This window comes from Aptenodytes forsteri, unplaced genomic scaffold, assembly GCF_000699145.1.
Source record: "Aptenodytes forsteri isolate BGI_AS27 unplaced genomic scaffold, ASM69914v1 Scaffold53, whole genome shotgun sequence".
Classification (NCBI taxonomy): domain Eukaryota; kingdom Metazoa; phylum Chordata; class Aves; order Sphenisciformes; family Spheniscidae; genus Aptenodytes; species Aptenodytes forsteri.
In genome coordinates this window covers 9,442,791-9,514,879 of record NW_008795909.1, presented here as the reverse complement: position 1 = coordinate 9,514,879, position 72,089 = coordinate 9,442,791, and positions in this window count along the sequence as shown.

The following is a 72,089-nucleotide window of genomic DNA, read 5'->3' as shown; positions in this document are numbered from 1 at the left end:
TTTGCTTCGAAGCATTTTCCCCTCTTTTAAATCTGAGGGACCCAGTGGATTTATGACCAGCCTGGGCTTTTAAGCAGATGGCTGAGTTTGTTATCATTTTATTTGAATGATAATGATAACTCTGCAGGCTGAGAGGATTAATGCAAGAAATGGAAAGCACTAGCACTTTTTTTTCCCCCGTGGTGTTTTCCCACACTCAAAGCACCAGATCTTTGCATAGTGTAAAGCAAGAGGTCTGCACTGACAAGTGCCACAGGGCTGGTGTGTTATTTCCATAGGATGGTGTTAAAGAAAAAAACAAGCTCCACTCTTCTTTTTCTTCTTTATGGAGTGAAAAGAAGCCAAAAGTATATTGGGTTTTTATTTTTTAACTTTTTTTAAGTATATACTAGCAGCTCATGCCCTGCCTACCTTATATTTCATGAAAGACTGAGGACAGCTAGAGAACCTGTAGGTAGAGAAAACCACAAGCCCCAAGAGAGGAAGTGAGTTGCATTCCATTTATATTTTCTATTTGTATTAACATCTCTCTTTGTTAAGCATCTGATAAGCAGCTGAACAAAAATCTTTGCTTATTAAAGAATTCAGCAATCTGCCATTGTAAAGAGAAAGTGAGCTCTCACCTACTCTACTGCTGACTGTTTAAAACATTGAGAATCTGCCTTCCTTAACATGGGAAGACTGAGTTCAAAATAACGAAATGGAAAACAAGTGTTTCCATAAGCACAAGAACTAGCAGAGCCTGGTGGATTTGCACCTGTGGTTGAGCGTCAGTGTGGATTCTTTCATGTCTAATATGGTTTGAATCCTGCCACAGCTTCTGTGCACATAGTGAGGGAATGAGCTAGAGAAGCTAAACCACAACCAAATTTCAAAGCATGCCCCCTCTCCATGGGTGCTGTGTTTGCCAGTGCCACTGAACTGCATGGCAGGGGGGTTGGACTAGATGACCTTTAGAGGTCCCTTTCAACCCAAACTATTCTATGATTCTATGCTTCTATGATTCTAAGGTCAGTGTGCCCTAAGGGGGCCTTCGCAGAGGCAAAGACTATTAAAGAGCTTTGTGTGCAGAGGTGGGAGAGGGCATTTGAGCTGATTTTGAGTTTCACTGCTGAAATCTAGAAAGTGAATCATGGGTAGAGTTTGCTGGGAATTCTCTGACAAAATGTTTTCTTCATCAGAAAGCAATGATTAACTGAAAACAAACAAACTCTGTTTCATCTAAATGAATAAATTCCCACTGAAATACAGGCTGAATTCCCCTGGATCTGTGCCTCGTTTCTAGTATGACTGGCAGAAAGCCAGGCAGGCACTGAGGGTCTGCAGCTCCCAGGTAGCTCTGCCATGCTGAACTGGGGCTCCCAGAGCTTCCACACTCCCAGCTGCACATCGAGGAGCCCAAGCAGATTTGGGAGTCCTGCAGCTGACAGCATGGGTTAGGGCTCCAACCTTCTTCCCTTCTGCAGGAAAGGCAGTTTACTGATACCAAATGCTGTGGTGCCCAAAAAATAACTTGCAGTTTTTCCAAAGTGTTGCATCAGTCTGAAAAGCTTCTAGTATCATGGATGTTGGATTGCCCCTTGTTCACGCATTGTCCTCCAGCAGAGAGAAGTTGGCTGGTTGATTTGAGCCATCATGCCTTGCTTGGAAAAAAGTCTTTCCTTCACCAGAATGTACTAGGCACAGGCACTTTGCAAAGATGGACTTAATCCCATGGATGGCTCAGCTCCAGATGCAGAACATCTCCTTTGGAGAAGGAGTAGTACTGCTGTTGGCAGCACCTAGATAACCTATCATCACAGGCAGCACAAGTTCTTAGGAGGGCCATGAGGGTCCTGAGGCATTCCCATCACATTTTCTTTAGGATAAGGAAAATCTGAAGAAGCCAAGCCTTCACTATTTAAGGATGTTGAGGACAGCTGAACTCAGAGCCAGATCACTACAGGAGCAGGGCAGCAGTGCCGATAGGATGGTTACCTGGAGAAAAGCCTGGCAGTGAGCAAGAAGACTGTTATGCAGGATGACCTCTTATTCTTGATCTTCCCTGAAGCTCTTGGACATACCTGAGGAGCAAACACCAATTTAATGGATTCACTGTACATTAAGTAAAACGTAGCAGGAAAGCAATGAAACTACTATAATAGAGCTCAAGGGGATGCTTTTCCTTGTTTTGGTGGAGACAGGCTATTCAGTGGTTGCATAGAGCACATTTATACAAACTGCTCTCTGGGAGCCATCTTTGTTGGCTGAAGGGGATCTCAGTAGCATCACCATGAGCTTGAAAAAGGCTATTAAAGATGAGGTTTGTCCTAAGATCTTATGTAGGTTTTCATCCATTGGAAAGGCAAAGCTATCCCATTATACTTATACTTTTCCCAGTGTTAATTTTCATCTGCTGTTACAAGGTTAAAAAAAAATTTACAAAATTTGTTCTTCGTTGCTGTTAAAATGCTCAACATATTTAAAACACTTTGAATTCCCATGCTGAGAGGTATTGTGAAAGCAGTGTTCATATTTATTATTAGAATGAGGTTAACAAGCAATCTTGCCTGTAGAGACATCTGGCAACAAACCCAACTGAACGGAGCGGAGGCCACTTACTAATAAGGTTTCTAAGTAGGGAAAGGGACAGGGTGTTCTCAAAGATCCTGTAGCTGGAATTAAAACAGGGAGATTGAGCTTATCTGTATGATTCGCACGTCTCGCTTCAGGACCCTTTCTGCACATTACCACACATATAGCTGAAATCAAATAGTCATATAACACTGGTTTCAACTTATAGAACTAAAAATGAACTGCTTATAGACAGTCCAGAAGCATTCTGGGAAGGCATTGCCAGCAGCCAGAATATTTCTTTCCTTTCAGAGTGGATAATCAGAATCAGTTTCTCCTGCTTGCTCTAGGAGTTACTCTATTCTGCCTTGGTATAAGCTGTTTCAGGTGAGCTAAGCACATATGAGCCAACAGTCAGAAAAGGAAGTTTGTTGGAGACATAAAGAATTTTTTCTCCCTTCTTCTTTTAAAGGCAGAGAGGAGGAAGAAAATACAAGGGTGGCATCTGAGGAGGAGAGGCGAGTCAAAGATGTGCAGACACAGTAACAATGATTTGATGGAGAAAACGGTGGGTGTTCCCCACCTTTTTTTTTTAAGTGGATGCCTGACACAATCTATGTGTGCATGAGGTGTGATGGGGGTCATTAGAACTTAAAGTCCAGGGATGACCCAAACATGTAATAGGTACCTTTTAAAGATGCTGAATGTGGAAAAAATGCAGGCTGGCCAATGGGCAGGAAAACACAGGGTGCTTAACTGACCTGTGCTGGGGAACCAAATAATCTTCACTCTCAAATTTTAAGAGGCCTAGTACATGAAATTGCAAGTTTGTTAGAAAGTATTTTAATTAATCCATCAAGTTAAAGGCAGTACTATATGATTAGAGAATAGAAAATGTAGTACCTATACTTAAGATGGAGGGAGGAAGCAATCTGGAAAATCATAAACCTATCAGTCAGACCGCAGTAGCATATAGGGCTATCAGAACAGTTTTTGAAGGAAACAATCATTAAAGACAAGGAAGTAACGGAAAAATGGGATAAAATACAAGTGTTTACCGAGGATAAATCATGTCTGATTAACCTCATGGTTTTCTTTGATAAGATAACTGATCTAGACAAAGGAGATGTGATAGATCACATCTGTCGACTTCAGTGAAACGATAAAGGTTTAAGGTCATGATGGGGCATTTTTAGCAGAGCTGGAGAAGTTGGGGATTACCACAAGAGTGAAAAAATGGAAAAGGAGCAGGCTAGAGGGGACGTGACAGAGGGTAATGTTAAAAAAGGACAGAAGAAGGTTACCAGTACAATTCTTCAAAGAAAAGCTTGATGCCTATCTTAATAGCTTCATGAATAACATGTTTAAAAGTATCCCAGTGAAATCTGGTGATAACACAAAGCTGGGATAAATTGTCAATGCAGAGGAGAAACAGGAAATCAAATGGGAATGAAGTGGTCTATTAGGCTGGTCCTTGTAGAGAAGCTATCATTTAAAATGTTAAAATAACCTTTTCTTATTATGGCCTAAGAAGATGAGGCCAAGAGGGGATAGAGTTGTTCTGGCACACAGAACCAGGGTGTTAAAACCTATTTAAGTTGAAGATCAACTTTGGCACAGAAATAGAAGGGCATGAACTGGCCAAGAATATTGTCATATTCTACTGAAAATATATGTTTAGCCGGGGAATTAGAGTTTTCAAGCTTTCAGAAGAGTGCAGTTCTGGAGTGACTATTCAGTAGGAGTAAATCACCTATTTCTGAGACAACATTTGATCATTTTATGAAAGGATTTTCTCTGATGCATGAGGACTGTTCCTGTCCAGTTGTCCATATTGTCTGTCCTTGCCTCCCCTCCTAGGGAGACTGATTCTGAGGAACTTTAGGTCACAGCGGGTCTGGAAACATTCCTCCATTTACTGGGGTGTGTTGGTTCACTTCTGACATTGTAGATATGAGTCACATACAATGTGTCTGCGAGGAATGACAATCTGGTAAATAGAGCCCTGGGACACAGGGAATCTGGGTTTCATTCCCATCCTATTCCAACTTGTTTGCATGCTCCTAGATAACCCACTAAGGATCTAAGCAGCTGAATAAGAATTTTAGTGAACTGAAGGCTCAATTCTGAGCCCGCTGCCCTCAGTGAGTGGTCACCTAACATAAGGAAGCAGTAAAACCTTGCTTTCTCATTTGATCAGAAAGTACCTGAGATACCCAACGCTCTTTCTAAATAGGCTCCCATCAGAACACCTCAGCGCTCATTTTCCATCTCTGCCCACTCACACATTAGGTATTTGTCAATGTTCTTCCACCAACTCCCCCAGGGGAGTTTCAGCTAACATGCTGTTGGGAAAGTTTCTCATTTGCAAGCTGGAGGGGAGGAGAGAAGAGAAGAGACCCCAGCATTGGGCACCACAGTGGGGTGGGCACTCCCTGCTTTGAACCATTGGGACATCTTCCTCACAAGAAACTGAAAGAATAATGTTACAGCCTGATTTGGAAAAGCTCCAGCATCTTGCGTCTCTGCCCAGCCATGAAGGCACTCACCTAGGATAGGGTCTCTTCTCAGCAAAGGCTAAACTCATTTTCCAGGGAAGATTTACACATGTCTCATTTCACTCTTGTGCAGAACAAAAACAGTTGCTGAAACCTCACTGTTTTGATTTTTTGGATTTCCACCAACTTTACCTGAGGTCCCCCAGGAGGTCCTCCTCCCTACTAGGAATTAATAGCATTGTGAGGGCTGCTCTCCGAGCCAGTGAGTATAACAGGGGAAGCAACTTGCTTTGGTCTCCACCCGAGGGGTCAGGGAGGCTGAAGGAAGCAGCTGTTCTAGTTGTGGCTTTTCATTTTGCTCCCCGTGCTGGAAACAGAGAGTCTGATTTCCTCCGAGTCCAGCCAAACACTGGCTTTGAGTGACAAACCCCACAAAGAACAGCAAGTTCGTGGACTGTTTTTGCAGCTGTCAGCTTTAACCCAGAGCAAATGACAGTGAGGCAGCTGCAACCTCTTGGTCCTGGGGCTACCCAAACCCCAGCATCCTTTCCTCTTCTAAAGTGGAAGGTTTGCATCGGCTCAGCTGGTTGTGCTGACTGCACAACCTGTCTGATTTGCCTTGGCATTTTGAGAGTCCTGCCATGTTGCAGCACATATGGTCCCTGCAAGGCTCCACGGGCAGTGCGATTCCTTATCTCCCTGTCCTCAGAGTGGATATTCAGTGAGTGCCTATGGTTTTCTTCCATTTGTCCTTTGATCAGTGTCATCATGATGGCCATGGTTATCATTGTGGCTGGTCACAAAGTAGCTTGCTGCTGCCCTTTAAAGGCTTCCAGTCTTTTTCAGGTCAACGCAGTTATTTGGGATTATGTGCTGAGGTCTAGTTTTCTTTATGAAACATTGCACAGTATAAACACTTAGATTTGCAAATGGTGATGTGCACAATGGCTGGCAAAGGCTCCCAGCAACTTTGTGATACATTAACCTGCTTCTGTAGCTGGAGAACAGCAAGATCACAATGGGATTCATCTCAGGCGCTCAGCCAAGTGCAATATGTTGCAAATGTTTACATGGATATGTTGGTACTAAGCTGAGAAGAAATATCAGGCTTTACGATACCAATTATGCTCCTCTAACCATTAGGCTACTCTGCAAGCCCTAAGTGCATGGGGAATTTCAAGGAGGGCCCTGGAAATAAATCAAGTGAATATCCTCTAGATCTTGATTATTAATTGACGGCTCTTCCTAAATACTTAAGCCTAATGGCCAATTAAAGTCACTGATTATTCCTGCTTGAGTGCCTATAAGCTTGCCTAAGATGTGATTGAGGACCCCAAGAGAAGACAGGTAAAACTGACAAAAGCAAATACTTTTTTGTGTAAGTACTAAACACTGTAGCAAGGGTAGAACATCAATGAAGCCTATGCATACATTTCAGAGAGCAAATTCAGACAGAATAACATTATGCAACACAATTCTGTCTCCTAAAGCCAGGAATATTCATGTATTCTCTGAGTCAGGATTAAGGAAGGCCACCCGAAGCCTCATAGCAAACTCTGCAAAACATCCTTCTTTATAGAGCTTGTGTCCTGGATGCTCTTCTTTTCTTTTTTTTTTTCCTCCTTTCTTTTTTTCTTTCCTCACAGATTTATGTCTATCGAGATAAATCGTCAGCAAGTGCAGTCTTGGTTTCATCCATCTAGTCTTTGCCATTCGTGACTCCTCCTGGTAAAATCACAATTATGTAGCTGTATCCAGAGCAGAGGACTCAGGCCGCTGCTGCACACTTTAACCAGTTGTTTGCTAATGATGACCAACATTTTCAGAGGGGATTAGGATTCTGGGTGCCCATACACCAATAAAAGGCCTCACATAGCTACACAGTGCTCCCAGAAATTGAGTTCCTTTGCCAGGGGCTTCAGCTGGGGCACCAGAGATTAGAAAACGGTTCTGAGAGGCTTTGCCCAGGAAGAGTTGCAATAAATAATTAATCTGCTTTTCACAGCGGAGACCACAACATACATGCTTTTACCAGTTATCTACAAGAGAAAAGGAGAAATTGAAAGAAAATATCTTTCCCCAGTTCATGAATAACCACATGAATCTGTTTCAGAGATTATTTGGCTTTGTCTAAGAGTTTGATTTGCCAGGACTATGTGAGCAGGATGTCACATCAGTATGTTTCTTCAGCTGTATGTATAGAAATGTGTGCAACAGAATGGAGGGAGTGTTGCCTAAAGGTCCACGCACAGCACTTCTGGATCGCAGTCTTAGTTCCGCCACTGTTTTGCTGAAACACCTTATGAAACCCCACTTAATCTCTCTGCTTCTGTAACAAAAGAGTTCAATTACAACTAAAGAGTCCTACATTGTGTCAATGGTTGTGAAGCCTCCTAAATGATGGTTTGCAAAGAGCTCAGAGGGCCTGAATGCTGGAGGCGTTGAGAGCATTGGCCTTGTGGTATGTAGTAAGAAAGGCAGAGAAAGAGATTCCTGTGTTTAATGTTCATTTGTACAAACTGAGATGAAGACAGGCAAGCTGACTGGAGCTGCGCACTGACCCATGAAAGTGCTGTGGCCTGTGAGGAAATGCTGGGAGCCCTGGGCTGGTTCGTACCGCGGAGGAGACAGGCTGGCTGTGCTCAGATACATTAAGGGATGTTCTGAGGGAGAGCGCACATCAAATACTCTCATTAGTAAAATGACAGAAAATGCTGTTATGGCTTGAGGCTGCAGCAGGGAACATTTAGTATAAATATTAGGGAAAAAAAATCATAATTCCAAGAAGAGTTACAGCAATTGGAACAAACTATCAGGGGACACTGTGGAATCTCTTCTAAGCTTCCAGCCGTTGCTCTGGGAAGATTAAATAAATCCCAGTCTGTGGCAGTAGTTGGGGTGGTCTGCATGATCCCCGGCACTCCCTTCAGCCTCAAACAATTCTCTGAATGGGAGGAATGGCTTGTTCATAGAGCCCGCAGCTTGGATAATGCACTGACTGCTCTTTCAATTATACACGGCTCTCCAGGGCAGGGCCCATGTTTCTCCTGCCTTTGGAAAGCACCCAGAACATATTAGGCAGCACCACAATATAAATAATAACAACCCACTGTCCCCATCTCAGCAGTGGAACAGCCGCTTTCTTCAGATTCCCTCCTGCGCTGTGAGCTGCAAGGCCAGACAGTAGCCCATTCCAGCTGAGCAGTCATTTAAGAGCCAGCTGAAGGGCAAAATCCCATGGCTACAGCACATGACACAGAGAGTTGGTGTCGGTACAGCTCTGGCAACTCTCCATCCTCTTCCCTTTGCATCTTCTCAAGCAGGTAGTGGCTCCAAGGACAGGACTGCCACTATCCAGTGGACAGTTAATACCTGACCTGGGGAAGGAACACTGTCCTGCCTGGCAGGTGGTGTGCCGGAGAAGACAGGATGGTCACAGGTTATGACAGGCACAAACTTGCTCACCTGGTAGCGATACTGGAGCTGGACCACAGCGAGTTGTAGAATGGGTGCAGTGGCTGCTATGGGTGGCAGTGCTGGTTAGTGGAGAGGACAGGCCTAGGAGGTGCCACGTTACAGTTTTTGGCATAATACTAATTATTGCTGCCATAGAAATATAGGTATTTCTATCACTGTTATGCTGCCACCTGCTCTGCAAGAGCTGTCCTCAGCAGGCTGAATTGCACTGAATAAATTTGAGTTCCCCTTGCTAAAGCACCTCCCTTCCTGCCAGACTGTGGGGTTTTGGAAAGAGGCAGGATAGCATCTGAAGCCAGAGTTTCTCTCATTCACACCAAGCGGGAGTAGAGCAGACAGCTGAGAACCTGGGGGGGTGCCAAGAAAGAGCATCCCCGGGGTTCCCAGCTCTCTGCTGCAGTTGTTGCACAGATGGGAAAGTGGCTTTTGCAGTGCTGCGAAGTCCCCTTTGGCCCCATCGGCTTGGGTTGATGTTCCTTGTTCTCGTTCTTGTCTGTAAAGGGGCTGCTTTTCCTGCAGTAAGCAGTCTTCAAGCATGCCGCTACCCTCTTCATACTATGAAGGAAAGTAAGACTGGTAGCTGGTTTTGGCATGGGAGAAGAGAAAGACCGAGAACACACAGACACCCCCAGTGACTGCCAACTATATCTCTTCTGGGTGTAGGTCCTAGGAATACTAAAATGCAATGATGTCTCCTGTTTATTTTTCACTCATTTGCTGTAACATTTGAGCAGGAAAAATCATTTCAGTTGAGAGACATGCAGAAGTCCCTCTCCAGTTACTGAGTGGCTTTGTCAGGTGTTCATATGCCACATCTGTCTAGCTGGATTGCTCCAGCGTGTGTTCCCAAACTGGAAACAGAGCAGGAACTCTGCATTTTTTTGGCACTACACTCCTACTGCAGAGTGTCTGCAGATTTATAGAGCTATAGCAATAGTATTGGCCACAAAACAATACTGGCTACAAGACACACTTACGATGATACCTAAATAAGAACAGCTTCAAGCCAAAAAGAACATTCCCAGGGATGTCAGTAGAATCTAATTTCCTAGTTGGAGGGTGTTGAATGACTTATGGCTTCTGACTTTGGTGCCAGCAGATAATTCTTAAAAACGTAGGTTTACAAAGCACTGTGCAAACATGATTCCTCCTCCACCCCCTGCAGGGATGGATAACTGAAGGCAATGGCTTTATTTTCAATATGGATAAGACGATCTTCAAGAGGAGAAGGTGCAGAGACATTAACTGATTTTCTCAATGACAACAAAATGATGCCTTAACAGAACACAATGAAGAGCACAGTGGCACTTCAACCCCAGCACTATGCTTAGACCATAAGGTCTGCGTTTCTTCCTGATTTTTCCCTAGCTAGGGCAGGCTCTCCTGACTACTTTGATGAAACTACAAAGCAGGAGCCACTTTCAATGGCAGACGACATCTGTTTGACATGCCAATAAAAGACAGGTGATAATACTAACTAGAAAAATACGAAGAACCACGATTCAGATCAGAACTAGGGTTCACAGCTGATTCAGAGTTAAAGCCAGGGTTTCAAGGATTAGAAATACACAGTGCTTTTCCACCAGAAGATCTACAACCAAACTGGAAATAGCATATGGGCTCCTTCTGGTTTCAGCTGTAATTGTAAACCACGAAGCCCCACAGAATAGTTAGTTGGGGATGAAGAGGTATACTGAAATCCACCCCTGTAGTCCACAGAGTACTTCTGGGGAAAGGTCAGAGCACACCTAATCAGCCCAGGAGACAGACACCTTGGCAGCCTCGTTAACCTGATGAGGTGCAGCTCTAAAAGGCCCTACCCAGGAAAGTTTCTGTTTCTCCTATTGAGGCTGTGAATTTTTCATTTGTAGGCTTGGCTTGAAGGCAGATACGCTGCTAAACAATGAAAGGTGGCTGTGTTGTGAAGGGTGAGTGATACTGAGAATTTGCTATGGTTTTTTTATCATTATTTTTTATTAAAAAAGAGGCAACTGCAAGCTATGTCATAAGAGAAAGAAGTCTCAGAGCCTGGTAGCTGACTGTATGTCACTAGTAAGTAAAAAAGACTAATTGCCTAGAAGCTGGGGCATTGTTGATGGTCATGGTAAGGCCTCTAAAAATTGTTTGTTACTATTGCGCTCCACAGCAGCTTTCTTATCCACGAGCATCAAAGGCGTTGTGGTCTGACATTCAGGTTTCAATTCATTGCTGTTTGTATTTTGTTGCTTCCTAGGGGATGTTAATGTGAGACCATAGTATTGCTGCACATAATTGTTTTAGTGATAACTGACCACAGCTTTTACAGCCTTCAGATACTAAAAAAACTTCCTACTGAAATCCCTGCAAAAAAAGAGGGAACAAACTGTTTGTGTTTTGTGGCAAACTGGATGAGAAGGAATGGGTTTATGTTGCTGGAGGAAAGGTTTAGAGGGGATTTCAAGGCAGTGAAGTCCTGGGACAGACTGCTTGGGAATGTGCAGAACCTCTAGTATTGCAAAGCTCTAAGGGCAATTGGAGAAGTGCTGATAAGGAGACCTTATAGCAGCCTTCCAGTACCTGAAGGGGCCTACAAGAAAGCTGGAGAGGGACTTTTTACAAGGGCGTGTAGTGATAGGACAAGGGGTAATGGCTTTAAACTGAAAGAGGGTACATTTAGATTGGATATTAGGAAGAGATTCTTCACTATGAGGGTGGTGAGGCACTGGAACAGGTTGCCCAGAGAAGTTGTGGATGCCCCATCCCTGGAAGTGTTCAAGGCCAGGTTGGACGGGGCTTTGAGCAACCTGGTCTAGTGGAAGGTGTCCCTGCCCCTGGCAGGGGGGTTGGAACTAGATGATCTTTAAGGTCCCTTCCAACCCAAACCATTCTATGGTTCTGTGACAAAGGTAGAGCTAATCCTGTGGCATGGAAATGACCTGGGTCTTGGGGTTGGGGGTTTTTTGATTGCTTTTGGGCTTGGAATATAAAGTGAGCATTTCAAAAGTGCTTTTTGTTGATTTATATCCGTTTCCACTGAAATCTATCTATATCTCACTCGATGTCAGTGGTAGCAGAGTTAAAGCAATTTTGCAAGTCTCAGCCCTACCAGTCACTTCAAATGACCACTGTGATGCTGAAGCTTTTGGCCTGGGGTAACTTTGCTTCTTCTGGAATGAGGAAGTACTGCCCTGAACAGCAGACTAGTTTGTTTTCTTCTCTTCTTCCTTTCTTATTCTTTTTGTGGTTCTGAAGGATTCTTTGTGATAGATGTTAGTGTTCATCTGTTGCTTATTAATATTCCCATACTATTCAGTAACACGTTTCTGCTGCTACAGTACTGCCTGACAGCTTACACTTGCAGTATGTTGAGCCAAGATGTGTAGAAGTCCTGTCTGGCTCCATTCCTTCCTTATGGCCTGATTCAGAGGGAGGTTAGCTTGGCGGAGGGAGGAGGAGAGAGGAATAATTATGCCAAGACAATGTGTTTGGCAAGAGGCTTCCGTCTTCCTCCCATAACAACTACATAAAATGTTTGTAAGTGAGCAGGAGCTAGTATTTTTTTCCTATTCAGGCATCTTCCTTTCTCTGGATCCTTTTCTGCAGCTGGGATTAGGCTGAGTGTGTTTTTCTGCTTCTCATCAGGAGCACCAAAGTTAGGACTGGTGTTTCCAGAATTAGGTGGGTGTTTTTGAGGGGTGGGATGCTGGCTGTAGAAGACCTGACAGAGCACAGCCAGCTGACTCGGATATTCACCTTATGCCAGGCAGAATAGAAATAGCTGAAGCATCTGGACGTTTTTCAGAAGTGTCATCCTTTTGAGTGACAGCTTGGAGCTGAACTAGGTATGGGGAGCTGGGGGGGGAGGAAAGTCAGAGTACTGCTGGGTGTAGGAGGGGAAACAAAGCAGAAAGAGTAGGCTCAGCTGGTGCAAGAGGTGAGCTAGAGAGGGGAGCAAGAGGTGCAAATGAAATTCCCTCTTCACCCTCACTGGTGCTGGACCTGCCCGTCAGTGTGAAACTCACATCTGAGCATCTCCCCCTGTCCTCTGGGCACCCAGTGCTGGGCAGCTGGCTTGGGGCCATCTGATCTAATTCTGGAACAGTTCTCGGGTTTTCTCTTCTTGGTTTCCCAAGTCTGTCAGGAGAGACGCACAGGCATATATTAACTCAGGGACAACTGCTGCTTGCCAGTCTCAGACTGCTGACCCTCTCAGTTGAGGAAATACTAGTGGCCTGATGACATGACCCCACTTCTGATTGCCTGGCTAGTCAAGAAATGGAAACATCGCCGCAGCGGAGGCTATGCCTTACACTGATCTGTTTGTTTGTTTGGCTTTCCTAACTCCTGGGCAGTGCTCTCTGGGTTAGCTGGTGTTTTAGATGAGCCCCAAAGAGGGAGAAAGACCTTGAGGGTTGACTTCCTTTCAAGCTGACCTGTCTGTTCCAAGAAACAGAAACTTTCCATGCTGTATAAAGCAACTGGCCCTCAGCTTGTTTACAGGGTCTCTCATATGTAACTCTGCACGTTGCATTTTACAGGACATAAATAAAAAATGCATAACAGGCTTTCATCTCCAAGCTCAGTGAGGAGCTCTGTCCCAGCCACTGCTGTATCCACCCGCATGGGGAACACCTATTATGTCTAGCAGAGGTGGGGAGATGAGGAGTAAAGGGAATAAGGCAGAATTAGTAGTGGTTTAAAGAGAGATGTCATGAGGTGAATTTTTTGTGCAAATTTCAGTCTTAATGTGTGCTCTGAGAGCAGGTCTTACTTTATCTGCATGTTGGATGATATAATGATCCTCCTTAATACATACATATCATACGTATGTATAGTGAAGGGTGGGAATGGAAGGAGGGGGAGGAGGAAAAGATGTGGAAATGGGAAGAGGAAAGAGGGCTGGGTATAAACAAATAAATGAAGAAAAAATCTATGGGTGGTGAAGAGAGCTTGTTACTCAAGGTGCTGTACCTTCAACCCTACAGTGTCTACTTGAATTTTGCTGGGGGAAAAAATTGCTGCTGAAACCTGTGATCTAAAAGGCATTTTATCACTGCCAAATGACTGCAGATTTTATTTCTTTTCATTTATGAATATCAACATTAAAATGACAGTACCACCTAGCCTGAAAGAATTCGCTGGGGCAGGCTGATATTCAAGGGATGGAAAGACGTGTAAACAACCTGTTGATAGGGGAGATTTCTGCCAGAATCAAAGGTGATCGATCTGTTTCGGTAGGTGGTGGCAGCTGGATCTTTGACATCTTTCCTGAAGAGCAACCAGTTCCTTCCTCGTAGTATAAAGTGGGAGAGAAGACTGCCTGCCCTTGAAGGTGTAGCTGGCTGGAAACTGGAGAGGTGTGTTTATCTTTGGCTGTAAAATCCTTCTGGCCATTGAACAGGCGGCACTGTGGATTAGATGGTTCCTTGTCCTAGACACCTGGGTGACTGTGGGTACCTAGAGCCTTTCACATTTTGCCACCAACTCAGGATTTGCATGGGATGGGAGGAATTGTAGGTCAACACTCTTTGACAGCTGTTTAATGGCCTGTAGAAATAGAAGTGTTGGGCACAGTCCAGTTTCTGTGGGGTCATATGTCAGCACTGCAGATCCTCCCATCATAACTGACACTAATTGTCACCCTTATTGGCAGCCTCAGCAGAATGGCCAGGGATGAGGGAAACCTTGAAGGCTAAAGTTCAGGTGTGCTGGCAGGATGGTGTGGCAGAAGGTTAGTGTTGCTTCCTTTGCTGCAGTTATTTCTGTAGAAAGAAGTGGTCAGGCTCCTGTGTTGCTGCTCTTGTGCCTCTGGGGAGTGTCTTGTTTGCTGGACTATGAGATGTAGGCAGGTGGCTTGGTTGATGTCTTCTGTATCTACTTCCTGGGGAGCGAAATAAGTAAAATACCTGGAGCAAAATAAGTGAAACACTTAGGTCCCCGGACACAGGTGGGGTCACTTTCTTTTATTTTGGGGAGCAGGGGAGTGGTGAGCTTTGGTTGTAGATGTAAAACAGAGGTATGCTTTTTGTTAGAGATGAGTGGTGGTACAGGTGGATGAAGGACTCCCAGAAGGCTCCACAACTCCTCCATTTCTACCATGTCCTTAGCTTTGTGAAACACTACTTTCTCTGCAGAGAGCAGTGTGATGCAGGTTTAGTGCAATTACATGCTTAATTTGCACATGGGGTTACTGGGACTTACGAGCAAGCGGGATAATGCAGTATGCACCACTAACTAAATTGAAAATGTTCTGTTAACTGTGTGTAGCAGATGGTGTGTATGGTCTGTTTGGACCTTTGATCCAGGGGTTTCTACCATAGAGAACTGCAGAGTTGTGAGGTTAGAAAGTTGCTGATTTGGTCATTAACTGTAGTATTACAAGAGAAAAGATGATGGATGGCAAAAACCTGGGGGTGTTTGCTGCCTACAGAATGGCACCATTTTTACGGTGTGAATAGATGCTTTCAAATGGTTGATGTGTGAAAAATGTTTTCTTTCTGCTTTTATTTGCATGAAAACTCATGAGGAAAAGCCATACTGCTTTGTCTTTCATCAGGATGGGATTTATTTTTTCACAGACATCTCAAATGACACCATGGATGCAATAATTATCTGGGAATGCCTGTACTGTGAGGTTTGGATGGCAATAATTAATCTACAGATTGATTCACATATAGCTTGATTCTACAAGTCCGTAGACTTCAAACTTATAAAGGTGTAATGTATACATATTCATATACTTAAATGCTGAGCTTTTGTTGGGGGGGCAGCGCAGCAGCAGTCTTTCAGGGAATAGGAAAGTCTGTTCCTTGTGTCTGAAGTTTTCAGGTTGTTGTTTACAAATTGTTTCTGCTGAAAAGAGCCATTACTTAAAAAGTCTAAACACGCTGCTTCAGTGTTTTCAGAACAAAATATTACAGAAATGCCAAAACATCTTGACATTTTTGAAATTCAGTGATGAGTTGATCTAAATTTAGAACAAAGAACAAACACCTCCTCCTATCTGCTACCTATCTCCCCCCACCCACCCCCAAAAAAACCCAACAAGCTTTCAATATGGTGCCATTACTTAAAAAGTCTAAACACGCTGCTTCAGTGTTTTCAGAACAAAATATTACAGAAATGCCAAAACATCTTGACATTTTTGAAATTCAGTGATGAGTTGATCTAAATTTAGAACAAAGAACAAACACCTCCTCCTATCTGCTACCTATCTCCCCCCACCCACCCCCAAAAAAACCCAACAAGCTTTCAATATGGTTAAATAACCTGAAGAGAGAATTTTTGGAGGAGTCAGATATTTCTGGCTTTAAAAAGTCCTTAAACAATTTCTATTTTTTTTTAAATAAAAACTTTTGAGTCAATGCAAACTGCACTTCCTAGATTTTTCAGTTTTGTACTGGACTGAAAACTTAGCTATTTGCCCAGCTGTGGTCACTTTCAGGTGGAAGTGAAACACGTCAGTAGAAGTCTTTGCAAGATTTGAAACTTGAATGCCATGCAACTCTACTACTGTGAGTGGCACCATTAAACCTGAGGAAGTTTTGTACTTTTAGGCAGATGGGGGGAAGAATTTGTAGACTAGGGAGGAGGGCTTAAATGGGACTATTTTACAAAAGACCTGAAATCTGGCATTTTGTCTCAGTCTATTGCTTTCATTTAGAGACATGCTGAAGGTTAGTTAGGCTCCAAATTGTTTTCCTATCTATTGGCTGGAATAAAAGTGCCACACTGAAATAACTGTGGGCCCTAAAAGTAAATACCTGGTGCTCATATTCACGCCATTCTTAATGTGACTTATTTTGAACTTCCAAGCTCTAATATTTTTACCTCCCTTCAAAAATATAACCCACCTGCTTTTTTTAAAACCAGGTACTTATGAGCAACTCTACAGTAATAAACCTCTGTGTGCAGCAACTGTTAGTCAACAAAATACTGTGTGCCCTAGAATAGCTCCACAATAAAAAGCCAGTTCATCTGAGAAGTGTCAGTGCAGTGATGAAGTGCAAACACCTTAGGAAGGAGGCAAATATGTTGTTGGGTTTGGCCATAAAGAAACTATTAGAAGTAGTAATACCTTTTAAAATAATTTTAATATGTTTTGGTGCTGCTTGAAAGATGCCAAAAAAACTTGGGGTGGTGCAGGGAAAGCCCACTGAAATGCTGTCCTTCAGTGACTTCTTATTTTCCAGTCATCTCTGTCCTCCTTTAATGATTGCCCGGCTCCTCAAATGTTCTGTCGTGGTGCTACGTCACCTTTTCCTCTACCATGTCAGCTCCAGTGACACTCATGGACTCTGAATCCAGTACACTTAATGTGAGTCCTCTCAATATCACTTCTGTGCACAGTGCAGTGGGTTTTGATGGACATGCTGTCATATAACAAAATCTACCCAAGCCCAAATTGGAAATATGGAACACAATGTGGTCATTGCTCAAAATGATGGTCATAATTATTTGTATTGGAAACTTCCCACACTGCAATTCTCTTCCTCAGCATAATAAACATCTTGAACCTCAGCTCTAGGTTTTATTTTATGATGTCAACAGTTCTTAACCATAAAAGTGAGGAGACGCCAAAAATCTTACACAGCAGAAGATCCTAATGTTCCCATCTAACGTGGTGCTTAGGCTCTAAATGCTGAACTTGTGGTCTGCTTCAAGTGAAGAGCGTTGTGTTTCACAAAATAGGGACCAGATGAGAAGGATGCTGTCTGTCACTCTCAAAATGCTGTCAGATGCCTCCTGGCTCTTGATGTAAGTTGATGTCAAAACAGTAAATATTCCTGCAGGAGGGAGAAGAGACCACAGAGAAAAGAAGGAAGGGGGGGGGGGAAAGGTCCTCCAGGTTTGGAGCAGGCTTGTTTTCTTCAACATGAAATACAGGCAGTGCCTGCTAGCAAAAATTTTGACAGAAGCAGTAGGGATGTGTTCACAGCAGCCTACTGTGGTGTTGCCAATAATTGTGTTGGTGAACTAGACACAGGTTGTCGTAGTTTCACCTCCTTCCTTGCCAGCATGTTCCACTGTGGAGCTGAGATTGCAATCGCTGTTCTAGAGCGGATTCAGCAGCAGCTGAGACCTTCAGCCTCGGAGAGCCCAGAATCATGGTTATGATAGAGTAGAGCTAGTTCATCAGCTGGGCTGGCAGGTAGTGAAATGAAATCTCCCGTCGGCTCTTGCGCTGGGTTACAAGAACTGAACTGCAAGAGGTAGGTTGCAGGCTGTTGCTGAGAAAGCTGCAGCCATGTTCCTTGCAGGCAACACACTATGGCCTGCATGTACTTCATGCTCTGGGGTGCTGGTGATGCAGAAGACGGTGAACTCTGACAGAGTCATTTCAAGACTCGGAATCCATTTTTAAGAAAAGAAATTTTGAAAGGATCATTCTAAAACCAAAGAAAAGCACAGAGAAATGCTGGTGATGGGGGACATAGCTGATCCCAGGTCAAGATGTGCTAGTCTTCCAGGAAGAGTTTACAGATGGATACAGTGGAGCCCCTTCTGCTAATATATGACTCAGGAAAGGTGCTTGTGGAGGAAAGGGCAAAGCAGGGAGGCAGTGCCGTAGCTCTGAAGCGGTGCCAGCTAGCTGATATTTTCAGCTCTTGCTGACAAAGCTGTGATCTCTGCTAGAGCCACGTGTGGCTTGCTCTCCTCCCTCCTGCCTGCACTGTCGTACGACAGGAAACTTACTGCTGGAGCATCCAGGGATGGATAAACATGGCAGCAGAAGCCAGCTGCCCAGTGCTGCCGTGGAGGCGGCCGCTTCCTGCGGGCTGGCCCTGGCTCCACGTGGGAGGAGGTGGTATGTCACTCTGTGCCACTGCCAACAGATTTATGGTGAAGACTAACCTTGGCTCTCAGGGAAAGCTGCTGTTTTTCTTCCCGAGTTTTATTTTTTAACCTGACTACAGTGTGACTGGTCCAATCGCCATCCCTAGGGCTGCGATTCCCACTTCCTCTGCAGCGGCACAGCTCTCCGACCGGTGGTGTGGTTAATTAAGGCCTATCAAAACCAGTCTGTCTAGACTGGTTGTTGAGATGGCTGACTGGTCTAGCCTGCAGTCACAGGGCACGCAAGCCATGCATGGTAGAGATAACTCCCTGTGTTTTCAGGCTAAATTATAACCACATTACATACCACACAGTTCTTGCTGAAATCAAGTCCAGTTTGAGTCTTTAAGCTGGAACAGATTGAATAGACCACATCTTTGGGGAGTGTGGGCCAGCCAATGGCTGAAAAAACAAAACAATAAAAAAAACGCAACCCAAAACACAGCCAAAGAACTCTAATCCAACCTTGCTTTGTGTCCAGAGAGTGAAACATAATTTGAAGTGACTTGCTCAAAATCCCTTCGTGTGGTGTGGGTAGCTAAAGCCATTGGGTATTTTGTTTACTTGTCTATAGAACATGTTTCTGTTGAGTTCTGGCACTGCACACTGCTGCTTGTTTAAACATGCCTGGGAGGAGAGGCACTGTGAAAACACTCTTTAAATCAATAAAAATAGTTATAAGACTGAACAAACACTCCGGATTGGAACAGTTCATGATCTTCAGGATCAAGATGTTAATTCTTTTGGTGAACTGCAGATCTCGGCACCTACTTTGGTGATCAGGAAAATACGCATGGCTATGGAGGGAAAACTGAGCTCTGGAAGAATCCAGATCTAAGAATACGCTTAGTGTCCTGGACCTATTTTAATCAGATTCAGAGCTGCTGCTTGATGGGTTAGTTAACTAACGGAAGTATCACTACTTTTTTTTTTTTTTAAAAAGGAAACATAGGGCTTTTGAAATTCTTAACGTTAATTTTTCAAAGCTTCTGAGGAAAGGTTAATTTTAAAGATTTATTTTGGTAAAAGTAGTTTGGAGGCTTAGGAAAAAAACTTAAAACTGATTAATTTTTAGAACATCTTAGAGTAAATTAATCTTATGCCATTTTTACTGAAAATATTTTAATGAGTACTTTTGATCTATTTATTTATATACAGCCTCTACACATTGATAACAATTCTAATGTAAACTAGCGATGTATGGTAAAGCTTTTTTCAAACTATTTCCCAACATTTTTTAGGATGAAACTTCAAAACAATGAAATATGGATACAGCATGTGTTTTACCGGTTCTAAATTAGGGAGGTCATGAAAAGGATTCTGAAGCTCAGAAACCTTCCAAAGAGAAGAGTGACTTTTTAGACAACACTTGAAATTGGTTTTTTTTTTTCTTTAGAACCTGTTCTGACTTTTGCACTTGCGGGGATACTTTCAGATAACTCAGTTTGAAGCACTGAGGTTTGTTCTGTGTTGTATTCGTGTTTTCCCTCATACTGAGCTTTGGATGTAAAAAAAAAAGAGAGGGAGAGTTTTCTTTTTTTTCAAAAACATTAAAAAAAAAAAAAAAAAAAAAAAAAAAAAAAAATGGATGTAAAAAAAAAAAAAGTAATGCAAAGTAGAGCAAAACCAGGAGAAGTGTGAAATCTCTGCAAACAGAAACTGCCGCGTATCTCACAGTGCTAACCAAGCCCAACAATCAGTGCAAGACTTAAAGCTGGATCCCAAGGCTTTGGAGCTGCAAAATTGCTTCCAATTTGCTCCTACTGCACTCACAGGAGAGGGCTGAGTGTTGCATGTCGTCATGCCCCCATGGGCAGAGTACAGGCCAGGTCTTTATGCACAGCATGAAGTAGTAACACCCTGGGAAACGAAACAAGGAACAAATGAAGAAAAGTAAGTCTTACCTATATCACTGGTAGTGAATGGACATCAAAATGCAAAACCAAGCTAAGCAGTTTCATTTCCCCACAGCCATGCATAAAGAGAAAATATAAATTCCCTGCACATAAAGAGCACCTTATTCTAAGAATGAGAACAGCTTGGCCACCTGACAGTTTGAGCTGGAAGGTGTCCAACCCAATTGGTGCATCTCCTGTGGTGTATAGCACTGCTACAATACAGTGTGTTTTGGAAATAGCTCTTGATTAACAATGTTCGGTGGGGTGGAAGCAAAAATAATTAGAAAATATTTTAAAGCTCCCTTTGAATGTAATCCATGGGAAGTGATTTTAAACAACCTGTCAGCTTCAACAATCTCAGATGACTCATGCAAGGATAAGTTCAAGGGTAGTGATATCACTCCAGTACCTGGTACTGCTGTTAGCATGAGGAGGTGATTGCTATGTCTTTAAACAAGCATGTGCTTTTTTCCTAGGAACTGTAACTTGTCTTTTCAGTTTGTTTTAAATGAGCACAAAGAGGCACTTAGTGTTAGATCCTCAGGTGGTGAAAAAATCATATCTGTGCTGATTCATCTCAGCTACAGATGTGCCTCAGTCCATGGTTTGGGCTTTGCAGAAGCACTGACCCGACTCTAGTGGTGTTTCTGCATTGACTTGACAGGACTGGTCCTGAGCATTGTGTCTGTGTATGTGTGCACACATGTATAGGCATTTATGTACAGGTATACACATGTGCATATTTACATCTCAAGTCTGAAGCCATGTTTTGGAAAAACCAAAGGCTTTGTCCCACAGCAATCATACAGGGTAGTCTAAGCTGGTCTGTGTATGCTGGGGGAAGGAGGGGAAGCCAAGAAAGTATCCACACAGTGACTCAAGTGAGGGTCCTCAGCCATAAGATTTGGAGATAACTCCAACTTCATTTTTCTCTGCACCCCAACTCTGCTTCTAGGAGCAACTGATGACTCCTTTATGTAGGTTGGGTATAAAAGGCTCTCACTATAATTTGAAGTGCTGTGAAGCCTCATACTATGTATCAGAAGTATGCTTTCCTCTCACACTTTTTATATAGTCTGAGGAGTTTTGGTTAATCCTGATTTGGTGAGTCCTGACTCTTTCTGCATCATTCCCCTTCCAAAAGAAATTCTGTGGGTGCAACTGTTAACAAACTGGTTGTGAGGGCCTGTGTGAGCTGGTGTTGCACGCTGGTGCTGCACACTTGTGCTGTACAAATGCATTTAAACAGGAGCATGAATGTGCACAAGGAGATGCTCTTGTCGTGAAATAGTGTCAGGAGACAGGATGAGGCTGACTGCTTTGGGGACAGCTACTAGGGATATTGTGGTCATATTACCGGTGCCCAGTATGAGACCTGATCTTGGGAGATGCTGAGCTCTATTGAGTTTATGCCTTGTGCGCAATCTCCATTTTCACTTAGTTTTATTTATACATCCCGTTCCGTGGTGGCTGCCACATGATAAAGGTTTAGTCTCCTGTGCTGTTCCTAGGTGTTTGAAGTCATCGATGTTCTCTCATATTTTAAATTATCCCACTGATTACTGCTCAGAATTGTGTGGACTGGAGCATCTGCCTAAAACCACCAAGTTATACTTAATCCTGTAGGCATCCTGGTCTATTGTGTATAAGATCGTATATAGCTTGGTGTATGGGTTGTATATTGTTTGGTGTGTAGCACACAACACTGTGCAGTTATGGAAATAGGTTAGTTCATCTGCCTTTTCTCCTTGCAAGGCTATAATATGCTAGCAGTTTTTCCTCCATCTCTAATGCAATAACTTTGGGTGGCTACATCTGTTCAAATCCAAAGTTTCAGAGTGTATTTTAAGTCTTAAAAGTAAGGCACCTCTTGATTTAGAGTATCTGAAAGGGAAGAAAAAGGAATGCATCCAGGCTCTGTCATGGTTTCAAGCACCTCAACGATTACCTGTTTATCAAGCAACTACTTGATGGTACAAGTGCTGTAGGAGGTCATGATGATTCCTCAGGCAGCTGTTCCTCCTGCTTCCCGCTATAGCACGTCTTGATGCTTCTGTGGTATCAATGCCTCTGTCCATCCTCTTAGAAGAATGTTAGTGCGCTACTGCTGACACATCCAACACTGGTCAAGTAGTGGTGATATGCAGAAGAAGGGGGTCAGGAGTTGTTGGAGTAGGATGAGGGGGAAACAAGGCACCTCTAGAGAAAGAAGAGCACCTGGGGCTGCTAGAAGCAACTTTGGGGGCTATAGGAATTGGAGGAGGGGCAGGGAGAAATGGCTTACAGACATAGCCAAGGACCCTCTGTTTGTAGCATCTAATTACTACCTGGTTGGAGAGGGCTTTGAAAGCAGAAATCTGCTCTTCAACCTAGCTTTTAGCAGCCTGGAGCACAGGATTGCTTTCAAGTATGCTGTAAGTGTAATCAGTTACGTGGTTATATGTTTGCTTTTTATGCCTTTGCTGTGAGGAAAGATCGGGAAGGAATTGCCAGCTGGTGATTCTGTAAATGGTCCCAAACATGCCTGGGATGCTCCTGGTATTAGTATTTGGCTTGAAGTGAGGTGGCTTCACACAGTGACCTATGACTCATATGCGCTGCCATGTTTCTGCCTTCAGAGATGTGTATTAGAAGCTGTGTCTAAAGGTTTCCAAGAGGACTTAGTCATTGGAGTGCTTGAATGGAGCCCTGCTGACGTTTGTTCTGCTTTTTTTCCAAGGCAGAAGACAGCTTACCTTTAGCCAGGCAAGCCTCTGACTTATTCCCCTCCACCTGTTTCATTTCAGCGGAAAGTAACTAATAACTTCAATAACTCTGGCCAAGCAGCCTGAGGGGAACTAGGTTACTGAGAAAATGTCACCTCAGGTTCCTCTCCGCTTCTGGATCCTGCGTATACAAATGCAAAGACTCTGTTAGAAGAAGTGCAGTTTTTTGAATGACTCTTCTCTAGTAATTGAGAGATTAACTTCCATGCTCTGATCTCGCTCTCAAGAAAACTAGAGACTTGTTTCTCACCTTAGCTAGCAATCTTTTGCTTGTCCTGTTCTTCCTCTGCCTCTGTTGCCTGTTTAGGTTGTAAGCATTCGAGGCACAGTTTATCCACATGATGTGTTTGTGTAACACACTGGCCTGTGGTTACATGTCCACATCTGTGCCCGATCTGCAGAGGATATTGGTCTGTTACAGCTCCCAGCTGGCTGGCCTGGCTTTCCACCTCAAGTTGCAGAGAATCCTGCTTTTATTGTTCTGATGGTCCCTGTTTCAACCCTGGCAGATGGCATCTGCCACATTTGTACAGAGCAGGGGAAACTGGCCCCGATGTCTGCGAGAAATGTTATGGCAATAAAAATAATAAGAGGAAAAGTAGAAAGTGAGAATCTGGCCTGTGAGGCTTGATTTTTGCTATAGGTCACTGATGGAAGTGTGTATCATCTGCTCTGCCAAGTAGTATTTTTCCAGCATCTTTTACTACTTTCTTTTCTTCCCCCTTATCAGTGTTACACTGCATTTATAGGAATTCCCTCCCCTTGCCTCCAATGCTTCCAGACATCAGCTCATCCCTGGCCCCTTCTGATAGGCAGCTCCTTTTATGTTTGCTCTCTCAGCCTTACCGTTTCAACAGAGCAGAACGCTGGTGTTGGTTTTCTCACTGGGAGTGACTCAGAAAGGGGATTTGTGCGTGGCCAGGCGCCAGGGAAGAAAACACACTGTCAATGTACATTAGCGCAGTGCCAAGCCCTTCCTGGGCACAGTAACTTTCCTCCCAAGGCTGCTGCGTGCCAGGAAGGGAAGACACGCTAAACAGGAGAGGAGGAGGCAAATGGGAGCAGCTTGTGCTAAAAACTGACCTGGCAAACTTAGATCAACTACGTGCCCTTCTGCTGGCACTCGGAAGGTACTTCTCCAGAGACAAATAAAGGTCTCTAGTGCTGTCTGGCGATTGTTCACGTCCCACATGGTAAATGCTGTGCCTGCAGATTTCATGACAGATACCTTTATTCTCTTGCACGTGTGCACTTGTAGGGTCCTAGAAGTGCTTTAGGTGGAAGATAGGATAAATTACCCAGATGAGAAGAAGCAGCTATTCTATGCTGGAGTAAGTCAGGCTGTTTCACCCAGTCCAGTTCTGTGCTCCCATCACACAGCCTTCAGGACTCCTGGGCAGGCGGGAATAGTATGAAGAGCATGAAGGCTGGTGTTATGGAAAAGTGATCTGTGGGGCAAATGAGGCATGGGAATCTTGCATAGTGTTAGTGGTGGATTTTTACCCCTCCTGTCTGTAAGTACCATATTCAGAACACGCTGCTGGGATGTTAATTCTGTTCCTAGTGTTGTGTAAGGTGGCATAGTTTCTTACTGAGAGATGTGTGTTTAAGGAGCAAGGTAATTCATCTTAGTGCCACCTGTTACCATTATATGGATACCTGATCTGACCTGCTGGAGGACCTGTGAGTTCATGTTTATTATGGGAAGCGTAGCTGAGTTTAACACATGAGTTTTCCTTGAGGTTAGTCCATTCATATTCAGGTCTCAGATGTTTGGCACTCATTCAGGGCCAAATTCGGATACTCTTGTGAACACTGTTTAGTGCCTTGCCTTCTCTTGGTGCAATGGCAAGGGCCTGTTCTGCGTGAGCAAGGGGTCAGGTTGTGGCAGCTGGTGTCTAACATGGTCAAACCTCCCACATGCACATAATACACAGCAGGGGACATCACTGACAGCCCCAAATGAACAGTCATCAGGAAAAGAACATGTTTCTGATACAGGAGTAACTTGTATTTCCAAGGGTTGATAGGTATAATTTGTGGTGTCTACAGATGCGAGAGAAACAAGACCAGGAAAGAGAAGATGATATTTTTTCACTGAGCCCTGCTGGGAGAGAGGCAGGGAGAAAAGTGGGGCTGTTCATAAGTGCCTTATGGATCACAGGCAGCAGAAATGAGGCTCTCTGGGGGTTTCTTACCTCTGCCATGGGAATGTATAATCTTGAACCAGTTGATGAATATCAGCTTGCACATCTTGAAAAAAGATGTTCCAACATTTACCAGCTTCAGGAATGATGAAGCTTAATTATGTTTTCAAAGCTCTTACAAATCCTCAGGAGGGAAACTGCCATGTGTATTCCTAAATACAGAGTACCTTGGTAGGAAAGCATGTGTGAAATGTTTGGTTCTGCTTAGATTTAAAGCAAACAATTACAGGTAGTCTGTTGTGTCCAGCAAATAGAGGAGTGGAAAAGGGAAGCAATTTTGGTACCAATGGATCTTAGTGCTGTAGGCTCTGAGCTGCTAATAGTGTCCATGTAGCTGACTGAGATAGCTGAAGAGAGCAGGATGACTTGGCTATAACTACAGACTCTTCAGGACCCCTCTGTAAGAGCAAATGGTAGGAATGTGGTTGCCTGCCAGCTTTGTGTCTGGGGGGGAAGTCCTACAGGTGAGACGTGGGCAGCCCAGCACAAAGCCAGCAGGCTGGTAATGGGAATGGGACTGAAAGGACAAAAGGAGCCATATGTAAGCACTCCAGATTCTTATAGATCAAGAAAAGAAGAATAATTGCAAATAGCAGATTCTCACTTTGTTTCATGCAGCTGTGAATACTTGTCTCTGAAACCAGCCATGAGATGAAAGCATGTGAGAAACAACGGTTTCCCAAAACTGTTCTCCAACTCATGCGGAGAGGAAATGCACAGTGTGTTTTAGAAGCTGGCTGAAGGAAATGTTCTTAACTTTTTCCTGCCTTTTCCCCTAGTGACTTCTTTCCTTAACATCCCAGTCTTTAGGAAAAACTCATGTTCTAATGTAACAAAAATATAGTTCCTCTCTATTTTTAGAAATTACATAAACAAGTTTAATAAATGGAGAATGATAGTGGTCAGGGAGCTCAAATTGGCTTTGGATATTGAGCAGAAATAAATGTGGACTTAACCAAGCGAAGATCCCATAAAGTGCATTTCTTTTCCTTTTTTCTCTTTTCCTGGAACTATTCTGATTTCAGGATTTTGGGATCATGTATAAATAAATCTGGCCAGCAAACTTGGCCAGAGGTCTGGAAAGATCTTGCACTTTTTTTGAAGAATGACTAAAATTAAGCATTAGAAGTTTTACTGATAACTGTAAAACATTATTGGGTGATTTTTCTGTTAGGTTTCCCAAATGCTAAGCTAAGGTCCAGTAGTCATTGGGAAACCAAGTCCCACTTTGAGGACAAAAAAAAGAAAGCATTAAAAAAAAAAAATCCTTGAGGGATAAATAATTTGAACAAGAGCAGCAAGGTGATAAAAATGAGGCAAAAGCAATATGTAAGCTGTTTTTTGGCAAAGTATTTCCTAATTGCTGGCTTGTTGGTCTGTCTAAAGGACCTTCAATTCTCGAGGCTTTTAAAGCCAGACTGCACAAAGCATTGGAGAGCAGATAAATACTGCGCAGGGTTTAGAGGGAAGATAAACATTGCAGGAGCCAATAGAGTTTTCTCCGTTTCTAAGCTAGCATCACCCTTGCACCAGCTCCTTGGTGTACAGCTTTTCTCAATCTCAGCAAAAGACTGGGGTGAATGGGATGTTCACCAGCCAGGAGGCCTTTTGTCTTACCTGATAAAATAAAAGTCTTTTGAGTGCATTAGACTCTTGGATCCCTCTCAACTTGCAGGACTATAGATTCTACCTCAACAGAGATACTGGTCTTTAGGAGCTAGTAAAGCTAAATAAAAAGGATCCTGTGTTGGTAGCCATAAATAGACTAGAAAGTCAAGGAAGATACTTCAGTGTTTTCTGGCAGTTGGTACCAGAAGGGCTGGGTTTGCAGTGAGACCTAGGCTGTACTATGCCAAGTATACGCACAGACACTGGAAAGCTGGAATCAAGCCCTGGTCCTAAACTGGGAAGCCCAGGGATGAATTCTGCTTTCCCACATCCTGTAATATGCTCTTGGCCACAAAATTACTGGTTGAAATAGGAACAGAAGCCAGTCAGTGCTCTGACTGTTGTCCCCCTAGCTGGGGTTTTTGCGGCAGGCCCAACTCAGGATGTTTTCACAGTCTCTGGCATATGAGGTTTTACAGGTGGGATTTTCAGGCAAGCACCTGCTTTTTTAGGTTTTAAAGGAGTCTCGGAGGCTCCTTGGTAGATCTGTGGTGTTGGAATTTAAAGCACGTGTGACAGCAGAAACTCATGTACCTAGAGCAGTTGATAGGCACAAGCAGAAACACCAAGTGAGTTTCTGAGTTTGGAGCAGGCACTGAGATACAAGCTCAACTGACCCCTAGATGAGGAGGAGACTATTTATACATATGCGATGGAAGAGAATAGACTGTACTGTATGTAACAGCTTTAAAAAGTGTTTGAGATATAAATATACTCATTCCATTGGGTCCTTCCTCCAAAATGACAGCTACCTGATGAAAGCTGTGTTCATGTCAGGGTCTATAGATCAAAGTCATATATAGAAAGGTTAGATCAAGATTGCATTTGGAGAGAAAGTTCCCAATGCAGACGCTTTCAGAAAGGCCAAATCAGATAAAGGCTCCCTCTCTTTAACTAGTGTTCAGCAATACCTGGACAGAGGTATGCTGTATGCATGCATTGGATTGGCAGAGAAGGATAGCAACACCAAAAGCATTTATCTCTTTTCTACAAGTATGCCTGCTCTGACCTGGCTGAAAGGGTCCATTGGTAGAGGAAACGAGTTCACTTAAGTTTCTCTCAGTGTTTCCCCATATCTCTGGCCAGCTGATACATGTTGCCCCAAATGCAGACACATCCTGAGTGGTGGACCAGCTTCTTTAAAGATGCTCTGCTGGTAGGAAAGGACCTTAAGGCAGCTGGTGCTCTTAAACCAGCCCTTTGTTGCAGAGGCCTCATCAAGTGAGGATTATCTTCTGATTCATCTTTTCTGCCTCACTGGCCCCAGTATCCAGCATAGTGTTCGGGGAGGAAACTCGTACACCATGCAGTCAGCTCTGTCAAATATCCTCCAAGGGGGCCCTTAGTAATTGCCAGAGAATGGCACTTTCTAGATTTTTTTTTTTAAACCCCAACCCACTTTTAACATTTTTTTTTTTTTTCATGGAATACCTTTCTCAGTAGGCTTTTAGCTGAGAACATCAGTGATGAGAGTGGTCTCAGCAGCTGTGGCCAGCAGTACCCAGTTCTGGCACCTTTGGCTTCAGAGCAACTGTCTTGCTGGGACATAAATTCACTCTAGAGGGCATTGGTCACACAGATGCATGCATACACGCACTCACATGTGCACTGTCACACATGCCCATGTATGCAGAGCCCATGCATGACCTTCCAGGTTCTATAGTGGTCAGCAGAAAGTGAAAAAAAGAAGGGTTTGGTGGCTTATGTGTACTGAAAGGTGCCAGGCAAGCTGAATTTCAGCTGTTAGCAGGTACAGTACTGATAAAGTGTAAGGCCTTGGGACCTCTCGGCACTCCCCCAAAAAGAAACTGCAAACCCGCTTAACCACATCAGGTGATGTAGCTCTACTAGAGTAGAAGCTAAGCTTTTCAAACACCTATGTTTTACTCTTGCAGTGTGCGTGCAACATGAGTTGGACAGATGTCCTCTGCATGCTCTTGTTTATGTTAAGCAGAGAAAGGAATCCCAGGGTGATGAGCACAGAACTGTTGAGTCCTGCTAGAAATGGATCTCTTCTAAGTATTTCTTCAAAGTATCTTCCTTACTTAGTCATAAGGAGATGATGGGTTCCTCATGAACTCTGGTCTTAAATTACTGAAGATGTTTTGAAGACCTTGATATGTACTTGATCAATATCAATAAAACAGAGTAGGTGTACCTTCCTAATGACAGTAGGATTCTTGGCCTCTGCTCTTGCTAGAGAGTAGCATCATGATGTATTTATACAACACCAGCATAAACAGTATTTTCCAGAGAGCTTTACCACTTGAGCAAAAAATGTTTTGGAAACAGAAGTTGAAGTGTTCAGAAACATCCTCTTCATCTGAAACCTGCCATAAGTCACTTCATGTCAGTGCTATCCAAATATCCTGTGGACATAATGCTAATGGACAGCTTGATGCCAATGTCCCAGACTGTCGATGCAAACTACTAAGTTGACTGACCCAAATGAACAGTTCTCCATGGACTAAGGAGGCTTCAGGCAGGCATGAAGCCTGCCTGAAAACTGACAGCGAGGAGAGGGCAAAGGACCCTGTTGCTTGGTAAACGTAATTTGAGCCAGTTGATAACTCTGAGCCTTTCCTTAGACGTGCTTGTGGTCAGAGGTGCTGCCTACCCAGCTGAACCCATCAGGAGACCACAAATGCATGGCCAGGCCACCCCTTACATAGCTCCTGGGAATTGCTGGAGGGCTTACACAAACCAAAGGCCTTGGGGCTCCTGCTTGGCCTACCTGCAGTGGATGGTCTCCACCTGGAAGCATCTGGAGCACACCCTTGGTCTGCCAGTGACTGCTGGCTCTGTGGGCTGAGGAAGGCAAAAGCACCAAGGGCCTTGTGGTGACATCTTCCTGGATGTCCCTTCTCAGCAGGCTGCTGCTGGCAGGAGCATACTCAGTGCTTCACTTCTGATGTGCACTACTACCTCCACGTGTGCAAGGAGCATGCCAACTGCTCTCTGAGAGGCAGCATCGTTGTGGTGGCTGAGCAGGTGACAGCTCATCTCCCTCCTGAAGGGAGGTGTTCCGGAGGGAAATTTGTTCCAACTTGAACTTAACCATTCCCCTTGTGTTACAGTGCATGTCAAATGTGACAACCAAGCCAATGCATGACCTGTTTTTTTTATCTTCCAGTCAGTAGGTTTGCCTCACCCATTCCCTCTTTCTTTTACAAATGTTCATGTTTTAAAATTCTCCCAGCGTTGTTTGTTTGTTTGTTCGTTCGTCGTCCCCCCCCGAAATGGTACGGTTTGGGGATCCTTGAACTAGATCTGAACAAGTGCAGGCCAGCGCTTGCAAGAGGCAGATTCAGTTTTGCCTAAAACTGAAATGAAGGCTAAAGTTATAAGTTAATAAGCAGTGTTTTTATAGGTACTGTAGTTCTTGAAGCAATTTTCTTGAATTTTCTCCTGTTGTGGCTGAAATAACCCTATGCATCTGATGAGAAGCAGCAAGGAGGTCTTCCATCTATTAAGATATCAGAAGAACTGGTTTAGGGTTTTAACAAGAAGGAGCAGAATAAATTCCAGGCCTTATCACAGGAAGGACCTCTAATTGCTGAAATCTGGAACATTTTGAAAGCTGCTTAAGGAGTGTGATAAACAGCAGTTCTCGGGGCTGAAGTGTAACTATATACAATGAGATGGAGAGTAGAGTACTGTTGAATGAGAGGGAAATCTAGTTGAGACGGTCACATAAAGGGCTTGATTCAAATCCCATAAAAGTCAGTAGGCATCTTTGCTTAACTGAGGACTTGGGTTAAAGTGTGCTTCAATTGGTCCCCAGGTCAGAATTTCCAGAATTTCCCCTGAATTTCCAGATGCTTTAACTGCAGGTTTCATTTTATTGAGCTTCTGGACCCACCTTCCCTCTACATCCAACCAACGGAGGTTTAGCACAGTAAGTCCTAAACAAGACAGGCTAGTGACCAGAAGACCAGCATCCCTTCTCCAAAGCACAAATATTTTGAGACAGACCCAAGAAATCCTGTAGATGATAATAGAACAACCAGGCTAAAGGTGGAATTTTCTTTCTAAGTAAGTTCTTATTCATAGGGTCTAAAGTACCCAAACTTATGACCCTTCCTAACTTTTTCCAACATCTATTGCTTGCTTCTGAATTATTATCTGTGTGTCCAACTCATGGTTTTGGAGAAGAGGAAGATAATTTTATTTTTGACTGCAGCTAAATACTTGTGGTATAAGTAAAGACTTTGATTGCTTTTGCTTCCCCCGTGGGTACATGACATTGCCAGCTTTCCCTATGCTGTTGTCTACTCTGTATAGCTCTGCCATGTCCCCTGTGATTTGTCTTCTCCTTGAACTGTGTGGGTCTTTCCTTCATGCTTTTGTGTGTAGGAATCTGTCTCACATTCTCATTGCCTATTTCTAGACTCTTTCCAGGTTTGCCACAGGGTTGGAACGTGATATTTTGGGCAGGATAAACTATTGATAAGAATTAAAGCTTCATTATTTAATACAGTGATGAATTGAACTAGACTGCAGGGCAGCAAAGAACCAAGGAGAGAGAGATGCCAGCAGTTCATACCAGCTCTAATTACTGCTATCAGCTTATATCCAGATGGATCAATTAGGTCTCCAGGCCAAATCTATTCTTTGCATAATCTAAACGAAGGCAACGAAGTTGTGCCTTGGATGAATCTCATGTCTTGATCCAGACTGCTCTGCAGTTGGCAAGATGTCTCTATTTGTCTTGCACATTTGCCTTGCCTTTCTCAAACCACATTGCTGGATCCTACATGGTTTTTAATGGAGGACGGTGGAAAAGGCTTATGTCACCACTGAGGGGTGTATATTATGTACACCTGAGAATCCTGGAGACAAGATTTGTTGGAAAGGGAGTGATTGCTGTTGGGGGAATCATGCTGTTATTTCACATGGGGAAAGCTGGGTGGGTGTGCACCTGATAGCTACTTGGTACATGGAAGGAAGGAAGGAATATGCAATTATGTGGTAGTTTGGGGCAGTTGAAGTGTGTAATGAGGGTTGCCGATGACAACAATTACATTTTCCTAGCAGATAAGTTAGTTCTAGGTTGCTGGCTGAGTGTGCGAAGACAGTGCCTAGTCCGAGTTTCAATTCTCTGACTCTCTCTTGCTTCCGCTCCAAGTTTTCTTCTGTCTGCCAAGTATGTATTTTGAAGGAGCATATGCAGTCCTGTCTGGAGGAAAAAATAGCTCTGCAACCTGTTGGAGTCCTGCTGGAGCGCTGGTAGAGCTAGCAAGGAGGCTTCTTTATCACTTCTGACCTCACAACCCTTCCACAGGGGCTGGTCAGAAAAACATTTGGCCTCCGTTCTCTTAACAGTGGCTGTGCTCTGTTAATTCTCTTTTGGGTGACAGCCATTCCCTCAAGAGAACGTTTTCGTGATTAAGGCCAGCCTAATCTAGTCAAAGTTTGCTGCTTTAAAATATGCAGGATGGATCCCTCACGTGGTATAAATTGACATGGTGGTATCCAAGTCACACTGAAGATCTGGTCCATCTGTTTTAAGTGGTTGCTCTTGGGTTCGTCTCCTTGATTTACAAGTGGTCTGTGGATTTTACTCTCGACTTTCAGGAGTTGGAGGGCTTTGATTCCACCATCATCCTACAATAGCAGCAGTTGTTTTTCCATGACTGGGAAAACTTGTTGTTCTGTGAACCTACCAAGTTGACACCCTCCTAAGAGCATCTAACAGCAACAGCTGTAAAAATCAGAGTGGGGAAGGAGTCAGTGCCTCTGCCAAAAACTCTAGATCACCTTTCCTACCCTTTCACTCTTACTAGATGCAGGGCTTTTCTATGTCTTCAGGCTTTCATTTCTAGTTGGCCTTCTGTAGTAGCTATGGCCCAAAATAATTGAAGGTCATCCATTATTTGGAACAAGCCCTTGCTTGAGGACCAGATCCTATTTTCAGAAACCAGGTCAGGCTGTCTGTGGAAAGGCATGTTGAAGAATGGGGAGACACTTGGCTCCAGAGTAGTACTTGGCACCACTGCTGGGAAAGGCTTTTGGGTACTGAAGTGCCTGCCTGTGGGGAAAGGAATGACACCCGTAGCCTATATGGTGGGTCTCCCCCCCTTGCCCATCTGGGTGATGCAGTGTAACTCCTGGGGCGTAGGACAGTAACACTTGCCGAGTTCAGATAACTGGAAGAGCATCATAACACGCTGCCCTGTCCCACAACAGAACCACACCTTTCTTTGGTGATGAATCTCCATTTCCTTTTGGAAAAGTTTGCACCTTCAAGCTGTTATTTTGGCTGTGTGTCTGAATTATTTTTCTGTTTATATCCAACTTTTGGGGGGTGAGAGGGGAGAAAAGGCAGAGATAATCACCAAACAAGCTTCAACCCCCATCTAGCTGCTTTTTGCTTTTAAGGAAATGAAGTCATGTTTATGTGCAGAGGTAATCCAGAAATGTGAGCTCCTGCCAAGACATTTGCTTACACCAAGCTTAAGGGAGATGATGTTTGTGTGTGCCCAAAGCTTGAGCAACTACCTTGCATTAGAAGGAGGGTGGCAAACATTTCGGCCCTGATCCTATTGATACAAAAGCTCATCACTAGCAGAACCAATATTCCTTGCCATCCTGATGTGCCTGGGAGCACACAAGGCAGACTGTACTCACCCAGCCTTGTTGCTGCAAGTAGTACTATGAATTTGTCATGCTGTCCAGCTGAGATGGAAAAGTGATTTAAAAACACCTTTTGAACTGTTTCCCTTCCATTCTGGCTATTTTGTTCGATATGACTATTTTTGGGTTTGTTTGTTTTTTTTAAAAAAGAGAAATCAAAACAAAGAGAAAGTACTATGTAGAAGTTGCACCGGAAGCATGAACAGGGCTGTTGACTTTCTGGCTCAGTCCTGTGTTTTATAACCATGAGAACATTGTTCCTTTTAACCACTGTTTCCCTTGATGTATGGGAGCAATGAAATAGGAAATATGTTGCAGTGGCTGACCAGCCATTAACATCTTTCAGAGACTTTTGGGAAACTTATTTGTTAGAAATGTTGTGTTTTATTTGGGTTATATTCTTTTTTTATTGGGAAATAATGGGAAAATGGGATGTACGCATGATTAAGATTGTTCTTATTACTTTTTTAGCATTTTGTCATTGCTGTAATAAGGGCTCTGAGAACTGATGTATTGTAACAGCATCTTTCCTGTATTGTTATTAGCTGTACCACTGTTTTATTTGCCTGGTACTTCACAACCGAACTTAAGAAATTAGTGATGTTCTTCTAGTGTTACCACTGGAACTAGATAGTTATGATGTAGCATCAAAGACCTAGGGGTTAATTTTTATGAGGTATCACTGACAAATGAAAATCACTGATTAACAGTTTTGTTTCACCAGTCCCACCAATCTTAGTGGAATCCACCATATTTTTTAGTGAAGCTGCTAGAATTAAGGGATTCTTCAAAATGAGAAGAAATTTGTAGTGGGTCTTACCTGCTGCCTTTGTTCTTAGATATCACCCTACGGGCTCAAGCAGTAAGTAATCATCTAAGAGCTTCACCTGTTCAAGAACAAGCCAAGATTCAGTACTGAAGTGAGGAAAAATGCTGTGACTGTGAAGATAGTTTCCTCTGAACACCAGGGCTTGGAAGATAAATTACACAGCAACTCTGAGTCCAAACCATAAACTATATTCCCTTGCTGACCTCAGCTTCTCAAAGTCAGCTCTCAGCATAAACAACTTCAGGAAAAGCAACTTGCCCAATAGGAGTCTGCGTTTACTAAATCAGCATCTGCCCTTGCACCCATTGCTTCCTTTTTGGTAAATTGAGGAACAAAGCACTCCGAAAAAGACACTTTGCTGGAAGCTGAGTAGCCTGGAAACGGCAATGGGAGTTTATTCTGGACACTTGAGATGTGTAAATTACTCTGTACTTAATAAATGTGGCAAGTTAATTTCCAGCTCTTCCTCATGTCAGGCTGGTTTTCCTAGTTCATCTACGTGACCCCAGATCTGCAGATTCTGTAAAGGCAAAAATTATCATTTAGGAAGTGGGTTTTGCTTCTGTAGAGGAAGTAAGAGTTGATTTCATAACTTTGGTGTCACCCACTGTTTAGCTTGGTGGACACATGAAGATAGCTGGAAAACACTACGGCTGCTTTGCAAAAAATAGCACGAGAACGCTATTGCCGAAATCTGTCATTGCATCTTCAGAGCTTTTTCCTTATTTCTCCATCTACCCTCACCCCAAAGGCTGAAAACAATAAACGCTTCCATATCTTTTTAAAATGAGCAGTAGTTAATTGACTATTATTCAGATAAAAAAATTTCAACTATGTACTGTAGAGTACTTCATGAGAAAAGAATGGCACTGAGAGCAGGGAATGGTCAGCAAAGACTTCTTTAGCCCAGCAGAAAGCTTTAATAGTAGGAAAAATGGTTTCTAATCAGAATAGGAAGCAAAAGTTGAAATTTTGAGCCATATAGTAGAAAAATATTGTGAAGAGTTTTTCAAATAAGAAAATGTCAACATTGTCCAGCAAAATAAAGGTGCCCAATATGTCAAAGTAACAGTTTTCATTTTGAATTGACATTTTGAAATGAAAAACACTTCCTATTGAGATGTTGGCTTTACTCCAAAGTTCTCTCAATTGGAAAATTTAATAAAAATTGATATTTTCCTTTGGAAAAATTTTAGTTCAGCCTGACCTATGTTCTCTGAGGGAACTTGTTTTATTCTGAAAACTTCAACTAGTATTAGGAAGGATATAGTAAACCACCTTTTCAGCTTGCTTTAGTGTTTGTGTAAATGTTTTTGTCTTCCTACAGCATTCTGGTTTCCTTAGCATTTGGAAATGATCTTGTTTCCAGAGTTACCACAGCATGTTACGGAGGAGTTATATTCAGGTGCTCTTGTGAAACTTTTGCTCTCTTTCTTTCATTCTTCATAAACTAAATCAAACTTTATTATACGCTAAATGTCTGTGCTTTGCTGCTCTTAAAACGAGCTGTTATAAAGGTTTTCAAAAGGAAAAAGGGAACAGAATCTCCAGATGATAAATACAAGTAGTGCCTAGTGGAAAAAGTCAAGGGGGGGGGAAGAGGAAATAGCTGTGAAAACACTTTTTGAACAAATAGCTGTGCTTTAACTTTGTATTGCAAGGTTGCCTGGATACACTGGAAGAACAGGGATCCTTCTATATATATTAGCTAGTTTAGTGTTTACTGCTGGAACTTGGAATGTAACTCCAGGCACTATTTACAAATGTTTGGGATGAAGTAGTTCCAGAAAACCAAACAAAGAGGGGAGGGAGGGAAATCATCCCCAAACTTCTTGTTTCTGTTTTCCTGATCATGTTGCTATGTATAATCTAAAATAGTAGGTAGGTAGTAGCTTGTATAAGCTGAGTTGGAGGAAAGGGGAAATTTACTCGGGCTATTGCAGAGCTAGACTTAGATGTGCGTGGAAGGGTCCACGGCAGATGAACCTGCGTGCAAAGCAGAGGTGGATGAGTGCAGCATCAGATGAAGTAAGGCAGGAAGGGATTTGCAAAGGAAGATTCCCAGTCTGGGTTTGTGATGGGTTCATGGAAGTACATACCACCCTGGACTGGGAGTTGGAAACCCCCTGTCTGATCCTGCTTGGCCATTCCCTCTGCCCCAAGCACCAACGTAGCACTGTGCCTTGCAGTGATGTGACACGAGTAATGTCTGTCTGTCACACATCACCCGCTCTCCCTTTGTGCTCCTTGCGGGGATGGGTTGTCTGTGCCATGAAGTGTCCTGTCATTGTAAGCTTTTAGATGTGTGCATGTGATGTGTATTTCTATAATCCTCTGAGCTTATGGCTGTGAAAGCTGCTGGAAGAGTTATGTTTTGGATCAGCAAGGGAGAGGTTTGCGACAGTCCTTAGTTCCTGGGAGGTTTATCTTGGTTTCTGGTTCCAGAGAGTGTGAGTGCTCTGCAGCTTTGAAAAAGAATATCCCAATCAATCAGGAATGCAGATTATGAAATGTTTTGAAGGCAAGAGGGAATAGTCCTTCTGCAATTTAGATCTAGGGTGCTGTTCTCTTTTTTTTTTTTTTTTTGATGGACGCTTTTAATCTTCTTAGTTATGTTCTGCTCTGTGATTGTATCTAACTGTGGAGAGGTAGGGAGGTATTTCTGAGATGAGATGCTCTTTTTGATCTTGGCATCACTTTTCTTGGGCTTGGAACTGTTCCACTTCATGTTTCATTTAATCTGATTTTGTTGACTGGCCTTTCTTGATCTGAAAAGGAATGTGTTCTTCCATCTAGCTCTTAAATTCACACCTGAATTGAGACTTTCTCAGTGTTGGTAACTTAAAAAAAAAAAATATCAGGGTCACATGGGAGCATCACAATTGGTCTGTGCTGTCTGTCACAGCCATGTGTGATTTCACAGTGGACAGAACTGTGCAGCAGATGAATCCCTCGTGCTCTGAAGCTGCAGATCCCTACCACCTCAGCCAGGATGAGTCACCATGAGCTTTTTTCCTGTAGTGGTTGATGATATGCAGTGAAAGACTCTAATTCTGCCCGGTATGGGGCAATGATGCATCTTCACTGACTATTGCAGTTTTTTGTAAATCTCTGGGAAATGCTATTTCAGGAGCCCCTAGACAGCCAGACTTTAAAGTTCCTTTGCAAGACAAACTCAGTCAACACATTTGATGATCATATTTTAATTTTGACAGTCATTTCTACTATGCTGGGGCATATCTCATACCTTTCTGCCTTGAATAGTTGGCAAATGGTGTTAAATGCATTCAGTGCAGAGAGACAGCCCACTTCACCTGTCACCGCTTGGCTGTGTTACACATTTAGGTCTGAACATTATCCTCATAATGAGGCCTACTTGATGCCAGCAGAAATTCAGAGTGAATTTGTGCATGGGCTATGAGTTTTAGCTGGATTTCGGTCCCCTTGTGCTTGTTGAAGAGGAGTTTGCTGTTTGTATGGCTATAAGAACTGCTCATGGCTTAAGGGGTTTCTCACTGCCAGCTTGTTGGAATTAAACCCTTTAAAGGTCTGTCATGGACTCTCAGGCTGATCCCTAGATCATGCAGACTCCACTGCTGCCTCCAGTTCTGTCTGTTTTGTGTGTAAAATGAAAGACTTCATTTTTCTGACTGTCAAAAATGTTTTTCATCAATCCTTAGGCTAGAAAAATTGGTAGTCAGTGAAAGCCAAATATTTGAGATGTTTACCTCTGATAGGGAAGCACATGCTGTAAGAAGTGACTCATCAATGCTGTCCTTGTGAAAGCAGAAAGATGTTCTTGGGTTTTCTAAGTGTCTCACCTACATACCTTCAGCATATCTGTGCCTGCCTACGCTTCAGGCTGCAGCCTCGTGTAGAGATGCTCAGGATGTCTAGTTACAGTGGCAACGGAGTTTGCCGTGACCTCATTTACCCTGCATAGCTTTCTGCAAGATAGCTGCAGCCAAGGATCCTGGAGGGCTATCACAGCTTACAAACCAGTTGACTCTCTGGATTTCTGCTGGTGTACAGTACATCAGTCGGATGTGAACTGGTAATCTCTCGGGTGGGCAGAGTTCTGTTGGCAGCCACCTATAGGGCAGGTGAAATTATCCTGACAAAAGTGTATTTTTAATGGTAGGCCTTATAATGCTGCAGAGCATGGAAATGTAGGGAGAGGATGGGATGGTTTTAGCAGATCGATACGAAGTGCAGCTTTGGTATCACCAGATGGACGTTAGCAGCGCTCTGCTCCTGCGGCGTAGTGATATCCTTCTGCCAGGGACGTGTTTTACATCTGACATCTTGACTGGTATTGCTCTGGTAATAAAGTGTTTCTTTTTATTTTCATTTCTATGTGGATATTTGTCATATACTGTCCCAGCACTAGAAAAGATGATCAAATTAAATACATCACAGAAAGCATTGCAGCGTGTTTATTCATGGGGCTTTGGAACGCTGTGGTTGGTTTTATTCCACAGTAACTGACTGGATGAAGGAATTTTGGGCACTGGCAACACGGGTTTAAAAGGCTACAAGCAGGTTAGGAAGATAATCAAGAAAAAGGTGAGCTGGTAGGAGATAGAGCAAATGGGCTCCTGTTTAATGCTTGGGGAATTACTTTAGTTATATTCTGCTCTTCAAATTGCTCTGATCTGAACAGCTATTTACCCCTCACTGTATCAACTGACATGTTTGCCTGCCTCAAAGTTCATACCGCCTTGCAAGCAAGTTCACCTAAGGAAAACTTCAGCCTTAGCGAAGTCAGAAGGAAAGAAAAAAAGGAGGAAGAAACTAAGAGAATAGAAAAGGAATGTGTTTGGGGGAACTCAGGAAAGTGTTCTGTGCGTTAGCCAGTGAATCTTAAACAATATTAACTTCTTAGCAACAATGATTCTGTTTTGTTTAACTAACAAAGGATATTGTAAGCAGATACGTGCATCTAGGGCAGATAAGGTTTGCATTGTACAGTTCTTTTATTGGCCTGGCATTTGATAATTCACTTGAATTTAGCTATGGGACAAGAACTATGCATATTTGCTTCTAACTGAGGCAGAGGTTAGACATAAGGCTCCCAGTAATTTTCCAGTTCCTCGCTAAATTTAAATCTTAATAGAATGGGGCCCAGCCTGTCATCTTTGTTTTCATGCCAATCCCAATAGAGTGGGGAACCAAAGGGTAGAATTTAACCTGTCTCTTCCTCTCAATAAAAAAGTAGCACTTTTGTGTTTGCATCTCTTTTCCATCCAAGATCTCAAAGCACGTGAATATTCTCTTTATGTCAGTGGAAAAACAAGGCATGGAGCAATTCAGTCACTATTCAGCCTATGATGTCAAAGCAGCAAGCTGGTTCATTGCACTCCACATAACAAATTGTAGGAACGCATCCTCTGAAGTCCTGCATTTAAGTACTGTAACACTCTATAAAGAAGAATAAACTGAGGGAAAAGATTTTGAATGATTGCTAGCCTGCAGTTATGCAGGAGGCCAGTGGCAAGGCTGGGAATAGACCCTGGGAATTGTGCATCCCATCCCCATATCAAATTGCTAGATGTGCCTCCCTTGCTTTGAGCAATCGCTTCCTTTGCTAAGGTAACTTCTTTTGAAGTATTTGAATTGTCAGCTAAAAGTCAAGTACAGATCAATTTCTTGGTTTTATCTCAGCTGGCTGAGAACTCCCTTAGTTCTGCACTGGACTGTCCCCACTGTCACAACTGCCCCACTTCACTCCTAGCCACAAGAGACTGGATTTCGTAGGGTGGGAGGCGAAACTTCTTCTCTTGCCACTTTCCCTCAGTCTCATAGTTCAGGCAGGAAAATAGGATAAATCTGGCCAGGTTCTTGTTGCCAATGAAAGCCTTTTCTATCAAAAAGGAAGAAAAAAGCAATTTGTCTGTGCTCACCAGCTTAAATAAGGAGTGGAATTCATTCCTTAGTAATCAGGGAAATTAAATAAAGCTGAAGAGACAGAACATAAGGGTGTAAATTTAGTTATTGAAGTGCTGTATTAAATTCCTGGATTAGACACACAAGGAAGACATGCCTTTCATGGGAAAATGCCTTTTAGCCTGTCAGTCTTGGTGGTGAGAATTCTCTAAATGGAGAATTTCTTTGGTGTCTATGTGAATGCCACACACCCAAATTTTACTGAGTCACACCTGGATCAACCCCAAAACTTCCAAAGCTGAGCTGAAATGGCCAGCCTTTTTCTTTGCTTCTCATCCCAATCCTTCAAAACTGCACTCCTCCCATAATCCCAGCACAGACTTCCATGAAATTCTAGGTCCCAGCTTGTCTGACAGGGTTGGGCCATGCTCGAACCTTCAGTGTGATATTGGTCATGTTTTCTGCTGACACGGAAGCCAGAAGGACTGGAGAGCGTTAGAAGATGTATTTGACTGAACTACTTCAGTTCCTGAATCACTAACAAAGCACACAGGCAGGCTCTGGACAGTCTTGCTGTTTGCTTGCGTATGTATAAAATGGTTTATATTAACCTATCTCACAAGGGTTTTGTGAGGACTAGTTAATATTTGCAAGGCATTCAGGGACAATGCAGCATATTAAGTATCATGAGCCAGTTCCTTCCTATTTAGCATGCATGACCTGATAGAGGATGCTGGTTTTCCTCTCTAATCTACATCTCGTAATACAACAACCTTCTCCTGTTTGGCTTCTCCTATCTTCAGCTGTTGGACAGGAACAGCAAAGCCTGAACTCTATCTTCACAATGATCTCGTAATACAACAACCTTCTCCTGTTTGGCTTCTCCTATCTTCAGCTGTTGGCCAGGAACAGCAAAGCCTGAACTCTCTTCACAATGATTTGCTGTTTTAGAAGGGGGGGGGGGGAAGGGGAAGCCTGTGCAGAAGAAAGTGTGTGATGCTGCTTAGGCCTTGAAATGAGCAGAAAGTTGCCCTACAAAAGCAAATGAATACAGGCCTTTCAAAAAGGTGGATTTCTGAGCATAAATGTAAGCTCGGAGCAGCTTCCCTAGCCTCTGCTTAGTGTTAAGTTAGTGGCTTCTGCTTCAGAGTTGAAGGGCTCATTTGAAAACTTGTTTGTTTTTCCAGATGTATCAATTGATCTGTTATTGTCATTCCCCATAAATCTGTTGGATTTCTAGTATCTTGTGAAATACCTGTTTCGATAATCTCATTGAAACTGGGTTGTTGAAGATACCTGGCAGGGAAAATGGTTTTCAATAGGCCTTTTTATTTCCTCATACGTTGTAGGATGCAGTGTCAAAGGGTAAATTTGCTCCCCAGTTTTAACCACAGTCAACTTCTGCCCTGCCATATAAAGATTTTTACTGGTCCATGCAATTCTTTGCATATAAAGTAAAATGTTTCTTCTAATTAAATTTCTGTTACCTTTTATAAGCCAGGGTCTGATTTTTCCTTCTCTGGGGTGGGGTGAATGCCCTTTTCCTGGGACAGCTGTGCTCAGGCCAGTCTCGTGAGGCTTCTGACTCCAACTGGCAAGAACTTAGTTCTGCATTGCTCTCTCTGTGGTAATGCTTTTCAGAGCTTCCCAAAATCATTAACCCTGTGGAAAAACCTATTGGCGATGACCCAGGGCAAGTTAGGCACCACTGAATGTGGAGGATGGTATTCTGGCCTGGTGAACGGTCGTTCATTTTTGCCTTCAGAAATTATGTGGGGAAGGCTGGAATGGGGAGGGACAACAGCTCTTTGCTGGTGTGAACCTCAGATGGGGGAGGGATTTTTGGTGCAGAGGAGCAATGGCAGATGGTGCAAGCATTTGAGGCATGTAGATACAGCAAAATCATTGCCAGTGGCAGAACTGATGTTGACTTCATCTGGATCAGGGCTTCAGTCTTGGTATCTCCAGCCACTCAGTACTGTTGACTTTCTGAAAAAAGTAAAGAAAATGTTGTCATGACTGGTCCTGGCAATCATGGCCGTTCTGGGGCCATATGAGTATTGTCTAGTTCAAAGCATCACCTATGCAAATGATCATGAAGAAGCCATATAGTAACATCTTTAGTTCTCTAGCAAAATTCACCCTCCCTCCAATTTATCAGCTGTAATTAGAGGAGGCATTTACCCCTCTTTCACTATGGAAAGGTAAATGCCAGGGTAAGAGGAGAATCTCGTTAGCAAAGGAAAGAGGGAGCTTTTAAACTGGATTTAGTAACTTTAGGCATAAAGTTAGGTTTTCTAACCCTCTGCTATGAGGTATAGAGGGGTCTTTTTTACAAAGAATAGTGGGAGCAAGCAACCAAGGTCATTTTACAGCTCCATTTAGCTGGAGTGGGTATTGCTCACTGTAATAGCGAAAGGCAGAAGGTCCTTCCAGTCCTGTATTCCTAAAACATGTATTGAGTAACAAATGCAAAGGGCAAGGGAACTCTGCTGGATGGAGGCAGGGTAAATTACAGTTTATAACTCAGCATATGAGTTCTGATAGGTATGCCAGACCTTGGCTGGTGTAAACTGGCACAGGCTTTAGAGAAGCTGCAGTGTTCTAGTGCAGCTGAGGATTTGCCCCTTGGTGCTTAAAAAGTTAGCAATTTTATACACAAAATAAGTTTTGGGGTTTTTTTATTGTCCTTTAGCCTATTCCTGACTTATATTAGCCATCAGTTTTACTTCCCTGAGGAATATATTTCAGGCCAACAGATTTCTAGACTTCACAATTTTCTGGACAGTAACCCTAGACCCTCCTTTTCTTTCAAAGCTTGACTCTTTTTTTTCTTTTTTTTCCCCCTCCAGCTGAGCCCCCTGAGCTTTTGCAAATTCCTCTCTTCCATGGTAGTTTTCTTAGCAAGCTCTTGCCAGCCTTTCCACTCCTCCCCCATCCATCTGGCTGTGCCATTCACATTTAGTCCTTTATATCTATCCCTATAAATCACTTCTGGTTTTCCTCTCACCCTTCGGCTTTTTTGGCTGTATTTCTGGCCCGTAGCATCCTGGGAGTAAATTGAATATAGAGATGTGTCCTGCCTCTGATCAAGGAAACTTCCAGTTTCTTTAGGCATGTGTTGTTTTCATTAATGCCGTATTTTACTCCAAGCTTTGATCTGATTTACTTTCTACAGTCCATTTAATATTAACATTTTGCAGTGATTCTGCTATGAAAGTATCTTTCATGTTATTTTCCTTTTCCCAAATGTTTCTATTTGCATTCTCACAGATCTCACAGATTTTTCCATTTAGTCCCTAGGTTTATGAACTCCTTTTGAATTGTGTTTTCCCTGCCTTCCCTAGTGTTTGCAGCACCTCCTGATTTAGATTCAATATCTGAATTTAATTAGTATGCTCTCTACTCTCATTCAGATCATTAAATCGGTCCACCAGGAGCAAAGTGAAAGGATGAGCCTGGAGCAATGTATGCCTACGCAGAGGATCAGATAAATGAACGGCAATAAGCATTAACAGAGAAATTGTTAATATCAATACACTTCTTTCCTGGGGAGAGTGGTGATGGGATCTAAAGCCAGGCAAAATGATACATGAATGTTTAGTCTCAGGTGGCATCTTTTGCAGATAAATTTGGATTAAGCTGCAATAAATTCATGGCCCTGCCTGTTAAAGCTGTCAGCAAAGAGTGTGAGGAGCCCAGCCAAGATGTAACACAAGAATGGATTAGCATCTCACGATCTCCCTGGGATAACGCAAACTCTAATCTAGCTGCATTCCTGGGATAGAAGTAGGACATCTGAATGACAGAATGCAGTTTGTCATCAAAGCATAAGCCTTAATTAAAGATAACCCAGAGGTTCTGGAGCAACATAAATGAATGCACTGAAAACCCTCTGAATGAGAATGACAAGAGATGGAACCTAAAAGATTCTTAGCTGGGATTTTTTGTATATTTTTGTCTTTTGGGCCCTGGCCAGACTACTGCCAGTGCTAAGAGATCGGTGTTTTGATCCAATTCCATGACAATCAATAAGATTGCAAGGGCATGTTTTATATGTTCAGCAAATCAGCAGGTGCCATTTGGAGATGGATTACTCTGTGCCTTCTATCCACATGTGCCTGGCATATGTTCCACTATTTATGTTCTCCCCAGATAGATCAATAGATGTATCGATCTACTGAACAGGCTAATTTTTTTTCTCCCCATCATCATAATAATCAGAGAGCTGACTGATGACTGTATTACTTTGTTTTGCTGTGTTATGCTTTTAACTTCTTTAACTTCACCCAAGAGTTAAAACAGTAGCTAATCCAAGCTCATCTGTTTTTCATCTGGAAGTTTGGGCATATATTTTGTGAATGAAGATACAAACCCTCATAGATAACACTTACTATAGGCATCGGGAGGCACATGATGTTATCTTGCAAGTGCAGCGTAAAGTCTCAGATGTCAGAGAATATAAAAATCCAAGGCATAGGGAAATATTGATAGTATGCACATTGTGGCCTTGTCCTTTTGATACAGACGAGAGCAGTGAGTGAGAACATGAGGTCATGTGAGGGAAAAACACTGATGCCCCCGGTTTTGTTGCCACCAGGTTTCTTTACAGCAGCATCTGCTATACCAAAGTCACTGTTGTTTTGGGAACTCCAAAACTCCAGTTTTGTTTACACCTGCTTTGGCCAAATGCAGATGGTGAGGCAGCAATCTCTTGGTCCTGGGTTAGCAAAGGGGAAAATGGCTTGATGTCTTGTGTGGGGAAAAGGAATTGTGGCCCTTTGAAAGAGCTAGGGGCTTGCTGAGATAGCCAGTTTAGAGGCATTATTCAAGGTAGTATCAGAGGTCTACAATGCTGATACAAGGAAAAAAGTTAAATCAGGCTGTTTTGTATGGTTGTCCAGTGGGAATGACTGAGGACTGCTTTCTGTGCTTCTTTGTAGAAGGCTGTAGTTAGGAAAGCCACTGTGGCTTGTTGGAGGTTCAAGTGAGGGAAGCAAAGGATTTTTTTATTCTGTGGTTGTGTCAAGGGAAGGATTTGGCAGCAGACAGGCATGCCTGAAAACTGTAAAATGATGGAGACAAAGCCATACTGGCAACATGGAGTGAGTTGAAGGAAACTTTCCTTTAGGCTCACTGAAAAAATAGAAAATAAGTTTGACAGTTATGTCTGTATTTGTTTCTTCCCTAAAATGGATTGTTTTTTTCCTCCAGAGACTCTGCAAAAGATGTAGGCATGAGTAGCAGACGCTTCAATTGCAAATTTAGAGGGCAAGCTGTCTACCTTATGATTCTTATTCCAGAATCAGCACCACAAAGTACTCATTTGCAGAGAAATTGTAAGGTTTCAGCACATCTTGTTTCCTAACTTGTCATTGGAGAAAACTTTCCAGGCTGGGAATTCAGTTTGCAGGACAACTGAGGAGTGGAGTAAGAGCGGAGGGGGAAAGCATGATGTGTGTAGACAAGCTGAAACAAGTCGGAGGCTCTCCACCTGCCTGTTAACTTACATACTTGAGCAAAACCAAACCACCACCAACAGCTAGAAACTTGTATCCTGCAACACTCCTTTTTTTTTTTTTTTTTTTTTTTTTGTCCTCCCTAGATTTTGGAGAGGCTGCACCTGACCTTTGTATGTGCTGACTCTAGATGTGCCAAGCAAGCAGTTCAGTAACAAGCTAAGTGGAAATAATTATTTTAATTAGTGTAATTGGATTACACCAAAGTGTTTTGGGGGGCTGCTGTTCTGCTTCATATAAGTTGTTCAAACTGTCCTGACTATACATCACTCCTAAACCAACACATTATGTAGGGGTTTAGGCAGGGAAAAGGGCATTGGCCAGAAAAATGCTTGATTTACTTTACTTAACACAAGGAACGTGGTATGGATTGCAGTAGGCTTTTACTAGGACAGCAGATTGTTTTTGTAAGCTGTCATCATGTGCACCTTGCTTTCTCAGGAAGTCATAAGGTTATAGGTATTTTCTTAACCTTTGTTTCTTGCTTGTCATCAACAGCTGAAATCCCATCACCATCAACTGTGGACAGAAAAAGCAAAGCTCCCTGTTACATGGGATCTTACCTTTTAACGGGAACAGGTCATCAATCAGCTATCCAAAGCACTGAAGGCCCTCAGTCAGCATAAATTGTAGAGATAAATAGTGGAGATCAGATTGAGATATGCCTGAAAACTTGGGTATCTTTGGTGGTGAAATAGTTGCATCTCAAAAGGTATTTGACTGCAACTGATTACATCTGCTTTCAATTAGCAGAGGAAATAACACTGATGATTTGCTAGTTATTTCCCTCCATAGCAGTGTTTTTGAGGCAGCCTTCCATAACCTTACGTACTTGACAGCATATTTTAGCACTAACACTTGGTATGGCTGTTTCTTCTCCTGAGAGGAACTGTGATTCTCACTAAGGAAACCCACTGAATGCAATTAATTAATTTACTGTAGGATGGTCCATTACGCTTCAACAGATCAGCGTTTGCTACTTGTAGCTGGTGGCTGAGATCAGTCAGCATCAACTGTAAGCAAACTCAATTTGAGAACTTCAGCATTGGTTTCATTCCTTGGCTTCTGCCTGTGTGTTCTTCAAGTTGAGATTGAATTGGACTTTCATGTGCACAGTCCTTTCGTTCCTGTAGATCCTCTAAATGAGATTATAATGGATAACATAGCTGATATCTCCTGTCCTCGGTGAGATCATAGCAGGTTAGTCGAACGCCACCTGAAAGTCAGATGATGATGGCCAGAGTAAATGTTTGGTGAAGATAAGTAACTGGATGGTAAAACTAAATGCCCATTCGTTATCCAAGGAAACTGAACAGGGAAAACAGGCTGGGAGAAATTGTAAGAATGGTTTATTCACATATAAACATGTTTTATTAAACATGCTAAATTTGGGGTATGTTGGAGCCTCTCCTTTTATTACATCCTTAACAGTCAAGTGAACATGGTTTTAGAAGAGTGGAATGTTGTAAGCAAACACTGCTGACCTAGATTTTCAAAATGGGTGAGCTTGAGGACACTGTCTTCATTTTATGCCTCGTTAGCTTAGCCTGTTCTTCAGAGTTTCCATGGAAACTACCTCTTCTTCAGTGACAGATAGAAACTTTTGATGGTTTGAGTAAGAAGTTAGCAGGAGGTACTAGGGCAGAGAACGTGTTACAGGGCCCTAATGGAAGGAGGTAATGAATGAACTTTGAACATAAAAAAAGGAGTGATAGTAGAAGACCATAAATGTCAGTGCATTGTCAGCTAGGATGATTCAAAGTTACTAAGGGATGTGAAAGTACAAACTTAACAGAGCATGACCTTGTTCTGATAGTTAACGAAGTTAAGCTGGGCTCAGGATAGAATAACAGAGATCAGTCTGACTTTCTCCTTATGGATGAATAAGCAGGGCTCCAACCCGAAATTTCAAATGCAGTGGTGCCGAGAGAGTATTCAAAGAGCACCAAGCCTGATGCAGCTTTGTGCATAAGGCACCTATGGTAAGAACGTACTTCTGCTGTGTGGCTGTATTGCAACCGATGCGTTTCTAAGGCTACTGCATATACTGCACTGTCCCTGTCAGTCTGGGATTAATGGTATGAAGTTATTAATTAGTATAACTACATGATTGTATTACAGATTGAACTATTCTTCTTGGCTGGTGTTTTAAATTAATTGTAGGCTGGTATTTTCTAAGGACTTCAGAAAATGCAGTCAGCAGTCCTCATGCATTGATGTTCACTGGGTGTTCAGCTCTTAGCCCCTTTTTAAAAATCACAGCCATAAAACATGGTAGAAGCCAAATTTTCCAGTAGTGCTTCCAAGCAGGTGCACGTGGTTTTTGCAAGCTTAGCCGCTTGACTTATTTGTATGAGCGTGCTTTGTCACTGGCATTGAGCTATCAGCTATCTCTAGTGTTCTGTAAGGAAGAGGTGAAACACAAAGTACTTAATCTGGTTCATCATGGATATGGGGTGAGGAGCAAAAGTCAGACTTGACAGATGCATTGTCAAGCTGAATGTATCCTTATGTTGAATACAAAGTGCTTTTTTCTTTCTGATAGTGTAAGCCCACCCCATCTTTACAGTTTCAGACTAAAAAGTTTCCATTCTGCTTTGAGAAAACTTTAAATTTGGATGCGTTGCTTATAGTTTTACATCTTACTAATGTGATCTCATAGTTTATAAATCAAAAGTGATATAAAGTGTTTAGATTCTTGTCACAACAAAAGATTTCAGCAGAGTCAGACTGAAAAAAAAACCTGGGTGTGTCTCTTCTCTCCCAAGTAACAAGCAATAGGACAAGAGGAAATGGCCTCAAGTTGCGGCAGGGGAGGTTTAGATTGGATGTAAGGAAAAATTTCTTTACTGAAAGAGTGGTTAAACATTGGAACAGGCTGCCCAGGGAAGTGGTGGAGTCCCCATCCCTGGAGGTATTTAAAAGACGAGTAGATGAGGCACTTAGGGACATGGTTTAGTGGACATGGTGGTGTTGGGTTGACGGTTGGACTCGATGATCTTAGAGGTCTTTTCCAACCTCAATGATTCTATGATTCTATGAAAATTATGCAGACAGTTGGGCCTTAGTTAGACAACGGAGAGCTGTAGGTGTGATTCTGGGCTCTACTGTCATGGGATTCTGGACAAGTTATCTGATACTTTTCTCAAGCCTGTGTTTTCCAATCTGTAAAGTAATATGATGGTATCTATATTTTTGTAGGTAGTTCTTTTAAGGTCTAGGAGTTGAAAGGTCTGCATATGTACTGGGGGGGAATCTATAACTACTGCTGGCCAAACAATAGGGCTAACTGCAAGTCAGAAGCCCTTGAGTGGTACTGTTGTTTAGAAGTAAATTAGCCCTACTCTTTTGCTCTCTAGCTCAAGTGCCTTTTATTGCCTGTATACAGAATTCATTGTAAACAGAGCTGAATTGGGCTCCTGAGAGGGGGACAGGGTGTCAGAGCTTGTCTTTCTCTGCCTTTTTGCTTGCAGGTTTAAGTTGTGAACTCGCCACCCACCTTTCCACAGAACTCGGTCATGGGCGACAAGCTCAGCTGAGCCAGAGCTGAGCAATGCTGCCTGGCTTGTATAAAAAAAACAAAACAAAACAAGCGTCACAAAGCAGAGACAGTTTGTGTTATCACAAATAGTGACGGTGACACTGTTCTTTCTGCTTTGTATGCGATGGCCTTGCTGTTGTACCTAGCACAATGGTGAGCTTACCCCTTAGCTGCTTGGTTTGCTCTGCCTATGCACACTCTAAGCTCCATGCATTGCTAAGCTTGACTTTGCTAGAGCAGACTAAACCAGAGATCCTGGCTCCTTCCCTCTTCCCTTCCCTCAGGTGAAGAGGAGTTTGGAGCCGGATGCCGCTTCTGCTCAGTTCTGGCTGTCTGTATCAGACTGTAAGGTCCTCAGGGAAGGTGGCAGGTGCCAGGCTGGATCAGTAGCCCATTTATCTGTTAACCTGACAGTGGCCAGACCTTGGTGCTTGTATTGGTACATTCATTTATAAAGCTGTCTGGGGCTTGATGAAAACACACAATAAGGGAACTAGGGCTAGTCTGCCTGAGCTGAAGTGTCATGTGAAGAGGATAAGTGGGGGCGAACCTGCTTTAGGGAGAAGTTTCTTGCAGCCATGAACAGTTTGGCCTAACACTGCAAGGGTTTTTTCCCTTGCCTATTCTTTGATCTAGTGTAGACAGGTCATTTCAGGGGACTCTTGTTTATCTTTGAGCTTTCAAAGGATCATGAAAGCACAGAGCAGTACAGAGATAAAATAACATGCATTTGTTTAATGTCATGGAGTAAGTAGACCTGCAGAGTTACCTGGACTGCGTGGAAAGGCCTCTTTCAGTTCCTATTTTCATAATTGCGTGGGCATGGTTATTTGTAAAAGCTCGATTGCTGTATGCAGCCTTGAGGATCAAATGCTGCTCTCAATGCCATAAGCTTAATTAAAATATAGTTAGGCTGATATGTTAAAAATGTTGCTGAAGCTGCTCAAGTACTGCAGCAACATGCCTAGGTGTAAAAGGATAGACACATGAAGGCATGATAAAGGGGATTGCTAGGCCAGGAGTGCTACAAATGGCTTGACTGTAACAGTGATCTCTCAGTGTCTATGTTGCCACATGTTTTTCCTATGTTTTGAATCAACCTTTCCATAGAAATCACTGAACTTGCCTCTTGTCTGAGCACAGTCTTGGCTTGACCACAGGCTAGCTGGCCACCTCTGGCTGCTGGTCCTTCACCTTCAGCATCTGATAGCACAAGACAGTTGTTTCCAAGGAATATCCCTTCTTCACAGGGATGGGAACTGCTGTTGCTCTGATTTCTTGAAAATTGGGCTTCCTTGTGAAACAAGGCTGGAACATGCTGTTTTACCAGACTTCCTCCTGTGTCGGCTGTCACATCCACAGGCAGAAGAGATCGTGCAACATATGCCCTCTCAAGTCCCCTTGGGTGGGGAGTAGTGGGATCTTTCAAGAGCAGGAATTGGTTAGTCCCAGCTTTCTCCACTTTGCCAGTGATGCAAATGTCTGTTACCCCAAAGGCTATTTAGGAAGAAGCCCATCATAAGTGAATATCGAAAACAACATCTTATGACCCAAATATTATGAAATCAGCAGACCACAAAAAATAGCAGAAGTTGCTGGGGCAGATTCCTCCTTTGCTTTCATGTGACTATCTAATCTACCCTGACCTGCCAAGTTATTTGAAACGATGTTATTGTCTGAGCCTAGGACATAAATATTATAGCACCTCTCTGTATTTGCTAGCGTGGGTACAGTAAGGAAAACGTATACTAGCAGGAGATTAGTGCTGGTAATGCAATTCACTGTTATCGCTCTTTAGAGGCAGAACTCACTGTAATGATCTTGTCTGAGTTTTGAGAAGATTAAATCTAGGAAACCTTTAGGATCTAGATAGGTGTTTTTATTATTATTTGTTCTGAGAAACAAGTACCTGCTATTAAGGGAGCTGCCTAACTTCATCACATCTGACAAGGAAAGAGAGTATTTGACCTTCTTTGTAGGACACCTAAAGCAGAGATTATCCTTAATTATCCTCAATATTTGTCCTATAAATTGTCCTGTGGCAGCTACAGGCATGCCCTGACTTGGGGTGCGGGGAGGAGTGTCCTGGAGGCACACTTCCCTGGGGTGGCCCTGGGAGGCAGTGTGTGCCTGTGCCAGCTGAGACAGACAATGGGGTCAAAATCCTTCCTCTGCTTCCCCCTCGTTTCCAGAGATTAGTAATCAAGTTGCTGAGCTCTACCACAAATAACCTGTTACTGTCACCTGATGTCTTGCTCTGGGTGCTGCTGTTCGGTCAAGAGCAGCGCGGAAGCCAAGTCTGTCCTTTGCTCTCGTGCCATGGGGGAAAAGGGACGGCTCCCGCACCCTGGCCCAAGGTCCAAGGGGGGTGAGTGGAGAGGGAGGGAGTGCTGTATTTCCCCACACTCCCGTGCCTGGGTAGAGAGTCCAAGTTACAACTGAGTAATCACAGGCACTCCCAGACAACTCACTCCTTCCACGAAGCTCTCAGAAAGTGTGATTAATTACATGATAAGGATAGAAAATGGGTCAGAAGTGAGCAATAGCTTTGTGCGGGGGGTTAACCATATGCATCCTTTGCATGGCCCAGTGCTGCTCATGCTCTCCAGCAGCCACAGACTTGCACCCTCCAAGACCCCACTGATGTCAGGGTAAGACAGGGCCTTACCTGTCTTTTGAGATCTGTAAACTTTTGGACTTGGTGTTGTAATTTCCTGCAAGTGCACTGTAACTTGCTTTTCTTTTTGAAGTTGTGGTGGTTTTAGAGTAGAATTGTTTTCATCATCCACCACCAACCAACCACACTTGGTGCCTGATGTGGATGGAAGGTGGGGACAGGCAACAAGAAGTAAATGTATGACCACAGTGTAATGAGTTGTAATCATCAGGGTGATGTCATCATATTGGTAGTTAAGATTACGAAGATATGCAGATTTGTTACCTTTCTCAGAAGGTGTTTCAGTCACTAAAGAGTCTGGCTTGATGCATTTGATTTCTCTGAGGTAGATACAATCAGATTCTCTCTGATTGTAGAATTGTCCTGGCTAAACACCTGTCTTCTCATACTGCTACAGATGTTTTGGAAACATCCTCTTCTAAGCCATCATGAAAGCATCCTCCCTTTCGTGTCTGGAATTCAGCCCTGTCCTGATTGAGCAGAAAGTCCCATTCTTCAGAGCCAAGGAGGAACGGTTTTATTATAAGTTTACATAACTTGAAATACTAAAGGGCCCTAAAATTGGCAGTGTTGAAAACTTCACAACGTTAAAAACCACCCAGGCTTCAGCACAGAGAACAATTTATCCTTGTCATATAATTCCACAGCGCCAGCAAACAATGCACAGCTCTGTCAGCTTTTCATGAACTTTTTGGTCAACGTGATGAGTTTCTTAAGAAATAAAATATCCCATCATCATCCAGGAAGAGGTATTTTAGACCAGCTTTAAAACATGAACTTAATCAGAGTTTACTGAGTTATCTCTTCAAGTGGAGTTGTATGGTAGGGAAACGGTTTCCTTACAGAGCAGTTGCACCTGTCTAAGTTTAACTGAAGTCTGTACTGTCTTAAGATATTCAAGTTGCCCTCTTCAGGCCTAGAAACCAAAATTCAGCTGTCAACTTGCAGTTGAAGTATAAGCTTTCAAGAGCAGTAGGAATTCCTTTGTCTCTATAAAGTAATCACCATGTGCCCTGAAGCATGAGGTTTTCTTACTAGGCTACTCAATTTTTATTAAGATCCAGTGAGTTAATTATACCAAAATCCACTGTTTTCTTTCTAAAGAGTTCATTGAACAATTTCCCCAAGACTTGCTTATATCTACTGAGCTCACTGGGTAATTTTAAGCAAGTCCTCTTGTTTTTACTAAGATCTGGCAAATTTATTTTGCAGATTGTCTCAGCATGAAAGGTGTCATGAAGTCCACCTTTGCCAGACCAGCTAGGAATTGCCTCAGGCTTTCATGATTGGGAAGAAAATAGGAAGATCCTCTTCAAGGATCTCTTGAAGAAATGAAAAATGCATTTTATGCTTTCAGGTGCTTTGGGACAAACAGAGCTGAGGCTAGGATCAGGGTCCCACCCTTTCGAGCAGCCACAGCTTATAACATATGTTCTGTAAGTGTCAATGTTATTTAGAGTAAATAAATACCATCTTGTAAGTATTTGGGAGAGAGATGAAAGCAGAGGCCTAAGAAAGGTAAATTCTTCTCCTAGTGCAGGGCAATTGCAAGGGATCCCAGGACTCTGACATACCCTTCCAGGTCACCAATTCAATCCATCCTAATACAGCACTGTTATCATTGCTTCCCACAAAATAATTCTGCCACTTACATGCCACACTGCTGCACAGCCCTCAGAAACCCGCTGGTGCCACCACTGTGCGCATGAAAGTAGCTGTCCCACATCAGTGACCCCTGCCTGCGAGAACCCACCTCCTCAATGGCCCCTTGATCAGCTGCCTCAGTGGATGCCAGAGGACAGTTTTTGTTCCTCAGAAGTGCAAGACTTACCCATCCTTGTTCCTTCTGCTTCAGACTAAACCAATGCAAAGAAGAATCTGAGGGTCCATGCGAGGACTTACAGCGTGGTCCCTGTTCCCGAGTAAGTCCTCATCTGCGTTAGCTAACTCCTGGGACAAACCACAAGACACAGTCCCTTCAGATCAGCTTGACGTGCGTGCGCTGGCAAAGCATTATGGATGCTTAGGCAACTGTTATCAGATCTCTGTTTATAAATACAAGATTTTGAATTTGGCTTGAGTGCTTAAACTCACTAGCAGGCAGGCTTCCCCCCAACAAAAGCACAATAACTACCACGAACAATCACTGTTTCACCTCTCCCACATTAGCTATTAATAATGTTAATTTACTTCCTTTGAGAGATACCGTATGTTCCCCTTCCTGATCCCTCTACAAGCATAAGAAAAAACTAAGGAAATTAGAGAGACTCCATAACACTGGTGGCAACATCCAATGTCTTATCAGGCTTCCTGTTGTTGGGAGTATTGTTTTCCTTTAAAGATTAATATTTACAATGGTTACTTAGTTATCTTAGTTCATTTGGTGACCATTAAAGATTCCAGCCCTGAATGCGATGAATGAACCTCCTTTTATTTGTCCTTGATGACTTATTTGTCTTGTGCCTCATCTGGCTGAAAATCAAGGAAAATAATTATTGGGTTGGGCTTTTACTGCCATTTCATATGAGGGCTCAAAGTGCATGTTTCTGTTTGTTTTAGAATGGGAGCCCTTACCCGCTCTTTCTGCTGATGTATGCATATTTAAGAATATATGTTTTGTGATTGGAAGCAAAGTTAAAACAGGTATTTTCCTCTATTTTTCTGAAGCTGCATGCCTGGTTTTTAATACTCTTTGGGGGGAAACCAGGCTGTTTCACATTTCATTTGTAATTGCAGCAGCAGCCATATAGGCTCACCAAAACGGTCTTTGGTGGGACGGAAAAGGCAGCGTGTGCCTGGTGGCTGTGCACAGACTAAAAAAGTAACAGCCCAGCCCAGGGCCTGTCCATAGTTTTCCCTGGGTGTCAGCTGAAGTTCAGAGGGGTTTCTCAGCAAGGGCAAAAGACACAGTCATTTTTCTCTTGTGTTTTTAATAAAAGCCCAAAGGCACAGCAGGAAGCGGTCATTCAGCGTGACACAGATGGGGGTCTCGGTCCAGCCGCCTGCTTCCAGAGCTACAGAGGCATTTCTAGGCCTTTCTAGGCATAAGGGATTTTGAAGTCACCTTCAGTTGTCTTCGTCCCTGCTAAAGAGGAGCACAAAAAACATTGTCGTACTCGCACGGGTATTAAACCCAGCCCTGGAGAACATCACCAGAGACAAACATGGCCCATATTACAAATTGTTGCATTCTAAATTTGTGCCAGGTGCAGCATTACAGCAGGTATGAACATGGGTGTGTGAGCAGTTTCCAACACATCCTGTTTTTCTGCTCAGCACGGATCAAAGACGCACCTTGCCTTCCCTGGAAGCGGAAGCTCCTGTCATCTCATCGTCAGCTTCCCTTAAAATGGATTCATTTCCATTTCTGAGCATGGAGCCCCCACAAGTGCACGTCTGATTGTAACCTCCACGCTGACCACCTCCCTGTGTATTTTTTTTTTTCCTACCCTAGACTATTGGTATTTTGTCAAGTAAAGTCCTCTGGACTAGAAAGGCCAGGATTACAGTCAGGTCTGTTTGCAGCCCGGAGGAGCGGAGGACTGGGCGTGGAGTGATGTGATAATCATTTTGCAGTGTGTCTGCACGCTCTGCATGTGAACCGCCAGACCCTTGTGAGCAAGCCCATTCTCAGACACAGTCAGCTCCTAGAGAAGGGATAATTTATAATCATGGCATTTCCAAGGTTTCTCTCTCTTTTTCCCCCCCTTACCCCTCCCAGTGCTTGCCCTCCTCCCAACTAGTGAATATGGGACAGACCATGCCAGCTTTTATAGGGGGAGGCTGGTTTTCTGGTTTCATTGCAGACTGCTGTCTCATCCTGAAACTGCATATTTCATGTGCTTTTATAATGAATTCATTTGCACCGTGACAGATGTTTCTGATATGATAAGAAACATGGCCCAGGGGCCAGTGGCGCTGTAGAGCCACCCATGTTCCTCACCTGAATTGCAAATGAGATACTGCTTTCTTATCTGCTAAAAAACATGAGCAACTGCACATATAAATAATATGCCACCAACTGCCAGCTGTTTGTGCCAATGATATTCATCTTAAAAGAATAGCTCCCCCCATCATCTGTTCTTTTCCCTCTTGCAGAAAATCTGGAGCTCTTTTGCAAGTGCAGCAGAAGAGATTTTTTCTCTTTAAGCTGCAGACAGAGCAGTTACTTCAAAATAATTATGTATGAGTAAAATCAGCTTCCGTATTTGACGCGAGTAGTACCTGGGGTTTTTTTTGTACTTGTCCTTTTTCTGCATATCTCTCTGGACACGAAAGAGAAAGTGTCAGTGCTCCTTTCTGTTTCTTGGCGAATCCCTTTTACAGAGCTCACTGTCTTTCAGTGGTTTCAGGGTTTCAGTTCTGAATGGTATGGAAGGAAGTTAGTGTTTAAAAATAATTTTTTCTTTTCTTTAAAATGTGAAGGAGAACGGAAAATCACTTTTGTTTTAAGGTTTGTAAAAGTTTGGGTTTTAGATACCTTGAATTTAGAGTGAAGGTAAAACCCACCTCTAGAATCTCAGACAGAAGCAAGCAGGCTTGGTAACCTCTAGAATCTCAGACAGAAGCAAGCAGGCCTGCTCACTTGGTAAACTTTACTATTAAGTTTTGCAATCAACAGAACTTAAAAATATAACCGGTGAAGTTGTTCTGGTAATTGATCTGCTCAATATTTTATTAGAGTAAAACTGAGAAACAACTTTTCAACATTTTGCCAGGTCCAGGCCTAGATGTATTTCTGTTACAAATGACCTTCTGGGAGAACTTGACTGTGGGGACATGATTCATTGGCAGTTTGCTGGTGACAGCCTTGTTTCTATTGTTCTAAAACTCTGGTTTCACATTTCTCCTGTTAGATAAGCTCCAACCATTAACTACACAGTGAGCTACAAATAAAGTGTGATGTAAGAATTAAGCTTATTATCTGATTGGCAGCATGGGGCCACTCTTCCAGGTTAAGGGTTTGAGCAGATTTTTTTTTAACAAAACTTTGCCTTTTATTACATTTCTGAAAGCATTGTCCTCCCAAAAGATAAAATATGCTTTTGGAAGCTGCAGTGTGTATATATAGTGTGAGCTATAAATAGTTTGGAGCTAGTTCTGCACAGTACCAGTGTGCAGAGATATTAAGGACAGATTCTGATCTTTATGGCTATACTGGGGCTACTGAGAAACACCAGTTTAAAGCGGTGGCTTTTAAATTTAATTCAGTATGTTCAGATTCACACCAAGATCAGAATCTGGCTGGGGACTTTAAACGTATTTTGAGGAATAAAGGAGTTTGGTGGCCTCAGCTTAATCTTAGTTTTAGTTGGAGATTACATATCAATTTCTGGAACTATTATTTGGGACTAATATCAAGGCAAATAAATTCACTCTTAAATGAGGAATGGCTTGATTATCATGCTAGCTGAAAAACAGGTCTATATACTCCCACAGCTCAGCTGCTGTAAATGGATGTACATAAGGATTTAGAAACGGTTGCTATTCAGCTCCTTCTGAGGGTAAGATGACTTTCAGCAATTGAGTGATTTATGATAATGTTGATATTCACGCAGGCTATTCAACTGCCAGGATAAAGACTGCAATGGCTGATCAGTCTCTTTTTCTTCAGGCATAAGCTGGTTACAGGCTGACACTGGAAACAAGTTCTCTGGCTGGAGTGTTATCTTCCCTGCTACAACGGGGTGGGGGCCATGGGGAGGGCGAGAAGAAAAGTACCTGTTTATAATGGGTTATTGACCGCATGTTATCTCTTCTGCTGTAAAATCTTAACGGGACAAAGCATGGTAGTATTATTAAGGGCATACAAGGCAGGGTCAATGCTAGGGTATTAACCTTACTTAGCAAAAAGGAAAGGGGGGATGTTCAGAGTGATGGCGTTTGTCTTCCCAAGTCACCGTTACATGTGATGGAGCCCTGCTTTCCTGGGGATGGCTGAACACCTGCCTGCCCATGGGAAGCAGTGAATGAATTCCTTGTTTTGCTTTGCTTGCGTGCGCAGCTTTTCCTTTACCTATTACACTGCCTTTATCTCACCCACGAGTTAGTTTTCTCACTCTTACTCTTCTGGTTCTCTTCTCCATCCCACCAGGGAGGAGTGAGCAAGAGGCTGTGTGGTGCTTAGTTGCTGGCTGGGGTTAAGCCACGACAGTGATAAATAAAATAGATCTCTTGTTTCCACAAGGAATTTTACAGCAGCTTCTGGTTATGCATTAGAACTCGCTGCCCTCCATTGCATCCTCTCTCAACACAAGGAGAAGGGCTGTTTGCACCATTTTCCTGTGCCCTATAAGTTATGCAGTTTTGAGGCCAAATTCTGGGTGTCTAAATCCCCTTTTAAGTCCATCAGGTACACCTAAGAGAATGAGTCAGGCCACCTACGCAGTGATGCCTGAGGTGGAAGAGATGAAGGCTGCCAGGCCTTGGTGGTACGTGGCAGACGGCCACATGGTCAGCCCTGCTGAAGCATTTTGGGGTTTAGTTCTGTGGCAACTTGCTGTGCAGGATTGCAGGATTCAGTGGAACAGCTTTCATTCATACTAGTGAATGCCTCGTGCCTTTTGGAGTATTTGGTTGAGGTCCATGATGGCCTTGGACATAACTGAAGGCATGTAGTTTCCTTCCAGGGATGATTTGTCCTGTAAGGTTTACAGTTAAATGCATCAGACTTTCCAGTCACCTTTACCAGCCAGTTTATTTAACAAATTTCTCAGTTGCTCTTGGGGCAGGAATTGAATCCTACTTGCACTTAGTCTCTCATATGCTGTCCTGACAGCTCTCAGAGGCTGTAGAAAGGGGGCAGGAGAGGCAAGAACAACCCACTTTGTATACCCCTTCCAGCTCATGAAACACTGCATGAGGCACTGCAAATGGGCCATACTGAAATGCACCACAGTGGGGCCCATTGTGGGCACTGGGAAACAGGGCACATCTCGGAGCTGTCTTCAAGGTGCTCTAGTTCATGCCAGACAAAAGGAAGGGACCTGCAAGGATCCAAAAATCACTTTGTCCCTCTAAAACTGCTGTGCCCCCCTTTCTGTCCTTGCTCTGCATATGCAACTAGGATAGCTGGGAACGGGGAACTGACTTTCCACAGATACACGGATGCTCCCAGACCAGTGACACGTAAATCTGGAAATTAATAAAGCACGAGATGTAAAAGCACATCAGTGCATCTCACTCATTCCATTGCTGTGAGCTCCTTTCACACCCGCCGGGCACAGCCAGGCACTAGCCAGGGGCAAGGGGAGTCCCTGCTGCTCTTCCCAAGAGGTGACCGAGCTCACCGAGCAGTCTCTGCCACCCCCTTGGGTTTAGCACTGGCTGTGCCTGTCCCTCTCTGCATGGTCAATCTGCATGCCCTGATCCATCTCTTGCTTCTTCTGCAGAGATGCGTTTCTTGAAACAATAGGACCTGGCCAGATATAACCCCAGCCTTCCCTTCTAATTCTGTACCCTCACGTGATAGATGTTTTGTGTTAATCCACTGACCATTTATTCTGGTTGTTATGCTTGTTATAAATAGCCCTGGAGTTCAAACTTACAGGTGAGCACCTTTCACTCCTTAGTCTTAGCTCTGGTGCTGACTGTGGAAACATCTCCCCCTGTCTTCAGTTTGTTCCAGGCAGAGAAGGGAGTTTCTGTGACAGGCATAGCTCTGTTATTTATCTAGGCAAGTCTGAGTATTTTCTCAAAGAATTTGTGAAATACTCTCTGAATGATCAATGGCACAAGCATGTGTCTCCAAGTCACTGGACAGCAAGCTATTTAAAAAAGCATCCACTAAAAAAGCAAGTCTGAAAGACTGTCTGGCGTTAGAAAGCACTTAATTTAGAGAAGTGCCCATCTCGTGAGTGAATATCATGTCATAAGGCAATATTGCAGTGTCCTCAAGGGTAGCGCACAGGAATAGGTTCTGCTTTTGTGCATGACACATAGATAATGCTACGCTGAATGTAAATGTGTTCAGATACAGGTTCAAATACCCGTGACCTGTGGTCTCTCTTCTTTTTTCCCTGGCTGCTTGACCCCAGCATGACTGGGCCATTGATTCATAGTCTTGTGCACTACTAGTTTCAGGCTCCCTGGTCTTGTTTTGGCATTCGTGCCTTTCAGCACCTTCAGAAAAAGTTGTCTTAATTTCACCAGCCTCCAAGTTTGTAGGATCGTTGTCATTTCCCAGATGTGGATAAAATGTTTCTGTCTTTGGGATTGTAGATTTGGTGTCTCAGTTACAATCTGTTACCATCATATAATATAGTTAAGCTTCTTACTTCGAGAATTGATGGAATAAGACTCGCTGCTCTTATGTTGACGCCTAGTTGTACTCATTTTCTGTGTCTCTCTGTTTTCTGCTGGGCTGGTTTAGGGAGTAATATGCCAATGAAGGGCAAGAAGTAATAAACTGTAGTGAATTATTCCTTTCGCATCCTTGCTTTTGTTTCAAAGAGTTCATCCCCTCCTTTCAAGGACTACGTGGATTTTTCAGTTTCACAAATAAGATCTTATTTTGTCTGGATCCTTTCCCTTTGACAGGTACAGGATCACATGGGAGGACCCTTGAACTTTCTGGCAGTTGTTCTTACTCAGAATTACAGATTTTTAGTGAATTCCCTTGCCACTTTGCAAGATTCTTTCACCAGCTGTTTTTTCCCTCTGTATGGTTTATATGGTTAATGGGCACAGATTCAGAACTGGTATGAGTAAAACGAGCATACATTATTATCTTTCCTGTAATAAACTGAGCAGAATGGGTCCCTTAGCATCATTTTGTATACAGTCCTTGGCAGTGGGAGCCTTACCAAGAGGTGCCAGCTCAACTCTCATTCCTCGGGGAGGGCTGTCAGAGTGGCCAGCAGAGTTCACTTTAGCCTTTCTCTTCATCCCTTGCTTTGTGGCTGCTATGTGATTGCAGGCAAGGTTTCTTTTTTTTCAAAAGCACTTTCATCTTTTACATACCTTCCCAATCTCCCCCCACCCTTCCCCAAATTATTCTTGTTTAGGGTAGACCTTCTGGTACCCTGAAGTCTAAAACATGCACATTGAAGATACCTGCTGGAGTCTTGTCTGCGCTGGCAGTGGTAGGAGGGACCTGTGGACATTTAATTACGTGAACCACTATGGTTATATGTGTCTTTGAAAGCTATGATGGAGATTTAGCTGAACTCTACTCCCTTATCCTTTGACATCCACCTTTTCTAAAAAATATTTGCCAGTGTCATATTCTAGTGGATCAATAAAGCATATGACCTTGCTACTAGAAAAAAATCCTGAATGTATCTTTGACAAGATTGAATCTACTACCTTCCAACACTTCCACATGCTGCTTGGTTTCTTTGGATCAGCAGGAAGAGCCCAAACATTAGCTGTGAATGGTCTTGTAATCTTCAAGAGAAGACCCGCTGTTCCAAGCTGGGGAAGTCTCTTTCTTAAAAGGCCCCTTTGTATTTTCTTGGACGTTTTACAAATGTTGCACCTGTACATGAAAACTTCATGCAGATATGAAATATGCACTTCAAAGTGTGCTTCCATACACCACTGAAACAAGAGCCTGGGTGTTTGATAAATCAAATGGGAGTCTAACCTCATTATACAGACACCATACAGCTACAATGGCTACGATGCAATTAGTGTTTTTCAGCCATGAACCTTTGATAGTGGGCCTTTTCTTCAAAAGGAAGGTTTATCTCCTATACTGGTCAATATCTTTTCAGTTGTCCACCTGCTTTTTTTTTTTTTTTTTTGTTACTAAATTCCATCTAGTCTATGCAGAGTTGGGGACTACCAATCCTTCTTTAATGCTCATTACCAGGATGAATAAGATTATTTTGATTTTGGTATATCTCTTCCATTTAACAGTACAGTTTTTTCTTTGTGTGGAACACTTCACGAAGACACAAGTTTTCTAACCATGCAGTTGGATTAGTATCTGCAGATTTGGGATCTGTCCAATGTTCCGTCCTCTCTGGCAAAATTTTTAATTCCATCCTAGTTGAAACAAATCCAAATATATATATTAAAAAAAAGGCAAAATCCAACCGCAACCAAACAAAACTCCCCCCCCAAACCTGAAATATCCTGTCCATCTGAACCCCTTGGCTGAAATTGGAGAAGTCTCAGGCACAGATTTTTCAGAGTATGTTCAGCTCTGTAGCAATAACCACACCAGTTTCCTGAGCCGATCACTTTGACATCTTCACCAGTTTTCAATTTCATAATGGCGCAGGGGAAGGCGGAAGACAAACCTGACCTTGGTGCACTCTTATAAGCACAATGGGTCAACGAAAGGCAGGAAGAAAGAGAAAACTATTTGCAATTCAGTAGGGATCAGCAACCCTTCTGAAAGTGCTGTACAGTAGCAAAGAAGTGATGGTCTCATGCAAATCCTTACAGGCTCAAACAGGAACTTCTCCTTGCTGATGATGTGCTCTGGCGCTCACCAAGTTTCAGTCTAACAAAGCACGACTTCGTTTTCCTTGTTTGCTGGCCTGCACTGCCAGGCCATGGGGCTTTGCCCTCATATTTGAGGGAAGGAGGAGCCCTGATGTTGGCTTCAGTGGTTGCCTTTCATGCTGAAACCTTTTCAGCCTAATTTCTTTTATTGGCAGCAACCAAAGTCAGATGCTTAAACCTCATATGGAGACTGAATAATTGCAAAAAGGGGTTGTACCCGACTGCCTCGTGTACTCACATGTGCCCGAGTGGTGCAAAGCCACAGACCCCAAATGTCTTTCTCCTCTCTGTCTCCTCTACTGGTCTTCAGTAACTTGATCCCCTCAACTGCATGGATGGTGGTAGGTCCTTTCATATATTCGTTATTAACTGGTTCCCCTTGGACTTGAGATTTATACTCTGTGTTTTCCAAAGGCAGGTATGGAGGCTGGCTGCTCCCAGGTGCTGCCACTACTGCTAAGCTTCCACTTTACATTCCCCAAATTCCAGCCTGGTGTGTCTAGGCAGATATCTCTTGGCTGTTTAAATTGAAAAACAGTAGCATTGAAATACACTGAGGTCAAATAGAAAGTCAAACAGCTGCTTTAGGCTTAGAGTAAGAGAGTACTAGGTGAGAGAGATTGTGGGCAGCAAAGCTAAAGGAACTAGCCTTTAATGCAGTAGTGGAACCACCTTTACAGAGACACACAGGCTGAGCAGGGATGTAATGTGAAAATAGGAGAAACAGGTAGTTGAAAAATTCCCAATTATTTTAATTCCAAGGAAATTCCAAAGCAGGACTAGCTGTAGCACACCCAAGCTGCAAACGTTCTGAAAATTTAGCATTTTTAGTAGTGTTTTCAAGACCTGTTCAAACCACTTTGCCATTGTTTTTTTCCCCAACTCTTTTATCAGTGAGCAAAGATGACAAAACAGTTAGAAATCTGAATATTAAAATTTTCACTAACCACACATTCTTTCTCAATGACCGTAAAGAGAAAGACAAACTGATGTGAAGAAAAGTGGATATTAGAGTTCATGCAATAGCACACACGTGTGAGGCAGTGAGGATGCACGGTGTGATAGATGAAACCGTGTTACTGTATAAGGAGCGATTTGGGTATAAACTGTTATATCTGAATGATCACAACATGCAAGTAGAGAAAACAATGATGTTTCCAGACTCTGCAGAGAAGCAAAATCCCTGCTTCATCCAGGCACAGCTGAACTTTGCAGCCAAGCGCTTAATGCCATACCAGGTCAGTTGGGATATAATTGTCTCTAACCAGAACAGTCAAAAGTTACAGAGTTCACTATCTGCTGGCTGAGTGACACCCAGAAATTCTTTCCAGACTTACAAACAAGCAAAGAGACAAGTTTGAACCTGAACTTCAGGGTAATCACGCCACTCAGGAGCATAAACAAACATGGTACCGACTGGAAAATTATTCTTGAGGCGTCACTTTTGACTGATCCAGACAAGAAGTTTCCAAAGTTAGGGTCGCGACCCCAAGCAACGCTGATGGAAGAGAGGTCACAAGCCTGGAAATGAGGTTGTGAGCTGAAAAGCTTGGGAACTGCTGATGTAGACAGATGAATGGTCACGTCAAGGGGGTCCCCTTGGAATATCCTTTTTCCCCTCTCCTGCCTCGGAAACAGTAACTCGAGCAAGTTTTAGAGCTGACAAGCCTAGCCTGTTTATAGCACACTGCTGAATTTTTAAAAGTAGATCTCTGGAAATGAGCCCAAGATGATTAGGGCGATGGGAGCAAGTAAAACTCTGGAGGGAAGGATGTGGGACAAAGAGAAGGGGAGGAGAGGTAGGTCTGTGGGAAACAGGATCTGCTAAGCAAAAATAAGATTCAACAGTGTCGATGGGAAGAGATAGAGGCTTTTTAAGGTTGTAGCGAAGCTTTAGAATCTAACTTGGAAGGTCAAATTCCTCTCCCAAGAGGTTTGAGGGATGTGCTTCTCCTCTGTAACGAGCCCCTGGTGCTGAGTGGATACCGTAGTGTGGAAGCTAATCTAGGTTTTGGTGGAAGTAATGTGTGGCCAGAGTAAGGTCCGTATAGCTAACGCATATGCAGAAATAAGGTGGTAGTTTTTGAGTGAGTCTCCAAATGGCCTCCTTTACTGTTCTTGTGTTATGGTTTTATATACTGAATTTACATGTGTTAAAGGTAAACCACTGTTATTTGGAACTTCGATGGTTTACTTTATAATACTCATACTATGGAAAAAAAAGTGGAAAATACGACCAGACCAGAAAATTAGTGTAGCTTACACTACTAATTTTGTATCTTGTCATTATTAGGAAAAACACTTTAAGTTTTAGGAATGTTTGGTAAAGGTCTCTAAATGTTGAATATTGGAGATTTTTCATGTCAGCGGTAATAAGCAGTTGTTAGTGGTGTAAACGTTCAGCCCAGAGCAGGGACTCACAGTGCCTCAGTTGCTGATGGGAGCCCTATTTCTCTGAAAGCCCCGCAGAACCACCTTGTGAGCATTGGATTGCTGTCACACCTCCTGTGTCGGGGTCTCTGCAGTACAAGTCTCCTTGTAGCCAGGCCTCTGAGGTTTGTGGAAACCTGCTGAACTCTCCTCTGGAAATCACAGAAAATAAACAGAGCACAGGTGGGCTTTTATAATACCAAACTAGCGTCAGTACAAGAGGATCATCAGCACCATGAAATGGATATCTTGAACAATCCCAGGGCATGGAGGAGACAAGCAATACATTTTGGGTAATTAGAAGAGGGTATAGCAATAGCACAGGTTCAAGTCAGGGGTGGGAAATGGGCCTGGAGGTTGATAAGCCAACACAGACCACCGTTGAAAAGCAAACATTAGGTCTGCGTGGTGCAATACCTAGCTGTGGCTACGTGCAAGGTACAGCGCAGAGGTAAAGTCAATACTATTGTGTGGTATTTATTTAATAGTGTTATGTTGAGAGGTATTTGTGGACAGGGAGGTTTTTGCAGCCAGCTGCAGCTGGTGGGTTTCCTGAGTGCTGTCTTTCAGGCTCAAAGATGGAGGGACTGGTCCTGCTCCAGCGCTGAGCAAGGTGCTGTGAGCCAGCGCTGGAGGTACTAGGCCACAGGACAAGGTGGAACCAAGTTACCTGGTTGCCCCAATTACTATTACAGGGACTAAAATATTGATCTAGAGCCGTAGGTGCTAGAGTGAGTGGAAACCAGGAGACAGTGTCATGAGCAAGACCCTGAGAGCAAGTGGGGGTAGGGTTTCTTGAGCCTTAAACCCAGGGGTGGGGTGGACCTAGGGACTTCTGAGCAAGGAAACTCTCTACTGCTGCTTGTTTCTAGCAAGATAAAGACTTTGTGAGCCTTTTTATGACTAAATGAACTTATGCAAAACCTTTACAGCTTCAAATAGCAGCTAGTTGGTCAAGCAAGTGATGCCTAATCTTCAGGCCTCTGCGTCAAGGGCCCTGGGAGCTTTGCTCTTGAAGGCACTTGATTTTGTGCAATGCTCCAGACTGAATTTGTAGTAAGACTTCTATGTGCCTATCTCTTAAGTGCAGAAATAACTTTAATGAAGCTGTAGAGATCATGCACATATAAAGTTACGGGCATGCTTCAGACGTGACCAGATTGGTGCAGAACCAGCCCTTATCTCCAGTTCTGGTGACCCAGCCTGGACCAGTCTCCACAAGTTTCTTTTCAGGGTTTAAACCAAGCCTTTGGTTTGTTTGAGAAATTCAAGGGGTTTATTTTCATAATTACCTTTAGTTTTGGAGCTGCCCTTAAGGCTATTTGGAATCCATTGAAACGTGCTGAACTCTAAATCAGAGGTTTCTGTATTTCATGTCAAATGCACAGAAATAAAGTATGAGGTTTCTGCTTCAATCATGTGGAAGTTTGTTTTAACTTCCAAAGCATACTGTGTTTTCTTTAAAGAAACTGGTATTTTCTGTTTAATGCTGAGCTCAGAACAGAACATATCATTTCAGGCAGGCTAGTTTTTCATATCAAAACATGTGACTTTAATTTCCCAAACATTTCCCCAAATACCTTTTTCCAGTCTGCAAAATAACCCATGGGAAAAAAGTACAGATCTCATCATGATGCTTGAAATTGTCATAGTTTTCACATGCAACTAGTGACCATGCAAAGTAAAGAAAGGGTCTAGGGGCATGTTGCAGGATATTCATGGCCAGCTTGTGCCATGACTCAAGTGATTGTTGGCTTTAGTACAGTAACAATCTAGCCCTATACCTGACCCAGTCCATCTCTTTAGGTACACTTTATCTCTGATGTACTTCTGTTAGTAGATTTGTTTGGTTTTTTTCTTGATACTATCTGCAAACATCTCAAGGTATATGGCATTCTCTTTGCAGGGAAATTTTTCTAGAGGACTGGCAGGAATTTTTGATTCTCACATGCAGTCTAACTATTCCCATTCTTAATTCTTACTGTTACTGCTCATTTTAGAGCTCATCTCTCTGATGGCACACTTAAAATAAACTGTTATCAGGTTCACATGTTGGTTGTTGATACATAATGTAAGGACTCATTCCTATCCCCCTAATGGAGCTCCTAGATACCAAAGGGAACTTTTCCTGGACAAAAAAATCCCCTGTTCTCAGCCTGTCAAAAATCTGTAAGTCTTCAGAAGAAGTCCTTTACCCAAAATGTAATGCTCCCAGTTGAAAGCCAGGCATGATAAAAATGACAGATAAAAAACATGGAAAAAAAAAAAAAACACCCAAGGGGCTCTTTTTGCTACAGGCTATTACAGAGCGTAGCTGTAGAAATGGATCGATTCACTTCATGAAGTGCCTTTGGAGTATAAGTTTTCTGTTTGTAGACAGCAGACTTTTTTTTCTATTTCCATATTAACAGGGCTTCTCCTAAGGAGCCGTGACCTTTAATCTCATTATGTATGGATTTGTGTATGTGAATGTGACATATGAATTTGTTACCAAGATACTATTTGAAGCAAACATCCTAGGGCCCTCCAAGTTGGCAAGTTGATGCTGATTTCTGAGTCATCTCAGCCCAAAATATTATTTTGTATTTTTACAACATTTTGGGCTGTAGAGGAAACATCAGCCGTCTTATCTGACTGATGCTATCGGGTGCTTTCCATTAGTTTCCCAATGTATGTTCTAGAGACAGGCAGCCACACACTAAGTCTGGATACGAATAGCACTGAAATTAAGTGGGATTCGTTTTAGTTTATCGGAAAGGTGGAGCAGCTCAGCTAACTGCAGTAACTGATCTATAGTAGGGTAAGGCCTTGACAAGTTCCTTCAAGCTTCATGCAATTTGCGTCATCTCATTTGTTGCTTTCCTCATCTCCCTTCTCTTTTCCTCTTCCCTGTATGTTGCCATCTTTTCTTAGTTTATACGAACACATACTGCTACGTATAGATTTTTCTGCTGTGGCTGGTCCAGTGGTGGAACTGGGCAGCCTCATGGCAGATCCAGGCATGGGCAGCATTCTCGACACAGAGACCATCTGTGAAATGGTCTGGGTGGGGTCTAACGTGTGTCATGGTTTCTGTTGCATTGTTATTCCCTTGTCTCTAATTTTATATGATAGTGACTACTAATTAACAACCTGTTAGCTAGTTCTGAGAGTTATTCTGGAACGTGGCCTTTAATAATAGGGGATTGATAAATGGCAGGGGAGTCACTTCCAGTCCTGCACTCCTTCAAAGAATCTTTTAACGATGCATAGTATTTCTTGGCGCTGCCTAATATCTATTTCTGAATTCCAGCTGCATCTAAGGCTTTCTTTTTCGTCCTGCTGGAGTTGCTGAGATTGTTTCATTTGACAGGGGAGTATGTTCAAAGAAGAAATACTAAAATATGTTGAACAAAAGTATATTTAAAGTATTCCTACCTAATCTGAAACATGATTTCTCAAGATCTTGCAGAGTGTCTGTAGCGTAGCCAGGTGCAATATTAATGGCACTTTACTGAAAAAGTACCAGAGCCCTGTAACTCTCATATAATAAATGAATTGTAGATACCACTCTCAGCACAAATAATTAGCAGGATTTATACTGTGTTCTCCTCATAAAGAATGAGTCAGTTCTCCCACACCCTGAGCATGCTGAAATTCTCAGAGAAAATGCAGCTGAGTGCAGTTAATTATTATCATCTCATTTAGGTACTTTTTGTTGAGGACAACAATGTCACCATAAGGAATGAAATTTATGAAATTTCATACCTTCATGTCAATGCATCCAAGCTTTGTAAAAGAAGGTTATGGCTGAATATTGCAGTTTTAGAAGTCTAGCGTAAGTTAGGAAAATTATTTTCATGAACATAATTTTTTTGTAGAGCAAAACTTTACTGAGAAGTACCTCACTTTTAGTTTCCAGCAATCAGAAAGTGAAATTCTTACACATGTTTACAAGCAGGGGAAGCTGAACTTCAGGAAGTCACATGATTTCCAGTAACACCCCATATATAGACATTTAGATGATGAAAGCAATAAAAAAAAACTTGCCGTTACAAGTGTCCTGAAGCTGACATGTATTATCTCTGTGTAGCCATGCTACCATATGTATGGCATAAGGCTCCTTCCCCCTTTGTTCCAAGAATTTATATCACCAGATATTGCGGAGAAGTCAGTCCCAAACTGAACGTGCAGTGGCTGATATAGGGGGGACTTTTCTTTGGAAGTTCACAGTGACCATATCCAGTAGAAAGAAAAATACAACCCCTTGTTTACCTGACTGTTAATAGCTAAGTAAATAGGCAAATCTCAGGCAAATAACAGTGTAACAGAAGGAAAAATTTGATCAGAATCAGGAAAGTAGGATCTAGGAAAGGAAGGGTCTACTGTTAACTAACTCCTCTTAGATGTGCATTTTCTACTAGCTCGTCACCTCCTGTTATTCCCAAATGACTACAAGCCTTGTTTCTTCCATCTCCCATAGAGGATAGTATAACTAAGAAGAGGTAACCTGAAATAATGTGATATATGTTTATGTTGTTGGATAAATAATGCAAAAATATGCCTTTGTTGTTAATCTTGCCTGCATGGGCTGAGGTCCTTGTTCAGCTCTAATGAAACAGGTTAATTCTCCAGGTCTGAGATGTTCTTGGTGCCGCATCTGACTCTTCCTGGGTAGCTCTGAGTCAGGTCCTGCATCCTGAGGGGTGTGTGCTCTTTCTCTCTGGATGCCTATGAATGCAGTGTGGAGAAGGTGTTTGTGGAGTTCAGTGTGATTTATCCCTTTGCTGGCTCCCTGGGCTATGGTTAAAGGGGAGTTTGGAAACTGTGAACAGAATCATTACATCAGACATGGTCCAAAAGTGCCGTGTGTTTTCCCTTCAGAGAAAGGAGCTGAGCTAAGTCGCAATAAAAGAAATTGTGGGATTTTTGGAAGGGATTAGATGGCATAGGGAGAAAGCCATGTGTTGCAAGTGGGTAGATCCAGCCCGTGGGTACCGTATGTTTTGAAATCCTTGCGGTCTGGGTAGTGACCAGCCATTTTTTTTAGCCTGAGGCTCCCAGCTCCACCCCACTGAGAAAAGAGTTCCTGCTGCTGTAGAGCCTAAAAAGTGCCTTAGCATCCTGCAGCCCTTATGTTGCTTATCAACATAAATACAAATAGGGCACCTTTGCAACAGGACTTTTGCAAAGAGAACTGGAGGTCACTGCTGCCCATACCCTGCTTTTCTGCAGGCTGCTGCTTTGATATATTTCTGCATCATCAAACTTCAGCAAAGTCCGTGTTTGAAGTGCAGATTTCCTCCAGACAAACCTCGGGCTGATGAACTCTGCAGAGGAGGGAGCCTGGCCTGTGCAGAAGTGTCAGCATTGACTGCAGAATGCAGAATGAGATCTGAAATACAGGGGTCTGGAAGGCAGAAACTTTGTGTGATGAGACCTTTCTGTTCTTATAATTAAGATATTAGTACGGTTGAGCTCCTTCTTTCATAATACACCCCTGTGATGACGACTACCAAAACCACTCCTTCAGAGAAGGTCTGAAGCCAGTTATCCAGATAATGAAGAAGGGCAGGGGGAGAGAGGGGGAAGATTACCCACAGCTAATACAAAACATGTGCCGGTGAGGCAGTGACTCTTCAGTGTGTTCATCCTTTAAAATGTGGTAAGTGCATCTCCCTAGAGCACAGGGATAACCTTAGGCACCAGGAGACTGCCAGCAGGCGTGAGTCTGTGTCCTGGCTGTGATGCAGCCAAGGCAAGATGGAGTGGACCAATCAATGGCCCAGATAATCCATCCATGGATAATCAAACGCTATGTCCGAGACATGATTTGACTGTTTTCTTTGTTAAAGCATCCATTGTCAATCTGACATAATCAAAAGTCCTGCCACTTACATTGATGTTCTTCCTCATTCTAATTAGCAACTGGACTTGGAGGTGATCTTAAGATCAGCTGAGCTATGTAATGTAATACATAATGTAGTTTTTTATATAAAATACAAGGATAACATTGACATGGAAGTGGAGAGACAGTCCAAAACTCTGTACAGTGCATGGCAATGCAGCTCACAGTCATCTTTTGAAGATTACTTGACTTTGGTGGAAAAGGCTTCTCTTCCTATAAGTAGAGACATTGCTCTGCTGTGACATAATCTCACTTTTTATCTTTCATCTCCTTTATTCTTTCTGGAGAAAATATATAGTGAAAGATAAAATACCCTCTGGTGACCCGAATATCTCAAGAGTCCTTGATTCTGTCTTTCATAATAGGTAACTTTCTAACAAGTGTTGCTGGAGGAGTTTCACGGTTCTTGTTAAAATGGTTTGTTGGCTTTAGGGCCGTAATCTGCAAGATGAAATCCCTCACCATAGCGAAGATGCAGGCCCTTCAAGAGGCACTCAGCAGTACCTTCTGGATCAGTCCCTTTCTGCCTGATCCAGCACTGCTGATACCAGTGGAAGTTTTACCCTTGGTTTCAAACCTAATCAGGCCTGAGGACTGTGGTCCTTTCTTTCCTTCATCCCTTTGGGCAGTTGAGGCTTACGCTTACGTAAGGTGTGCAGAGACTGTGCGACAGAGGGGGCTTCATGCCACGCGTGATGGGAGCTTTGCCCCAAAGTGCTGACAGTCTAAGTTTAGATTTGGCGCAATGAGTGAAAGTAATAAACAAAAGTTGGGAATAGGCACAGCAGAGGTCATGGCAGGGAGATCAAGGGTTGCGCTGATTTGGTCGGTGAATATCCTGATGACTGCACTGATTAAATAGAGTGAGTCACCAGCTGGAGGCTGGAAGGAAGAAGTGGGGCGTTAGAAGGATGTGGCTGTGGGGAGACCTGGTGAGCAGAGATTAGGAGGACAGTTCATGCCCAGAGGACTAGAATAGCTTGTCCACTAGTTTCATTGTTTTAGGTATTTAAAACACACTGGGTTGATCACTAACAAAGATGCCCAAGGGAACAATGTTGTATCAGTTATCTTCCTGAGCATTTGACTGTTTTGGTTCTATTTATTCTAGACAAAAGAGCTTATTTGTGATGTTTCATCTTTAGTCTGAATGTCTCTAATTTGGACATCCATTTAATTTGGAAGGTTTCCACGAGACGCCAGTGAGACTGTCTGATTAAAGTCATGACTTATAACCAAACGTCTTTCTCGCTCCATGTTACTGACTGCAGCTTTGGTTATGAATTGTGAAAGAATGTTAAAATCTAGTGTATTTTTCTCTTTGTGGGCTCTGTTTATTTTTATTTT